Here is a 72,089-nt window from a genome sequence, read left to right as displayed (position 1 = left end):
CAGCCGAGTGCCAGGTCTAATACTTAATGAAATGGGTTTAATAAGGCTATCTTAAATCAGGACAGACCTGCTGGGCTTGTTAGTCCCTGGGGATTCTCAAAAAGCAACAAGTGTCTGTCTGCTGCAATGTTAATCTTGCACGTTAAAGCAAACATGATATTGTGTATCTGCCAGTTTAAGGTATTCATGCAGAACTCTAAGATACAAATTAAAATAAAATTACTGGACTTGAGAGCTTTTTTCTCTTCTGCTCTGTTCTGGTAAAGTGAGCAAAGTTTTAAAAGACTTGCTTGCATCATAGCTAACACCCACAGGGCAGAACTTTTGATGCTTGCTGGCAATAGTATTCTATATTGTTATAGGATTGAGGGTTGAGATGGATTATTTCTCTGGGTCCCCTTCAAGCCTGTAACCTTGAATGAGGAAATGGCAGCTGCAGTGGAAAGTTTGCTTTCTTAAACTAGCTATTGAGCTAATGGGTTTGTCAAGTAGCCATCATTAGCATATGTAAGAATATTGTTGTTATGTGCCTTCAAGTTGACTACGACTTATGGCGACCCTATGAATCAGCAACCTCCAAGAGCATCTGTCATGAACCACCCTGTTCAGATCTTTACGTTCAGATCTGTGGCTTCCTTTATGAAATCAAGCCATCTCTTGTTTGCCCTTCCTCTTTTTCTACTCCCTTCTGTTTTTCCCAGCATTATGGTCTTTTCTAGCAAATCATGTCTTCTCATGATGTGTCCAAAGTATGATAACCTCAGTTTCATCATTTTAGCTTCTAGTGATAGTTCTGGTTTAATTTGTTCTAACACCCAATTATTTGTCATCTTTCCGGTCCATAGTATATGCAAAGCTCTCCTCCAACGCCACATTTCAAATGAGTTGATTTTTCTCTTATCTACTTTTTTCACTGTCCAACTTTTACATCCATACATAGAGTGACTTTAGTGTTCAGTGATACATCTTTGCATTTGAGGACCTTTTCTAGTTCTCTCATAGCTGCCCTCCCCAGTCCTAGCCTTCTTCTGAATTCTTGGCTATTGTCTCCATTTTGGTTAACGACTGTGCCGAGGTATTGATAATCCTTGAAATGTTCGATGTCCTTATTGTCAACTGTAAAGTTACATAAATCTTCTGTTGCCATTACTTTAGTCTTTTTGACGTTCAGCTGTAGTTCTGCTTTTGTGCTTTCCTCTTTAGCTTTCATCAGCATTTGTTTCAGATCATTTCTGGTTTCTGCTAGTAGTATGGTATCATCTGCATATCTTAAATTATTGATATTTCTCCCTCCAGTTTTTACACCTCCTTCATCTTGGTCCAATCCTGCTTTCCATATGATATGTGCTGCGTATAGATTAAATAAATAGGGTGATAAAATACACCCCTGTCTCACTCAGTTTCAGTTAAGAATATAGCACAGAGAGATTATGTTACTATTGGAACTCTTTCTGGAAAGAGGCCTCCTCGCCCAAGCCTGGAGCCTAGGAGAGGCTTGTGTTTGTAGTTGGGGTTGGGAGAAGCTGGGAACCAGGAAGAGACACAGAGAGACCTGCTCTCTGCACTATGGCTTTGGAGTGCCTCCCTACAAGCCTGATAGAAAAGCAAGGTCTATTGGACTGTTAATGCTGAGAACCCCTCCATTGTAAGCTCAGGTTGTGCATATGTGTAAATAAACCATATCGCATAGAGACACCACAGTCTCTGCTGACCTTTTTTCCAAGGAAATCAAACCCTGGGTAAAGCGTAGGAACCCTTGTTACACAGCTTGGAGACTGGGGTGGTGCGCAACAATATATAATCAAACCTGTTTCCGCCTTACTGAAGACATTTTTGAGCTAGAACACTTTGGAGTCATTTCAGAATATAAGACTGAGTAGAATAAACTGAAAATAATGTTAATATCCTCCTGATATTAAAACCCAGCTGCAATCCACTTTGCTGTTCTTGTGGTTTGCCCGTCCTTTGAAACAATTAGACATTTATATTTCTCCTCACCTGAGCTCTCTTAACAGCATCAATTATTTTATTTTGTTCTATGTAGTTGCCAAGGACATTCCATTCTCGCCTCAGAAGAGTGTCCGTCCCTTCATCTGCTCATATTGCTGTCATTCGTATGAATATTTTGGCAATGCTTTTATTGTTGTTTCTGATTCCACCAACATTTATTTCTGCTAGTCAACTATGGAAGTGCCACTCTGTGCGTAGTCATTTTTTGTGGGCGGGTAGGAAACCCAGACCTAAAAAGAGCACTGTGGAAAGACCATGAAGAAAAAATGGATTTGTAGTCCCACACTGGAAGTGCTTTTATGTGGCTGCTCAAATAAGATTACTGCTAGAATTGCAGTGCCAATAGCTACACACTGAATAAGTTGCAATGGGGTTGAATGCTGCTAGATGCTTTATTCAATAGGCTTTCAGCATAATTCTGTGCATTTTTACTCGGAACTAAGGATAGTATTAAGATAAATCCTTCTCAGAGTAAACCAACTGAAGTTACTAACAGCTTCATTAATTTAAGTGGAGCTACTCTGAGTAGGACTTCACTAAATACAACCCTAGGTGCCCACATGTTCCATGGGACTTATTCCCGGGTAATATACATAGGGTTGCAGACACAGAATACTTGGGAACCTTCTGGTCATTTTTTCATTCCACAAAATCTCAGATACCTGGTAGAAGAATTTGGTACATCCAACCCACTGAAAATAAAGTCACCTCTTTTTTCCTGTGATGATGGCATACCCATTTATTCTAAGTTAGTTCATCTGGCGTTACCCTCACCAACTGCCTTTTCAATACTTATGATTCCATCATCTTTTAAACAAACAACCTGTTCAAACCAGTTGATTTGTCCTTTAACACAATTGTAAACATGTTTCAGGTTGTACCCAATTGTGCCCTTACACAAATGGAAGGAGTCCTTCTGTTGGCCCAAGAGTCTTTGATCTAGCACAGGCCTCCGCTAATAGAAGGGAGTGATTTTCATCGATTATCCATCCCCACTACATCATCCTGTGCTACCTTCCTTACTGTTCTGGAGGGTCCCAGTCTGGTTATATTCTGATTCAAATGGAGCCTGTTCCTGTTGTCCAGGATCAGCTTGTCCCAAAACATTCCCCACTGACCAGCAAATCCAAATCTCTCATCCCAACACCACTGTCTCATCTACATATTGCAACTCAGGTCTGCCTAGCAGCCCCTGCACATGGAATGGGTAGTATTTCAGGGAAAACTATACTGAAAGCCCTGGCTTTCAACCTCCTCCCTAGAGCCTAGATTTTGTGCACAACGACATTTCCCCATTCGTTGGTGCCCATGCATCACAACCACTGACTCCTCCCCAGCCCTATCTATCAGGCTATCATGGCATCCACAGCCTTTGCACTGGGCAAGCAATTACCATGTGATCTAGACGCCCATCACAAACACAGCTTATCTCTGCCTTATCAAATTGCATGGTACCAGAAGTCCCCCGCCATCCTCGGAGGAGTATTCTTGGCATGAGAGGATGCCTGTTCATACTTCAAGGAATTAGTCCCTTCTCAGAGATCATTTCCCTCTTCCACAGAGTGACAAGCTCCTTCTATGAAACCCTCCTCCATGACACTGGAGGAGCTGTTACCCTGCAGCTGGGATGCCAATGTCAGTTCCCCAAAGGCCTCATCCACCAACCTCCGACTCTCTCACCTTCTCTGGTCCACAAGGAAACAAACTTGTTCCCTGAGGGCCAGGAGCTCATTGCACTGAGGGCACACCCACAACTGCTGTCAAGCAGGCTGACAGTCATACATCTTACATTCTGTTCAATACACTCCTGCTGATTTTCTTCCTGCATCTCTGCAATTGCTGTTTATTCAATTAAATTACTTTGGAGCTTGGGATATGTTAGGTTGACAAAGTGAGGGGAACAGAAGTCCATCCCAACCTCCTCACCCTGCAAAACTGCCAAACTCACTTGTTACCTTGACACTTTCACTGGAGCTCCCCTCTCTCTGGCAGAGCAGGTTCCTTTACTAGGTTGCCCTAAATTTAGACCCCTTTCCCAGTTGCTGTTGCAGCCAGTTAGATCAGGAGGTTTGAAAAACCATGAGGAGGTGCGGCTCAGCTACTAGGCTGCACCAGATTCTAGTGAATATAAATTTGAAATAGGAATTTAGGTCAATGTAGCCTCCTGGAAATGGTGTTTTTTGTTAAGAGAGTGGATAGTGGGTGGATCTGGTAACATAAGGGTCAAACTCTCTGTGGAAGTTTTAAACCTGTTTTTATCAGTTTTTAACATTAGGAAAGTATTGAAAATAAGAATTGCTGATATCATAATGCTGTCATACAAATCTATGGTGTGGCCGCATATGGAATACTGTGTACAGTTCTGGTTGCCTCACCTCAAAAAGGATATTGTAGAGTTGGAAAAGGTTCAGAAAAGGGCAACCAAAATGATCAAGGGGATGGAGTGACTCCCCTGTGAAAGAAGGTTGCAGCATTTGGGGCTTTTTAGTTTAGAGGAAAGGTGAGTAAGAGGTGACATGATAGAAGTGTATAAAATTATGCATGGCATGGAGAAAGTGGATAGAGAAAAGCTTTTCTCTCTCTGTTATAACACTAGAACTCATGGACATCCAATGAAGCTGAATGTTGGAAGATTCAGGACAGACAAAATACAATTCTTCACACAGCTCATAGTTAAACTATGGAATTCGTCCCACAAGAGGCAGTGATGGCCACCAACTTGGATGGCTTTAAAAGAGGATTAGACAAATTTATGGAGGATAAGGCTATCAGTGGCTACTAGCCATGATGGCTGTGCTTTGCCTCCATTGTCAGAGTATGCAGTATGCTTCCAAATACCAGCTGCTGGAATCCGCAGGAGGGGACTCAGGTCCTGCTTGTGGGCTTCCTATGGGCAACTGGTTGGCCACTGTGAGAACAGGATGCGAGACTAAATGGGCCATTGGCCTGATCCAGCAGGCTCTTCTTATGTTCGTATTTTGAAACTGAACCAAAAACTGAAAAGTTTCACTTGGACTGAGGGTTATCCTTACACTTTGCTTTTATGTTGCCCTTTGTTAAATAAAACTAAATCCTACTCTGAATTTGAGCTGAAAGCTAATCCTACACTTGTTGATTTTAAGCTGACTTTTCCACTAGCTAGGCCTTTACAGCATGGCACTATATTTTAGGGTTTTCTTTACCCCCTCTCCCAAACTGGGATTTAATCTACATTTCCGGTTTCAATGTACTGTAGCCCCTTAAGGCTGCAGTGCTAGAACAGAGCTGGAAACTAACTTTCTTCTAAAGGCTTTTTTCTAAGAGTCATGTCTTGAGCTATAAGTTGCCATAGATAAGGAGGATATTTCCCTCATGCGCCTGGGCTTCGGAAATGAACCTAGAAGAAAAATTAGATAAAGATGACTGGAATATAGATAAATATGAAACACTGGAAGGGAACTAATGCTCTTGACATTTTGCCACAAAGTCTGTTCTAACGCAGATGAAGTTCATATTGCATTAATACCCAATATAATACCTTTGCATTAGTTAAAATTGGAGTTCTGTGGAAGAACCAGAGTGGTATTAATGGTAGCAAGACTTCCAGAGGCTCTTCCCTCTTTATTAGCTTGCTTGTTGATTGAGTTAAGCAAATCATGATGAATCAGCCCAAAGATCTGGAGAACTGCCCCCAGTCTCCATTTGTGCAACTTGATTTAAAGTATTCAGTCAATGGATGGTACCCATTTTCTTATACCCAGTACACAAAGGGTGATATCAGTGGCATCCATCCACCAGTGGGACAGACACCTGCGTACTCCTAAATCTGCTCTAGAGGATTGGCCACCCTGTGAAGCAAATGTGGAAGTGGCACAGGGGGCTGCACAAGACTGGAAGACAAAATAGATATCTTGCATGATACTGGATATTACAAATAGTATAGCTTGCTATGTTGGAAAGGTTGTGATCAGTTGGAATTGTTTTTATAGCCTATGAAGGAGCTGCCCTGTTAATGCTCCCCGAGCAACCAGAAATTTAACATCAATTTGGGTTTATACTGTGCTGCCCAGTTTGAGAAAGATCCAGTAAAGGCAATGGTAAATTTAATTTCGTCAGAGTCCCCTTTATGCATAAGTACTCCCCATAAAGAGCTCTTGGTTAATTTACTGCTAGCAGTTAAGATTTCTTTTTGTAAGTAAATAGAAATTACCTGTTCCAGCTTCCTGGAAGCAGCAGATGGAGAAACGGGGGGATATTACAACTATGTAAAATCTTGCTTGTCAAGCTCAAGCCACTCAAGCCTTAAATAACTCTTAATACCTTCTCTATTACTTGAGGTTTTCATATTTGAAAACACAGGATGGCAATGTCTTCTCTCTACTAAATCTAAACATATTTCTCTATATTAATTTATGCTTTTTCTTACTTTTCACATGTATTTAGCTTTCTATTTTGTCAGCCATGACTAATGCATTATTTCTGCCTATTAACAGATTACTTTATTAAAAAATATACAGTTTGGGATTTGTTTGGTTTATGTTCTTGCTTAATTTTTTGTTTTTATTTTTTATTTTATGTTTTTATTTTTCAGTATTTTGCCCTTATCACATGAGCCTGCCCAAACTTTCTCTGATCATCATCTAAAGCCCTCCTCTGTTTCCCAACTACCACTTCCATATGAAATTAGGTGGGTGGTAAGCAGTGAGAGGGCCTTTTCCATTGTAGCACCTGATTTATGGAAGGCCCTCCCCAGAGATGCTCACCTTGTGCCAAGTTTGATGTCACTTTGGTGCCAGGCAAAAACACTCTTTATTTGCCCAGACTTTTCAACAGATAATATAAATTAATTTTATGTTTATTTTCAGCTCTGCTGAGTTGTATAGGCTTGTTTCAATTGCTTTCTGTAGTGTTTTATGTATTTACTGGTTTTTATTATCTTACTATGTCATCCTGAGAGGTTTTCTTGAAGGAAGGCACAAAAATGTTCTAAACAAATAATGTTGGTTTTTAACTAAAACAAGTTGTGCTAGCACAACAAGATTCCCCCCTCTCCTCCCCCTTCACAGGTCCTGTGTCATCCCCAAATCTGCTCTGGAGTTTGGGGAAAGCCCTAGAACAGATTTAGGGGGGGGGCAGAGAGAGGAGATTGTTCCATTGCACAAGGAGAAATCTTTGTACTAACAGATCAATCTGCTTAGCACTACACTGAATATAGCCCTAAGTTTTCCTCACATTTTTAATTTTCAAATAATCAGTTTCTAAAACTTTATTTTAAACTAATCTAGTCAAATGATGAGTGGGGAAAGCCTCTGGAAGTCTCACTCCTAATAATATTGTGTAGGTTCTTCTGCTGAACATTATTTTAACTAACAAGAGTATTGTTTCAGTATTAATGGAATCCACTGGATTCCTGAATGCCCTGGGGGAGTTCCCAGTAGATAGAGCAGGTGACCCTGGTGAAGCCCTTGTCACACTGTGGAACAGCGAAGTGCGTCAGGCTCTCGACACCCCAAGCACCCTCTCCGGCACTGTGGAGCCCAGCTTGCACCATGGTACACCAGTGAGCTAAGGGCAATGAAACAGGCTAGACAATGGCTAGAGCGCAAGTGGCGAAAGACGTGCTGTGAGGCTGATCGGGCACGAGTAAAACATCATAACCTTGCCTACTGTGTGGCGGTGAGGGCAGCGAAGAAGACCCACTTCTCTGCCTCCATCGCATCCTCAAGAAGCCATCCAGTGGAGCTTTTCCGTATTGTCAGGGGTCTGTTGACATCAACTCCAGGAAATAGAGTCTTAGACCCTTCAGAGGCCCACTGTGAATTGTTTGCAAGGCACTTTGAGGGTAAAGTTGCTCACCTCCATAGCAGTCGTGATGTCCCTTCCACATCTACTGTAGTTCCCAATGAGGTGTCCAGTGCAACATCTGCTGCAACTTCTTGGGAATGGTTTCAGTTGATGCGGCCTGATGATGTGGACAAGGTGCTTGCGATGATGCAGCCAGCAACATGTCCTCTCGACCCTTGCCCTTCTTGGCTTATTAAAGCTTGACGAGGGGGTCTGACCGAGTGGATCCATGGTGCGGTCAATGCATCATTGCAGGAGAGAGTGGTTCCAGCCGCCTTGAAAGAGGTGGTGATCCAACCACTCCTGAAAAAGCCCACCCTGGACCCATTGGTTTGTGACAACTACCGACCGGTTGCAAATACCCCCTTCTTAGGGAAGGTGATTGAGAGGGTTGAGGTGCAGCAACTGCAAGTACTCTTGGATGAAACAGATTATCTTGACCCATTCCAGTCTGGGTTCAGGCCTGGTTATGGGACTGAATCAGCCTTGGTCGCCCTGATATATGACCTTTATCGGGAGAAGGACAGGGGGAGTGCAACCCTGTTATTCTTACTTGATCTCTCAGTGGCTTTTGATACCATTGACCATGGTATCCTTCTGGGCCGACTTGGTGAGCTGGGTACTGGATGCACTGTTTTACAGTGGTTCCAATCCTATCTCCAGGGTCACTCTCAGAGAATAGCATTGTGCGACTGTCTTTCAGCCTCCTGGCAGCTGTGCTGTGGGGTGCCGCAGGGTACCATCTTGTCCCCCATGCTGTTTAACATCTATATGAAGCCCTTGGGAGCAGTCATCAGGAGCTTTGGGGCAAGGTGTCAGCAGTATGCTGATGATACCCAGCTCTATTTCTCCGTAACATCTGAATCGGGAGAGGCCGTGCAAGCCCTGGACCGCTGCCTGGACTCGGTGGTGGGCTGGATGAGGGCCAATAAACTGAGTCTGAATCCTAGCAAGATGGAGGCGCTGTGGGTTGGTGGTTCCCGAGTTCACATAAATGGTCAGTTGCCTGCTTTAGACGGGGTCGTACTCCCTCTGAAAGAGCAGGTTGTAGCCTGGGGGTGCTCCTGGATCCATCTTTGTCGCTAGAAGCCCAGGTGACCTCAGTGGCTAGGAGTGCCTTTTACCAGCTTTTGCTGGTGAGACAGCTGTGGCCGTTTCTGGACCGGGATAGCCTGACCACTGTTGTCCACGCACTGGTAACCTCCAGGCTGGATTACTGTAATGTGCTCTATGTGGGGCTGCCCTTGAGGTTGGTCCGGAAGTTGCAGCTGGTGCAAAATGCGGTGGCGAGACTGCTCACTGGGGCAGGGTATTGCCAGCATGTCACCCCACTGCTGAAAGAATTGCACTGGCTGCCCATTTGCTACCAGGCCAAGTTCAAGGTTCTAGTTTTGGTGTACAAAGCCCTATACAGCTTGGGACCAGGATACCTGAAAAACCTTCTTACCCCTAATATACCCAGTCGATCACTGCACTCTGCAGGTGAGGGCCTCCTGCAGATACCATCTTATCAGGAGGCTTGTGCTGCACAATATAGGAAACAGACCTTTAGTGTGGCGGCACCTACCCGGTGGAATTCCCTCCCCTTAAATATTAGGCAGGCGCCATCTCTGCTATCTTTTCGGCGCCTTTTGAAGACTTTCCTCTTTCAACAAGACTTTTAGGTTGAGACCTATCCCAGTCTACGTCTGTGTTAGAATTGCTTAATATGTTTTTAATAATGTTTTTAAACCTTTTTTAAAGTTGTTTTTTAAAAAATGTTTTAATGTTGTTTTGTTCTAATGTATTTTAAGATCTGTTTTTATGATGTTTTATTGTGTTTTTAGCACTTTGTTTGCCGCCCTGGGCTCCTGCTGGAAGGGCAGGATATAAATAAATAAATAAATAAATAAATAAATAAATAAATAAATAAAATTAATGTAATGTTAATGTCATTCCTTTCAAATCTTGGGAATATTAATTTTTGTCTTCATTTTTGTCTGTATTCCAGTCAAAAGCAGGGTAAGGTCAGAAGTCTCCTCTTTTGGCCCACATTGACATGCTCAGTGTAAAACGGATGACTGCATTAACAATATTGTTAACTAGAAACCCTGGCAAAGAAAATTAGTGACCAGAACAAAAAATGTTGAAGGATTTCTAGTGGAATAAGTGCGATCCCTTAATGAATGGTTTCGAGAGGGAAAAGCCAAATGGCAGGATAGACAAAGAGAAGAGAGAAATGATATTGTGGAAGTGAATGTATGTGGGCATGTAAATAGCCACTTAACTGGTTGTCTGTGACTAAGCTCCTGGACTCCTTTGGAGGAAGGTGCAGGATATAAATCTGATGAATAAACAAACAAACAAAAATAAGCATCTCCAGAAGACCAGATGAGCAGAAGTCTGGCAGATTATTAGTACAGTTTGAGGAAGAGAGCAGGCACACCCTGCTCCCTCCATTGCATTTCCATCACTGTGGTGACCCACCACTCTCCACACAATGGAGAGGTAACTTCTGCAGGGAGAGCCTATTGTACACCATGGAGATTCCCCCAGTGATCCAGGTTCTAAATTGCATAGGGAGCCTGCACAAGCAGAGCTGTTACCTCCCCTGCAGAAGCTGCTGACAATATGCTAATTAATCTCTCTCCCTGTTCCTGGCCACAAAAAGATTATTTTAATAAAAACAAGTGAAACATAAAGGCGCAGACAGTTTCTTAGGTACGCCAGACCCAAGCTAATTTGTTGTAGCAAAAACAAGTCCTGTAGTAGCACATTTAGTTTGACACAGCTTTCAGGAAGGTCTATAAATCAATGGAAGAGCATCTGCTTTGCTTGCAGGAGGTCCCAGGCTCAATCCCACAGGTACAGCTGGAAGAGACCCGTATATAAAACCCTGGAGAGCTGCTGCCAATGTGTAGATAATACTGAACTAGATAGACTAATATATAGTCTAAGACAACTTTCCTTGTTCCTATGACCTACAGCCCTTTTTTTTTTCAGATGCATGAAAAACCTGTTCAGTAACTTTAGACTTTGAAGTAATAAGGTGTTTGCAAGCCCCCTTTCCAGTTAGCTGCCTAATTTTGAGGCTGCCTAATGTTAGGATTGGATTTAAAGCCCAGTTGCCTGTAGAACTATAATTCACCTGCTTTACCTGTACCAGCTTGAGCACTATGGGAAACAGAACCAAAGTGGCCTTTATTTGACTTTTGATATAAAATGTCGGTTTATTTCCTGGTGACCTGACCCTTACCTACATTCCAGTGGCTCGAATAATAAAAGCCGGTTTAAGCTGGAAACTTCCCTACTATGCATTTCTTGTATCACATCTATGCCCATAACCTCGCTTATTGTTACAAATGTACCCTGCATAGAAATGTTAAAAGTTGTTCCGCTGCCCCACAAACCTTGACTTGTAAAATCCTTTGATATGCAAGCGTAGTAATTTCATGCCTGTCTCTCCGTTTATGGGGCGCCCGGTTGCAGCTGGGCCTCCCCTCAATAGTTACCTTTGTCTGCTTGCTGCATAGTGCTTATCTCAAGGACATGCGAAATATGCAGACATAGAGTCTGAGAGATAGTCTCAATGTTTCCATCTTTGTCCTTTACCCGGTACCCCTTTACCTCCTTTTAATATGCCTTGAGGCTATAATATCTAGCAATTGCTTCTTTTGTATTTTATGACGTGAGCCCGATATTGTAAACTTCGGGGTGAGCCTATATAAACCCTTGAACACCAATAAACAAGGTTCCCATGCTGGTCTGCTTCGGCTTGTAAGTATTGGGTCCCCTTTGCAAAGGTTTTTGTCTCGTGTTACTTGATCTCTGATAGTGGGTTCATTTGCACTCAACTCCGCACTTTTCCTGGGTGTTAGTGAGTTGGGGTTGACAGGGCGGCTTGCGTGTTGGGTTTGGACCTAACACTAACTTCTCTAAGCCAAAACCACTAAGCTAATTTCAGCCGTGTGCATGTGTGTGTGCGTGTGTGACCTCTGCCTGTCTAGGCTTACTGTGATTCTGAGCAGTTCAGGCAGTGGCATTGAGAAAAGGGTTGATTCCAAGAAGGATGAGAGTGATCATATTCTAAAGTGTGCAGTTTCAAGATAGAAAACCTTGTGATATAAAAGGAGGCAGAAATACAGGCTTTACACTGTAGTAATAAACCAATTACACATTTTATTGCAAGTTTGTTATCAATAGCATGTAGAAATAACTCTTAGACCCCTTGGAATCTACAGATCCTTCTGAAGCTTCAGAAATATGTGAGGAAGAACACTTGTGTCCCTTAAGTAATGCTGTTTCAAGCCCCCCCCCTTGTGTTCAACATTATGCTGCTCAGTTATTGGTTGTTGTAAACATGGCAAAGGGGAGTTTGTTCTTGTGAGAAACACACCATTAAAGGAAAAGTACTTTAATTAACAAGCAGAATCCCACCCACTGGCTCAGCATGAACAAAATACTCAAAAGCGGAATTCAAGGGCCCAAAAAGTATCAAGGTTGTGCTTTTTGCAGATCCACAGTGGCCACATTTATGGAAATGATAGGGTCTGCTTGTAAACTACAAAGTGGAAGAGACAATGTAGTTTTCTGATTGGCTTAGAAAGTGAAGTAATAAACTACAGTCATGATGTACAAGAGGGGGATGTTCTACAGGAGACTCCCTAGACACTCCTAAGTTGCTTCTTATTATAACTGGCTTTGTTCTTGAAGCGGGTAATGTCATGAAGGTTGACAACTACACTAAATAGTTAGGAATGATTTACATGTCTACTCTAAGATGTATACTTGTTTTATAGACTGAGATGATCTCTTTTCCAAGTGTGTGTGAGAGGAAGACCCATTTACATTTATTATCTTGTGTAATTCAGCAGCAGTTAATGAAGGACTTGATCTTTAAAGCAATCTTAATTTTTCAGGAGTTAAGGGTGACTTCTCTCATATGACATGGAAACACAGAAAAACAGTAAAACCTTTGGTCTACTAAAGCAGGAGTAGCTAAACTATTCCCCTCCAAATGTTATTGAACTATAACTCTCATTATTCTTGCTCACTGGCCAGACTACCTAAGACTGATGGGAGCTGGAGTCCTACAACATCTGGAGGGCCACACAGGTTAGCCATCCTTGTACTAAACAATTCAAAATTCAGATTATCTTTTAGATAGACATAGCTTTGAATCCTTTAGTATATTTACCAAATTAAATCAAAAATTGTATTCCTATGGCTTTTTCAAAGCAGGTTTTATTATATACTTACCCTAGCTAGAATTTTGTTTACCAATTTCGGATATCAAGCCAGTTAGATATTGTTAAATTTACTAATAGGCAAAAACCCTTCCAGTTTAAGAAAGTACCTATAGCCAACAGATATTTCTATCAAACTTTAAAAAGCAGGGAAATTGGGCAGCTATAGTGAATGCACCAGGGGAGCAAGAGACCTGACCTCCTCTCTGAGATATTGTACTGCTCTACAAATTTGTTAAAATGCAAACACAATTTCGGTTGGTTTTTCACAGTCCAATCCACTTCCAGTGGAAGGGGATGGAGGAGGGGAAGGGAGGGACGAAGGAAGGGGGAGGGAAGGGGCAAGAGGGAGGGGATAGGGGAGGAGGGGAGGGCAGGTTTGATCATTTGCATGCTTTTTAAGTTCAGTGGGATTTACTCTTGTGCAATCATGCTTAGGATAGGTGAAACTGACCTGGGGGAGGGGCAGGGAAGGGAGGAGGAGGAAGGGGAGGAGATTGGGTAGGTGGGCACTGGGCAGAGGGGAAGCCCCTTTCCTTTTCAAAAGGAAAATATTATTAACAGTATCATTCTTTTTCAGGGTTACCCCCACCTTTTTATTCTACAGCAGCCACATGTAGCCTCCCACTCAAATTTAAACCAAATCTCTCATTGGCCCCATCCACACCAGACCTTTATTTCACTTTAGACAGTCATCGTTTCTCCCAAAGGATCCTGGGAAGTGTAGTTAGTGAAGGGTGCTGAGAGTTGCTAAGAGATGCCCTGTTCCCCTCACAGAGCTTCAGTCACAGCGGCTGACTGTTAAACCACTCTGGCCACTGGAGCTCTATCAGGGGAATAAGAGTCTCCTCTCAGCACCCTGTAGTGAACTACACTTCCCAGGATTCTTTGGGGAAGCCGTGACCAGGGCCGGTTCTAAAGGGCAGCCAGGTTGGGCACTGGCCTGATGGCCCCTGGAGCTACAGGGGGCCGCTCACCTGCCCTTCGCGATCCGCGCCCCCCCACACCCCACCTACCTTTCTGCTGTCTTTTACCATTGCCCTTAACAAAGTTGGCGGCCGCAGTTTCCCTAATGTACTGAAGCCCCTGCCGCCATCTTAGTTGATGGCAGAGATGCACGTGTGTAGCACGCACACATGCCATCAACAAAGATGGCGGCACAGGCGTCATCCTGTTAGGGAAACCGCAGCCGCCATCTTCGTTAAGGGCAATGGTAAAAGACAGCAGAAAGGTAGGGGGCATGGGGGACGTGCATTGCATGCGCACATGCGCACACACACACCGGTGGCCAGGGCAAGCTGATGCCCAAGGGCCCCGGCATTCCTGGAGCCGGCCCTGGCTGTGACTGTCTCAAGTGAAATAAAGGTCTGGTGTGTGTGTGTGGCCCCGATTAGGCAAGCCAAGCAGCTGTGAGTCTGGCTTTTAGAATACTGGCACTTGGTTCTTACTGAGCATGCCTGAGCTTATCATTAAGTTCAATGCTAAATTTCTTAAATTAATTAAAAATCAGCCAGGCATTTTTTTAACTTTTAAACTGCAGAAGATGAAGGTCAGAGTATGGGACAAGGTCAGTAATAGGATTACAGGTACACTGTGAACATGGCTGATTTTTAATTAATTTCAACAAATTATGAGAACTCGGACAGAAAAAAGTCCAAAAGGGCTCTGGTTTTTTCTCTCTCTCATTTTACACTTTGAACTCTTGTTTCTCTCTGACTGAAAATTTAGAGGGTTGTTAAGCAAGTGTTTCTGAGTTCAGGACCATAAGTTTTGTAAGTTTTTGTTTTGAAATGAGCTTATGGGAAGCATCAGAATGGCATGGAGGGTATTTTCAATTTAACATTGTGGAATGCGAAAAATCCATGCTGGCTATAATACTGTATACAGCCACTCTCGTATGTATATTTAAACATGATGTTAAGGACTCAGGAGAACCAGTGATACAGGTAATGAAGGGTAAGTTAGGAATTGAGACTTTAGGATTGATTATATGATGCCATAGAGTATGTATGTGTGTATTTATTTATTTATTGAGTGAATGATAGAAATGTGATTCTATGCATTTATGTGTAATTTAATAATATATATTGTATATTTTGCATTTTCATAAATAAAATAAAAATAGGCCTTAATGTTTGAACTTTTTAAAAAAGAGGCAGATAAAAAGAAAGTCCCAGTCTAGCTCTAGTCACATACAGTATTAACTCATACAGTGGAGTCTGTTATTAATGCACTATATTCCAGACAAGATAGCAGCCACAACCTAAGTGCCCATTCGCCAAGGAAGTGACCATGTTACATTGAGGAGGCACATAAAAAACTCTATACAAATAATCACAGGAATCTTTCTGACACAGTGATAATTAAATTTAAATTGAGGGTCATTTATTTATACTTCATGTAAAAACTATGAACATTTGCTATGCCATTTTTCATGTGTTTTCTGATGTCCAGTATATTTTATCCCTGTTATTGTTGCTTCTCCCCAAGCTTTTTTTCCCCTTAAAATCTGCGGTGCTCAGCCCATTAAATGTCAGCCCCTGAATGGCAATATTTAATAGGTCAAGATTGCATGCATGTATTTATCCCACACATGAAGCAGGTTAAAATACCTTAAGAAAAAAGTACAAAAATGGAGAAAGAAAAATCTCATTAAATTATAAAATATAATTGAAATGGCACTAAATCCTGGCCAATAAAAGAATCTGAAATTTTGAGGCCAGGGAGTACTCCTAAAAATGCTCAGTGCTTTTGTGAAAGAGCAGGAAGAGAGATGTAACTCTAGGGAACGGAGCTTCATATTTATTGAACTCCCTTCTCCTAAGTTCCATAATTATAGAGTAGTTACCACAATGTCTCTCTGTCTATATATTGTATAGACTTGCTGCATTTGGCCAGTCTTAAAAAATCACAATAAGATATAAAGGAGTGAGCCATCTTTGGGGCAGGAAGGGTCCAAAAATACCTCTTTGGAAGTTAATCAATTCTATATAATGAATGTAGAGAAACAGATAAGATTAGATATTTGTATCAAAACCCATTCCTAAGGAACACTTGTTTTCATTTTTATTTTACATAAATTGGCACAAAAAATAAGCCTTTAATACATTTCAACCTAATAAAGATCCATAGGATCACATACATGCAAGAAGGAAGTCCTGCCTGGTCACACAGAGTTCCTGTTTTTTCTAGGACTCCACCTTAGGGAAGATGCTGACTTTATTGTTCCTGCTAATTTTTCTTTCTGCTTTACTCTTGGGCTGTTTGGTCTGTATTAGCTCCTCGGGAGTATTCCCCAAAGGAGGCAGCAGTCGTTTCTTACTGTTCCGATGTTCTGACAGCCACTGTGGAGGCAGCTCAAAGGGCCCAAAGCCTAGCTGCATCGAATGCTTCTCATTGGCCAATTCTGCTTCTGTTGGCATAGCTGGAGCCACTTGGGTGGCAGAGTCTGCAATGGCATGAGGCACAGGCCTCTGAACTAAAGTCTGTTCTACATCAAAGCTGGTTGTAGGGATTTCCTTCTGCTGGTAGTCACTGGAGCCAATTGATTTACTTTCATTCTCTTCTTCATCCTCTGTGGGCTTGAAAATCTGCTGCTGCCCAATGTGAAACATTTCCAGAAGCTGACTACCGGAACGAACATGGGGCTCCAGGCTGACATCCCCAGCACCTCCAGAGCTGACGATATTCCTCCGACTATACCTTCGGTGTAAATGCATAATTGTTCCTATTAAACATTTCCGTACTGATTTGTTAACAGTCAGGAAGAGCAGAGGGTTGGCTAGCAGTGATATCTTGGGGAGCCAGATGGCAGTGAGAAACAAGTACACAGAAGTGTCAGAAGCACTGAGTATAGTGCGGTAAATCACCAAAGTGATATAGGGAATACTGCAGAAAATGAAAATCATAACCATGGACAGCAGCATGGCATGAAGTTCAGATTCTCTCTGAGAGGCATAAGGAATAGATATGGTATTTTGAGGGGTTCTTAAGGCAGCTATGATGACTTTTTTCTTCTGACTGGCGCTCAGTGCCCTGCGGATTAGGATCATAAAGAGAAACACCACAGCCACTGGCAAAATCACAGTGGTAATGTTGTAAATAACAACGTAAGCTAAATGACCAATGGAATAACTCCATGGCTCACTACAAATGGACATAGCATAAATATCTGGCACATTTGTCACAGCAAATACAGGAATGCTGGCTATCACTGCATGAGCCCAGATGTAGATCACCAGGTCTCGAGATTTGGCATCTGATATTTTCCTTTCCAGTGGGTATAAAACTGAGTAGTACCTACCAAAAAAAAGGGGGGGGGAAAGGGATCTGTAAGAGATATATCAATGCATATACAGAGAATAATTGCAACTCTTCCTGCCCCCCACTCCTCCCCGGGTAGATTGATTTAAATTTGGGTGGTTTAAATCACCAATTTAGTAATAACTAGCCCTCTTGTTTTAAATTCTATTTCTTCTCTTGATATAAAAACATCATTTATTACCCTTTCTTTAACACAATCCTATGCATGCCTACCCAGAAGTAAGTCTTATAAAACTTTGTCTCTTTTTTTACCTAAAAAAACAAATTCCCTAAGCTATTATTTGGATAAAAATTAAAAAATGGAAAAGGCCAAAGATGTCAAGGGATATTCCAAAACTTAGATGTGGTACAAGGTTTGTATTCCAGGAAATAATATCTAATGCAAGAAGTATCAAATCTTGTTCTAAAGCATACTGTAATTTTAAAGTTTCTCTGTTAAACCACTATTTCATTTGTAAAAACATAAAGCCTATATTTTATTAAATCACACAGAACTCCAGTGTCAAGTATGTATCCCTTTCATATCAATTGCAAAATTTAAACAATTTTTTATCTCCACAGCAATAACATCCCAGATCTTCCTTTGAATTGCAGCTAGATTTCATCCTTTACTACCAACATTATACTCAGTAGGAATGGCCAATTAACCTATCCAATATTAATCTTATCTAATTTATTTCCATTGGTATGTAAGGCATGGATCCTCAGTGAATTTCCTTTTTAACATAAAATTATAATTTACCAGTCAGTGGGACACTATTGATGTAAATCGTGAGCCAGTCAGTGACCAGCAAAGTTTGTACATTCCAAAAACTTGCTATTAAACTTATGGACAGAAGAAAAAAGAGAGCAAATCAACTTTGTAGATTAACTTTTTTTTAGAACTATTTGTAGAGAAATGAAATTATTCTAGACAAAATTGCATAACTGCAATATCAATCAAATGTCTGCATTGTGCAACAGAAAAAGTCTTGAGCTTAAAAGTGAGACTCCCAGGCTTTAGTTTTTACTATTAGACAAAGTAACGGGCAGCAGTAGGATGTTGGAGGGCAGAGTTATGTGTGCTATACAGCCTGCTGCCCTCAGATGTGCTATCCTGTTAATAGTGCTGAACTAAGATTCAACTCAGGATGTCAGAGAATTCTGACACAAGTGGAAAAGGAAGGAGAAATTGCTTCAGTGTGCATGTTTGTCTGTGGTCAGGAACAGAAATAAGTCAAGTGAATATGACTGGTATTCGTTCACATCGTTGTTGGTGGTGGCTGTTATGCCACAGGGGCAATGGTTCTTGTAAAGGAATTAGACAGGCAATCAAAGAAAATACCAGATAACCAGTTGTTGGATAATTCCCCCCCCCATTTTAGCAGTGGCCAAACTCCTGACAGTCATAAACACATCCTCCTCCTCCTCATTTCAAGATATGCAGTGGGATCTCCCGGAGCAATGGGGTACTATTAATCTTATATAATATTCAGTATACTATTCAGTTATTCAGCTAATATTCAGTGTATAATATTCAGCTACACTGATGAAGCTGAGTCATCATTACTTACATTGTATTTATTTATTTATTTGTTTGTTTGTTTCATTTTTAAACCGCCCATAGCGAGTAGCTCTCTGGGTGGTGTACAAAAGATTAAAAATACAAAAATACAAAATATCACAATAAATAAAGAGTAAACAAAGAGATTTAAAATTGTAACATTAGTTTGCTGGATTCAATGCCTTCTTTCACGTATTCTCCTGGTCTTGACAGTATCCTTCCAGGCAGTGGACCAACTTCACTTCCAAGGGGCATCTGCTAGCCAATAAAGATAACCGAATGCTCCTGTGCTACTCTTGTGCACATAAGATGACTGCCAACTGATCTTCAGTCCCCCTCCCCTGGATATACCCCCACTCTGTAGCTTTGACCTGCAGCCCACAGCCTCTCCTGCTGTCTCCTGACATCCTGCATTCCTACACAGCTTTATCTTCTTAAAGGATGCAGCCTGAAAAGGAGGCTAATATTGCAATGGCACAGCTACGTATAAAATCATATTTTTAACCTGATTTAGGCCCCTACATAGGCCTCAGATGGGGCATTAAAGGGGCAATTGCTGGACTCCACTTATTTTCCAATATGGGGGGGTAATTACTTTTTTGACATTGAAATAAATGTAGGCTACTTAAATAGTTGCATAAGTTACATAACATGCTAAAAAGTGGATAGAGATGAATAATGTAGTATTTAGCAGAAACTAAACAACAGCAGAATGGAACCATTACTGACTGTGATGAATACACGTCAGAATAGAAAGCGCTGCCTTCTTGCCTCCTTCAAAAATTTAACTACGTGCTATGTACATAGTTACGTAAGTACAACTCTTTTGTATGGCCTGAATGTTCCAATATTTGGCATCATTGGATGAACCTGAGCCATCACAATGGCTGTCAAAAGGAGAGAGCAAGTATTGTTTTTACCTAGACTCCTGATTTTGGCCCCCAGTCAGTTTCCCTAAACAGGTACAAAGTGGTAGCAATAGCCACTGCCACTCTGACTGTTTGTAAGACCATCCAAAACTCTTTTAACTCCTTTATAAAATGAACTTCTTAGTTTATCTTGGTATTGGTATGATAAGCTAAATGAAGCAAAAATGTGAGTAGGCAGTTGGTTGAAAAACCCCAGTAAAAAAGACAACTGGTGTATTTTAAAGAAAATCAGAGTTCACAGGGCAGTTGAATATAAAAGGGATAAAATATTTCCAAAACTACTAAAAAATATTTTAAAAAGTAGAATAATGCAAGATTTCTTAGGCATAAAGTATTTCCACACTACTTGGTGATATTGGGAAATATCAGGCAGGAGCTCCCAAATTTATATGATTGCAAAAGTTCATTTATTTCAATCAGCTTTGAGGAGTTTCAGAATGGGATCAACCACGTTACTTGGGTTCTGGCAAATCCAAGCTTCAGAAATATAACTCACTAGGACAGACAGAGATTTGAACTTGCTAGGATAGACAAGTCCTGCCTTTTTACAGAGAAAAGTCCACTATAAGCAAACAGTGCCACCTTCCTTGGTGATAAGGGCCAATGAATAGCTGACAAGCCCTCAAACAGGCAATAAAAGGATAGACTTATGGAAAACCAGCCAGGAAAGGGTAAAACATGACCAATGTCCTGTCTACTGAGGGAACTTCTACTCAGTAGTAACTAGATTGACATTTAAAATTGACATTTAAAATTGTGAGATGGATTTCAAGCAATAGTCAGTATCTAGCATGCCTCTTGATAAGACCTGAAAAAGTGTTATCAGCCCCCTTGGTAGCCAGGAGCACATAAAGAAATCAATACATCTGCAATAAGGATGCTTGGGATTTTTTTGGCCATAAAAACAGCTGCTCAGGTTTAGTTGTCCAGACGTTAAAAATCCACCCAGTGTATGCCATTTCCATTTTAGGCAAGTCACTCTCTTTCAGCATCTCTCATCTCACAGGATGGTTGCAAAGTGAAAACACTGTTCTGAGTTACTTCAACAAAGAGAAAATATTTAAAACTGGAGGCAGAACACAGCTAAACCGCTATCAAATAAGGAACAATCTTAAAACCTGTATGAGCTGCAAAATATAAGAGGTAAATAACAATATATGAGTAACCTCATTGCCTTACCTATCCAGAGCAATGGCAGGAAAGCTAAGGATGGTCACTGAGCAGAAGACTTTGTGCAAGAACTTTATGATTTTACAGAAAACCACAGTGTAGATCCACCAGCAGCAGTGTGGACTGGCACCAAGGACAATGTCAAAAGGCACACAGACTAGGCTGGCACAGATCCCAGAGCAGGCCAAGTTCTTAATAAACCGGTTGGTTACCGACTTAAAAACTGACATCCTGCATGTTGACCACAAGACCACGAAGTTTCCTGAATGAAGGGAAACAAAATCAAACCATAAAAGGTTGTATTTGTGGACTAACACACAGAGAGAAGTGTATTAGTTACATTTAAGTCTTCCAATAAGACTTGAGTATAGCATTTATTCAACAGACTATTTCTGAAATTATCATGATCAATTCTAGCTTCCTTACATAACTTTCTAAATTTTAAATTTTAGGTTTTTGGATTATAATTAATGGTTTCAGTTATTGTTAGGCAGCCTGAGTGGTGCATATGTACTAGAACTGCAGGATGTACATTTTATATAAGTAGATAGGTAGATTGGGATGCTCTGTAATAATCTTCCCATGATTCTATTTTTTACAACAGCACAATTCTACAAGCCATCTACCTCTAGCAGCAATGCAGTCACTGAGGGTATATTGGCATAAACTGTGGAAGAGACATGTGGCAACTGGCAACCTTGCCTCCGATGCCCCATTCCAGCTGGCTCCATCCCCAACCTTCCTCAAACCAGCAGAAAGGTCTGAACGGGGATTTTTCATGTGCTTGGCTGAACACGCTTAGAATCTTCCCTGTGATCAGAGATCCTGAATGTGCCAAAAAAGCCTAAATGCAGGAAGGTTGGAGGTGAAGTCAGGAGGAACAGGGACATTGCAGGCATGCCCCTCTACATTTGATCCCCATATGTGTTCTTTGAATTTGTTCTAACAAATTCTGATTTGTTCTAACACCCAATTATTTGTCTTTTTCGCAGTCCATGGTATGCACAAAGCTCTCCTCCAACACCACATTTCAAATGAGTTGATTTTTCTCTTATCTGCTTTTTTCACTGTCCATCCTTCGCATCCATACATAGAGATCAGGAATACCATGGTCTGAATGATAGAAAACATGTAACAAACGCCAAAATATTCCTAAGTACAGTATTAATCTGGCTAATGAAGTAGTTAACACTACACATCATTTAGTTTGATATCAATTGTGCAATGCATCTTATCCCACAAATTCATATTTGACATATGACAAAATATATAGTGAAGCTACTTGGTATCTGATGTGTTGTTGCTTTTACAGAATCCTTGTAAAGTTTTGGCAATTCACTTACAGAAGGTAACATTTTTAAAATTCAGGATTTACTCAGCTCTGTTCAAAGCAAGGAAACAAAATTGCCCTTACCCTGCCGTTATTAAGGAGGCATACAACAGCAGCACACAACACAAAAACCAAGGGGTTAATTTTTACATGGAATATTTAATCGTGTATTAGGAGTAGAATAGAGTATTCATTCAAACATGTTAGAATGAATTCAAAAGAAGGGTTACAGCAAGGATGGTGAACAGGTGGCCCTCCAACCCCCCTCACCCCTCACCATTGACCATGCCAGCTGAGTCTAACATCTGGAGGGCCACAGGTTCACCACCCCTGGGTTAATGGTTTTAAAAAATAAAAACCCATGATGTAAGATACTGTTCCTGAAATTCCAGTGACGAAGATTATTCACATGTGCAGTAACAAGCCACTGTGAATTTTTAAAACACTGGATAACATGAAGGCAAAGCTCTGGGTGTGAGCTGGGCTCTCATTTGCATAACTTCCTTCTCTGGATCCCAGTTTTAGATTATATGTTAAGGGTAAGTCAGCTGACTAGATAATCTTCAAACTCTATCATTTTATGTGGATGTATTGGTTGCCAGTTGGATATTTGCAATGTGGAAGGTAGCTTCAGTTGCATATATTTCATGTGTCTGTTCAGTAAAATTTGGCACCAGATCCACCATGCTGCTGCTGACAGCCATCTAGCTCCAACGTATTAGTGAAGCTGAAGCTAATTACACGAAAGGCTACTGTACCTTATCAATATTGCCTAAATAATACATCTGTAAAGGGCATGGCTCTTAACAGCTGTAATTTTCCAGCATTTTGGAGCTTGAAAGTATTTAGTATGTTAAACCAAAAGTTTTTGTTGTTTATTGAATTCTAATGTACATCACTAAGACAAATATCAGTATAAAGTATGGGGGGCAGCAAGTCAGGAAGGGTGTCCAGTGCTCAGGGTGCCTCAAGTCTAGAATTACTTTGGATGTTCAGTCACTACCAGCATTTTCATCTGTGTGGATGGTTATAGATACAGAGAGAATGGTGGCAACAACTGTCAGCTCTGTGAAACTAACATCATCAGATTTCACAGTATCTTAAAAACAAATGCTACTTATTTTTTCATATCCCAGAAGACTTAGTATCAATTAGTCAAAACACATCTCAGCACAAATAAACTGTGAACAAAGCAATGCTTGAAAAGCAGTTTTTAGTAAATGAACAATGCTAGTTTTTCCTAGAGCCAATTCACATAGTCATAAACTGTTTTTTCCCCAGTCCATGTGGCAATATTATTTTACCCTGAACGTGTAAATGTGATGAACCAATTGTGCTGATCAGCTTTGGCCCACACCATGAGTATGCAGGTACGCTATATGCACAATCGGAATTGTGGATTGTAGCAGTAAATTCACACACATTCATTACACAGAGAAGGCATGCTTTGCAAGCATATATGGGGAGGTTTTGGGGTCTTGGTAGATAGCCCTGCCTCCAATACACACCAGCCCCACTGGCTATACATACCATATTTTGGCTCATACTGAAATAAACCCAGTTTATGGTCATCTGAAACACTGAGTTTTCTGCAAAGGACAGCCACTTTGTGAGTTGTAGGCCCTCCGCAAATTATGTATTATCTGCCTTTGGCTTCCATGGGATCCTAAGGGATGAAGCATGGTCTAAAGGCACAATCAATCAATCAGTGATGATGGTTTTGAAAGCTTAACATTTCACTGTAAGGTTTCCTCAGGTAACATGCCCTTATGGCTGTCTTTCCAGCCCTGTACACCCCAGATAGTACTTTATCTATGTATAAATCAATGTTAAAGTTTCCATCATTTAAAATTTCCAGTTACCCAGCAAAAATAAAATAAGAGCCAATGCAAAGGCAAGAACAGAACCCCAGACATTTTTTTCCCAGGAAGCCTATCTGCATCACTTTAAACACATTTTTTTATGAGGACACGCACAGATTATTAACCAAAATGGCACAATTTCTGCCCTCTTTAAAATAATGTCAGTAATTTTTCTGTGTCTTCCTTAGAAGCAGATAATGAGCAAAACCACTTTCAGTACACAACCCCTACATTTCCCCCACCTTTAGCTTTTTCGACTTAATGTTCAGCTCTAATATAAACATCATGTTTATTGCTAAACAAAAATGCCGTTTCAAGTTTCTGCTTCTGCTGTAAGCATTATTATAAATGTTCAATTTATGTAGCTTTAAACGTTCAGAAATATGTTAAGTTGTGATATGTAGTTCAATCAGTCTCTGTCCACTATAAAAGATTATAATAATTTTACTATTAATTGTAGTAGGCATACTATTACCCAAAATGCATACAATGCCAAGTGTACTCACTTCTAAGTAAATTGTGTTAATATGCAGGGAACATGTCAGCACACTTGGAGGAAACGGATTATTTGGATCCATACCAATCGGGTTTCAGGACTGGACATGGTACTGAAACAGCCTTGGTCGCTCTGGTGGATGATATGAGGAGGGCATTAGATAGGGGAGAATTCACCTTTCTTGTCCTCCTGGATCTCTCAGCGGCTTTTGATACCGTTGACCACGGTATCCTGATGGATCGCCTGGGAGGTTTGGGAATAGGAGGCACTGTTTTACAGTTGTTCCGTTCCTTTCTCTCTGACAGGCATCAACAGGTAGCATTGGGGGATGAGGTTTCAGACCCTTGGCGCCTCACTTGCGGAGTGCCACAGGGTTCTATCCTCTCCCCCATGCTATTTAACATCTATCTAAAACCGCTGGGAGCCATCATCAGGAGATTTGGGCTGCGGTGTCACCAATATGCTGATGACATGCAGCTCTATCTCTCGTTTAAATCTTCACCAGAGTTGGCTGTGGAGACCTTGTCCAAGTGCCTGGAATCCGTGAGTGGATGGATGGGAAGGAACAGGCTGAAGCTCAATCCTGACAAAACCGAGGTGCTACTCGTGGGTGACAGGGGAAGGTTGGGTATTGTTGACCTGGAACTCAGTGGGATAAGATTACCCCTGAAGGATCAGGTCCGCAGCCTTGGGGTTGTTCTTGATTCCAAGCTGTCCATGGAGGCTCAGATTTCGGCAGTGAGCCGGGCAGCTTGGTATCAACTACATCTTATCCGGAGGCTGCAACCCTACCTCCCTATTCATCAGCTCCCACTGGTAGTACATGCCCTGGTCACCTCTCGATTGGACTACTGCAATGCGCTCTACATGGGGTTACCCTTGAAAACGGTCCGGAAACTACAGCTGGTACAAAATGCGGCGGCTTGTCTGCTCACAAATAGCCGCCGCCGTGACCACATTACGCCGGTGTTAGTTCATCTACACTGGCTTCCAGTTGTTTTCCGGGCCCAATTCAAGGTGTTGGTATTAACCTTTAAATCCCTATACGGTCTCGGCCCAGTTTACCTGAAGGAACACCTCCAGTACCACCAATTAAGCCACCTGACCAGATCAGCCACGCAGGGCCTTCTCTCAGTACCACCAACAAAAACAGCTAGGTTGGTGGGAACTAGGGAGAGGGCATTCTCAGTGGCAGCCCCCACTCTTTGGAACTCCCTCCCGTTCGATCTTCGACATGCCCCCTCCCTGGATGCATTTCGCTGAGCATTAAAAACTTGGCTTTTTGAACAGGCCTTTGGGACCTCCGGGGTGGGCTAATCTTTATCAATATTACTGAATGCCCGTTGTTTATACACTGTTTTATGATGCTGTATTGTATTTGCTCTGTATTTTAAATTGTAATTTTACTGGAATTTAATTGTGTACGTCGCCTAGAGTGACTTCGGCCAGATAGGCGACACAAAAATTAAATTATTATTAAATTATTATTAATTATTATTATTACATAGTTCAAAATAACATCCATGCGCACACGCAGTAACCTCTCCCAAATAAGTCCCCAGTGCCTGGGAAGAGGTTTAACCCTTCCCTCACCAACTCAATCCCAACAAAAATCTATTGCCCCGTGGCAATTAGCTATGGGGGAAAAGTTACAATAGGCACCAAAGGGATTTTCAACATGATTCTGGCTAAGGAAGAAAGGGTTAAACCTTATAGTCCAGCATGCTGTGGTGCTGATGAAATCTCCCTCCCCTCAAGTGCCTGATATTAAATTCAAAAAGTTTCAACATGGTTGTTAACCACACAATAAAAGTAACACCTAGTGTGATCTAGAAGCAAATTAGGTATTTCTCCTCCTCCTCCTCAATAACATCTCCATACTGGCCAAATTTCTGTTGTCAGTCAACTTAGAATAATGTCAACAATTAAAAACTGGCACAAATCTTTTTAAAAAATCTCTATTACTCTGACTCAAAATACATTCATTAGGCTCCTCTTTGTGAGCCTGAAAAGCTAATTTGTTTTGTACCAACAGTCTTTACAAGAACACCCCAAAGAATGTTCCATGTTCCAACAATCATATTAATGGAGGCTTATTAAGCACCCACTCATCCTACCTTCTGCCAGGTTCCCCTTTTATACTGGTACACAGCATTGTGCTGTGACTCAACAGGGTTCTCATTTAAATTAAGTGGGCTGAGTTCCACCACCTTTTGTCCTACAGATCATATTATCCCAATATTCTTCCTCTATTTCTGTCCCATAGTGGTGCAATTTACTTGAATATGTTTTCATCTCTTGTGTACTGCAGCTATATTAACTGTGATTTGTATTATTGAACAAATGTCTCCTGAAATAACTGGAAATGTTTACCTTGTTCCACAGAGTTAAGATACAATGCTGTGTTAAGTTTATTCTATAACAGATAATATTCACTTAAGGCTGATTCATGTGTTTATGTTGGAGTGGTAATATCCTTCCACTGTGGTTTTACCAGTTCCTTTTCACGTGAGCAAGTGGGTCAATATAAGAGAGTATTTCCCTGAAAACGTTATCTGAAAATTGTCCTTTACCACTTCAGATAGGTTCCTCTGATGTGATTAATAATTTTCATGCTGGAATGTTGTTTCAACAGTATAGCTCTAGTGAGAAAATAAGATTCTACAAACACCACATGAGGACTTTAACATTTCAAATAAGCATGTGAAGTGTGATTAGTTTGCATGTCACACTAAATCAAACCATGGCTTAGTGAATGCATGGGCTCTGGGCCTGCAGATTGCTGCCACTTTCCTCTACCTCTGTCATTTTGCTGCTATATTGTGCTGAGCTAAGCCATGGTGTGGCTTAGCATGTTATTGTGCTTTAGCTCTCCTGAGCAAACCATTGGTTACAGTTTAAAGTTAATCTGGAGAAAGCTAAACCATGAGCCTGGGTTCCAATGACATGCTAAACCAAACTGTGGCTTAGCAGAGCATGGCACAATAGCAAAATAACTGAGGAGAAACGTGGCCACAGTCTAACCTCCAGGAATTGCACATTTGGTTTCGCCTAGTATGACATGTGAACCAGGCCTACGTGTGAATAGAATTTGGAATACACTTTTGATTGGCCCTTAGTTTAAATAGAGAGTTTTCACAGACTTTTTTAAAAATTTCATCGGGCACATTTTATTTAGTACTTGCTGGTGCTGTTCTGTTCCCAAGTTATTCTCTGAAACATACATATGAAGATTTGAAATTACTTGGTACCAATTTATGGTCAGTTGCAGGAAATGTTAGCTCTGTTTAGGGATAAACAATCCTGATCACAACCATAGGATATTTGGAGAGCAGGAAGGGTAGCATTTTGACAAGTACAAGAGAATGTCAGATGGAACAGGATGTGAAAAGACCCAAAACAGAGTTATCTAAAAGTAACATTCTCTTAAACCAAAGCATCTGTGTACAAAAATTCTGTTTCATCACATAGGTGATGATCCATAAAGCAAAGGGTTTCTCTTGTCAGATGACCTCTGATGATATATACTTTTTAAAAATGAGTTTGGGCAAGATCCATCCAAAGTTAAGCTCATGGATTTCAAAGGAAGATACATGCAGTCGAATCCTATGTATGTTTATTCAGAAATGAATTGTTCCATAGAAACAATAGGAAGCTGTCTGATACCAAGTCAGGGCTTCAGACAGAGGTCTCTTCTAGTCGTACCTGGAGATGCCAGGGACTGAACCTGGGACCTATTTAATACAAAGCATGTGCTCTAGCTCTGAGCCACAGTTCTTACCCCTAGAGAAAGCATGAGGAAACATAAGAAGCTGCCTTATCCTCAGCAGCAGTTGGCAAGGTGGTGTTGCACACCTGCCTTCCCAACAAGAAGCGTTGCTGCTGTTTACCAAGAGGAAGAAGGGAAGCTCAGTGTGGTACAGGCACAGTGGCAGAGTCAACCCAACACTCCTGCCACCATGCCTGCACCACACTGAACTCCCTGTGCCTCCTTTCTCCCCTTCTTGGTAAGCAGCAGAGACGGTCAGTGCTGGGAAGCCAGACACACAACACTGCCCTGCCTGTGCTGTCCCACCAAATGCTGCTACTTATACTGAGCCATATCCTTGTTCTATCTAGTTCAGCATTGTCTATGCTGACTGGCAGTACCTTCTTCAAGGTTTCAGATATGATCTGTTCCCAGTCCCATCTGGAAGTGTTGGGGATTGAAGTGGGACCTTCTGCACACAACACAGAAGCTCTACCAGTCAGCTACAGTTCTTCCATGTTCCATGGTTCCCAGATAAGTGAAACTGCAATGTTAAGCATGCACTTACGTCTCCAGCTGAAGCCAATGGAAATTAAAGTGATTACGTTTGGCTGGATCAAGTCCATTATGAATGGTCAAATCAAGCTCCTCTAATATGATTCCTCTTTTTTCCAAAAGCGTACAATTCTCACCCATTACCATTGAGTTTTATTCTCTTAAGGAGCACAGACAACACAGGCTGCTACTCACAGCTGCCATAGCAACAACTGTGTGAAGCTAAAATCATTTTCTTGGTTAGATGACAGACTCTGTGAGTAATTTATTTCTGTTTTATACCTAACTCAGCAAATGAAAAACTGGTGCCAATTTTGAAGCAATTTGACTTGTTTCCCTCCCCCTAGCAAATGTCATACCCAATTGAACATCAAAACAAATGCTGTAAACCTCTAAAGAATATGTGTTTTAAAACCTGCTAGTGTCCTTGCTTTTATTTCTTATATGGGGGATTATTTAAACTTGGAACATCTAGGCATATGTTTTTTTACCAGAAAGATATCAGACTTGTATAGATTTTCTGATTTCATGCTGCTTTTGTAACAGCATTATTTTTGCAGATCCTGGGACCAAAATGGTTTCCAAAGGATGTTATTAAAATCAAAGAACACACACTGTGAGGTGAAAGACATGCTGAGGTACCACAAGCTCAGGACGTGTCAGACATCAAAACACTTGAAAAAACTGTAACTAAAGGCTGTATACTTAATATTACAACAATCACAAAATAGAGAGTAACCCATAGAAGTAACAAGATAAAATAAATGAAGCAAACATACTGTATATACATCTTCCTAAGAATAATAATATAAAACAGTTCAATCTAAAACAATGCTCAACATAAAATATTATAAAAATATATTCCAAGCTAATCACAGGAAATTTCAAGAACACAGGATGCCAGTCACTCACAAATTTCAACATATTTTATTTATGGAGTCTCACACAATCTTAATTAATTCAAAATTTACAAATTAGGAAAAATTATATTTGCAACTACCTCCATGTAATATGATATCATTAAACAGGAGAGGGAAAACCTGTTCTAAAGAGCAGTTTAAGACTCGAAAAAATATTGGCAAAGCTACTGCAGTGTGACATCGGCATTCATGTTCGCCGCCCAGAGAGCTGTTGCTAGTCGGGCGGGATAGAAGCTGAATAAATAAATAAATAAATAAAATTCTCCATAATGGTTAAAGAGGAACTTACATGTCTTCCCCTGCTATGAGATGCATAAGCTTCCCAGAGCAGCGAGGGAGATATACAAGTTCTATTACAAACATTAGAGAGAAATGAGGCAAATGTAGTTTTGATAGAGCTGTTGCATCTTCCTTTCATGTCCAAAGCTACTTGCAGTTATTAATAAAGATATGGGCGACAGCAAAAATGCCCTGACTACTGAGGGGTGGTAGGGGGACTTGTATTTGTGACTCAAGTGATATTTCTGAAATACTGGAAAACATAAGAAAATATAGTTTTGAAAGTTTGTTAGAAAAAGTATATTATTATCTGCAACTGGAAATGACATTCTTATAATTGCACCATATATTACTGCTATTATTTATCATTTTGATTGAAAGACATTTAAAAAAGAATCAGCTTCCATGTGGCAGCTGCTCCATACAGCAAGCCATTTTGTCTCCAAAGCTTTGTTATACAGGTCAATCCCCAGTGTATGCTTTGTTTCCATGCTGCTGCAAGCCTCCAAATGTGGCACTATGAAGATTATTTGTCTAGTGGGGATCAATTTGTATAGTGAGCTGATGACTTGAAATGGCTTGCTGTATGATACCGATGTCATGCAGAAACTACTTGAAACAGCCTTCATGTGGCAGCACCATTAAGGTTATCAGAAGCAATAATATGCAGGGTATCTGACTGAACATAAGAATAGCCTGTTGGATCAGGCCAATGGCCAATCTAGTCCAACATCCTGTTCTCACAGTGGCCAACCAGTTGCCTATGGAAAGCCTGCAAGCAGGACCTGAGTGCAAGAGCACTCTCCCCCTCCTGCGGATTCCAGCAACCAGTATTCAGAAGCATACTGCCTCTGACTATGGAGGCATAGCATAGCCATCATAACTAGTAGCGACTGATAGTCTTCTCTTCCATGAACTTTTCTAATTCTCTTTTAAAGCCATCCAAGTTGGTGGCCAGCACCGCCTCTTGTGGGAGTGAATTCCATAGGTTAACTATGTACTGTGTGAAGAAGTACTTTCTTTTTGTCTGTCCTGAATCTTCCAACATTCAGCTTTGTAGTGGGCCAGCTCAGATATTGGCTTGAAATATGCAAAAAATATGAAATATGCATAAATGAAAGCATTTACATTTGCTTACAATGGCTTAGTTTATAGCTTAGTATGGCATAAGTGGCACAGAGGAACAATGTTCTCTTTCGAAAATCAACTTGCCCTCCCTTCTGAATAAAGCAATCTTTTCTTATAAAGCAGAGTACAATATAAGATAGGATGTCTAGGCAGTCAGCCAACAGTCCAGATGTTTAAGAGGAAGTTCCTTATATGGTGAACTTAAGCTAACTAGTTGAGAATAGAAGACCCACCAGGAATGTCTGGTTAATGACCTGATGAAGAGCCTGAAGAGGTTGCAAACAGAGATGCAGCAATAGGCAGTGGCAAGATAAGGCCATAGGAACATGCCTTCCCTTTGATAAGTGTATAAAAGGCCAGGTCTTATAGCACTCATTACCCCTCAGCTCTGCTGGAGGGGGGAGAGGGTCGAAGAAAGCAGGAGAACCATCTATGTATTCCATCCATGACATCTGATGGGTGATGTATCAAGACATGTATTTCCATGTATTTTGTAACGTTGGCTCTGTAATATGACTTAGAGTTTAACTCAGTCCTTCAACTATTGTAACTTATTTTAACTAAGATGTACCTTCAAAGTCTTATACTTTGATGTTAAATGGCTATCCAGCAATTTCTTTCATGTATTGCTATTTTTCTGTTTCTGCAATGATGGCTAAGGCTACCTAGAATACATTTTATTAGTTGCAGTGTGTAAGCTATGAATAAATAGCATATACAGTATTATAAAGACAGTTCTGCTGTCTGAAGTCTGACTCCCAAACAGAAAATTTCTGGTACCTCCCTAGACTAAAAAAAAGCTTGAGTGGAACCTCCTCTATTCTCCGCCTGCTTTGGAGGACTGCTGTTGATAACCTGTGAACTTAGGTGAACTAATGTTTGACATACAAGGAGGAAGGGAGAAAGAAATAACGCTCAACTCTGTGCATTCACTGGCAAAGAGGCTGGTCTTGCTGGTATCAGCTTCATTGGATGTCCTTGAGTTATAATGTTATGAGAGGGGGAGAAAACCTTTTCTCTATTTACTTTCTCCATGCCATGCATAATTTTATATACTTCTATCATGTCACCTCTTCCTCTCCTTTTCTCTAAATTAAAAAGCCGCAAATGCTGCAACCCTTCCTCATAGGGGAATCACTCCATCTCCTTGATAATTTTGGTTGCCTTTTTCTGAAACATTTTGAGCTCTACAATATCCTTTTTTAGGTGAGGCAACCAGAACTCTACACTGTATTTCAAATATGGCTGCACCATCAATACAAAAATAATGAATAAAAGAAGAGCCCTGCTGAATCAGACCAAAGGTCCACCTAGCCTAGGTATGGTGCCATATGTGCTACTTTATAGAATATTGTCCTCTAGGTTGAAGGATAAAGATAAAGGATCAGAAGAAGGGAGAACAACTGAGAACTTGAGGTTGCCTACCATAACAGTACATGGACAGCCGACTGAGCAGGTAAACTAGTATTTCCTATTATGATGTGATAATATTGTGTTTTTATTTAAATCACAGTAATTCTTTCTAAATTTGCATCTATATCTATATCTATCTATATATACACATTAGCATTAAGCAAACTATATGCAAATCTATGCACTCTTTTCTCCTCTCTCTCTTTTTTTTTGCAGTGTGTAAGTGGCCAATCTGCAAGTGATGCAATTTATGTCACATACAGGTAGACCCCTAGGAATAGAGATATTGTCCAGATCCTGCAGTCCAGATCCTGCAGAACAGCAAAAGCAAACAATCCACAGTATTTAGAATTTGCCACAACTTGAAAGATGCGTCAGAGTCATTAGCTGCTATATTCAATCTCTCCCCAAAATTCAACAGACGTTTTTTGTAGGTATTGCCACTTGTTCATTTTTACAGCATAATACAATCTTCTGAGAAACGAGTCGTTGCAGTGGATTGCTCCAAAACTATGTAATCGCTACTTTACTGATGTTAGAACAAGACAGATTCAACAAGTAAATTGTTTCTGTTTTTCCATTGCACTAGTGCTTGGGAGCAGTGGGTGTATAATAAAACAAAACAAAACAAAACATAGCATTGCCCAAAGGTACTATTTTTTTTGGGGGGGAAGCTATTTTTCACTATCAGTGCAGCATATACTTTGGAAGTACTCAGCTGTATGTTATGTTACTGCTATAAAACACCACAGAAATAGTTATTACAAGCCAAATAGTATGGCTACCCAAACCTGAAATGTTCCCAGTTATACATATTTCCTTCTTACTGCTTAAATTATGTTATAAGAGTAGGTGTAGCATGGGGGCTAGGAGTGTGAGTTGTGAGCTAGAAAGTCACTGGCTCAAATATTCACAGATAAGAACTTACAGCAATAGGCAAGCCACAGTTCTCACCTTCCCATCTGAAATATGGGACAATCATACTGACTTAGCTTAATTGTTATGAGGATGACTAGTGATGGCTGGTTTATACAACCAGCAGAATCAAGAAGTAAAGTGTTCCTGGACTATACTACTGCATGCTGTGGTGGGACTGCATTCTTAAATACTCTCCCATGACAAGGAAAACTGTCCACAGGAAAATATATCAGGCAACAGGCATACCTTCTGATACCTTCTAAACTTTCAGGTGCAGGAAGTTTTATTAGTGGAGGCACATTCAAACATGTAGTCCCATTAAATCTGCAGAATACAGTATAGATACAGTTTTATCACTTGATTCTCTCAGTATCAGATAGGCCTTCAGATAATGTATGTGAATTATCTAATAACTATATACAGTAATTACATATCAGGAGAATTGACATGGGCACCATAAGCAAAAATTTCACTGCTGCAAATAATCCAAGATAACTAGTTGAAACTTAACTGAAGTAGTAAATTTTTAATTAGGAACTAAGAATGTAAGAGCTTCACAAATTAATCCAATTAGACAAATCATATAACAACTCCACTTTCACATGTGAGACCTAAACAACACATCAACATCTCTTGTGTGCTGGAGAAACAAAACAGCTACCATGCAATCGCTTTGTTCAGGAAGGAGAGTGTTTACACTGCATGGTATTAGTTTTTAATAAAACTCATTCATGTTTCAAATGCTTTCTGATCTTGTTGTACGATTTGCTGGAGGTGAGAGGGCTGATTCTCTTGAATTGCTCTTCAGCAAAACACACACACAGAGCATGTTCACTGTAATAGTCATGTAGCATTTCAGATAATGCAGTAGTTAATGAAAAGCCCAAGAAAACTATTACAGAAAGTATAGTCTTAATTATTATTGCATACCTTTGATTGACAGCTGACTAATTGACTGTAGTAGTCATATATTTTTGTTAATGAGCCACCAGCAGATAATTTGTTGCCTGCAGATACTAGAAGATCTACTGTCTCATTCATATGTAGTACAGTCATGACATAATACATGTTTTTTCCTCAGCCCCTATCCTATCTGTTTACTTTTGATTGGTTTATCTGCATTACCCAGTGCCACTTCTCACTGTTGTTGTTGTTGTTATAGTCAAATCGATTACAACTTATGGCGGCCCTATGAATCAGCAACCTCCAATAGCATAAACCACCCTGTTCAGATCTTGTAGGTTCAGGTCTGTGGCTTCTTTTATGGAATCAAGCCATCTCTTGTTCGGCCTTCCTCTTTTTCTACTCCCTTCTGTTTTTCCCAGCATTATTGTCTTTTCTAGTGAATCAGGTGTTCTCATGATGTGTCCGAAGTATGATAACCTCAGTTTCATAATTTTAGCTTCTAGTGATAGTTCTGGTTTAATTTATTCTAACACCCAATTATTTGTCTTTTTCGCAGTCCATGGTATGTGCAAAGCTCTCCTCCAACACCACATTTCAAAGGAGTTTATTTTTTTCTCTTATCCTCTATTTTCACTGTCCAACTTTCACATTCATACATAGAGATCGGGAATACCATGGTCTAAATGATCCTGACTTTAGTCTTCAGTGGTACATCTTTGCATTTGAGGACCTTTTCTAGTTGTCTCACAGCTGCCCTTCCCAGTCCTAGCCTTCTTCTGATTTCTTGACTATTGCCTGCATTTTGGTTATTGACTGTGCAGAGTTATTGATAATCTTTGACAAGTTCAATGTCCTTGTGATGTTCCTATATTAATGTATATATGGTAAGTGTTGGTTATTTAGAAGATACATGGTAAGTGGAGTGAAAGAGGAGGGGGAGTGAATGGGCAGTAGAATGCTAGATGATTGGCTGAGTGTTTAAAATGGCTGAACGTATAAAAGGAAGAGAGACAGTGGAATCTGGGAGGTGGTGGTGGTGGATGAGGTGAACTGAGTGGGTTGCTTGGTGGGGTTTAGAGAGTTGTTTGCCAGGAGAGAGTGGAGAAGGAGGGGGGTGGAGTTCGGATTAGTGTTGAGTAAAACCATATGCTTATGTGCCTTAAGAAGAAATCTTGTTAATCTTGTTAGCTTTGTTATCTTTAATAAATACTTAATTTGGTTTACCAAAGGCATGATCCTTGGCTGGGGTTTCACAGACCAGAAGGGAGGGTAAGGTAATGACCAAGGCTGAAGGGAAACTGTAACAAATGGTGGCAGCGGTGAAGACAATAACAATACCAGTATTCAGAGTCTCTGGGAATACTAGTATTAGGACGTGACTGGTGGTTGCCTAGCAGGGGGATCTGTTGAGATCTGTGCTAGAGCGGGGAGAGAAACAATAAAAAAGGACAGTCCGGACTGGTGGAGTCCCTGGTGGTGCCTAGTGACAGGCAGTAGCCACGCGCAGGTAGGAACCTGACAGGGAGAGCCAGGGAAGGGCGTCACAGTCCTCATTGTCAATTTTAAAGTTACATAAATCTTCTGTTGTCATTACTTTAGTCTTCTTGATGTTCAGCTGTAGTCCTGCTTTTGCGCTTTCTTCTTTAACTTTTATCAGCATTCATTTCAAATCATTACTGGCATTCCATAGTTTTTTATGACTGACACAATCAAAGGCTTTGTTGTAATCTATAACGCACAGGGTGATTTCCTTCTGAAATTCCTTGGTCCATTCCATTATCCAATGTATGTTTGCGATATGATCTCTGGTGCCTTTTCCCTTTCTAAATCCAGCTTGGACGTCTGGCATTTCTTGCTCCATATATAGTAACTCCCTTTGTTGTAGAATCTTGAATATTACTTTACTTGCATGGGATATTAAGGCAATAATTCAATAATTACTGCATTCCCTGGGATCCCCTTTCTTTTCAATTGGGATATATATTGAACGCTTCCAGTCTGTGGGCCATTGTTTAGTTTTCCATATTTGTTAATAATAATAATAATAATAAAATTTAATTTATGTGTCGCCTATCTGGCCGATGGCCACTCTAGGCGACGTACATGTAAACAGTTAAAACACAATGTGATAAAATACATTAATACAATATATAAACAATACAGCAGCAACAACAATATTAGTGCAGGGTAAGAGGCATTTCAGTCATAAAAGTTAACCCTCCCCGGAAATCCCAAAGGCCTGTTGAAACAGCCAGGTCTTTAAGGCTTTACAAAATACATTTAGGGAAGAGGCGTGCCGTAGATCTTGTGGGAGGGAGTTCCAAAGGGTGGGGGCCGCCACTGAGAATGCCCTCTCTCTAGTTCCCGCCAATCTAGCTGTTTTTGTCGGCGGGATTGAGAGAAGGCCCTGTGTTGCTTAACTTGTCGGGCGGCATAATTGGTGGCGTTGAAGGCGCTCCTTTAGATAAACTGGGCTGAGACCGTATAGGGATTTAAAGGTTAATACCAACACCTTGAATTGTCAAAATTTGGACAGATTCAGTCTCAGTAGCTGGTAGCAACTCTATTGGTATGCCATCTATTCCTGGTGATTTGTTTCTTCCAAGTATTTTAAGAGCAGCTTTCACCTCACATTCTAAAATTTATAGTTCTTCATCATATTGTTCCTCCGTGATTGAATCTGTCATCCTTGCATCTCTTTTATATAGTTCTTCAGTGTATTGCTTCCATCTTCCTTTTATTTCATCTCTATCAGTCAGTGTGTTCCCTGACTACTAATGACTCAACATCCCTACCCTTGGTTTAAATTTTCCCTTAATTTCTCTAATCTTTTGGAACAGGGCTCTTGTTCTACCCTTTTTGTTGTCCTCTTCTATTTCTATACAATAACCATTGTAATAGTTCTCTTTGTCCCTATGTACTAGTCTCTGTATTGTAGTATTTAGAGTTCTAACTGTGTTTCTATCTCCTTTTGCTCTTGCTTTCCTTCTCTCTTTAACCATTTTAGAGAGCCAGTGTGGTGTAGGGGTTAAGATGCTGGACTACGACCTGGGAGACCAGGGTTCGAATCCCCACACAGCCATGAAGCTCACTGGGTGACCTCAGGCCAGTCACTGCCTCTCAGCCTCAGAGGAAGGTAGTGGTAAACCCCCTCTGAATACCGCTTACCATGAAAACCCTATTCATAGGGTCACCATAAGTCGGGATCGACTTAAAGGCAGTCCATTTCCATTTTTAACCATTTTAAGAGTTTCTTCAGTCATCCATTGAGGTCTTTCTCTCTTTTTAACTAGAGGTATTGTCTTTCACCATGCATTGACTCTACAAGATTTCTCTAAATCTTGCATAGCACATATATCTTCAGAAATCCTGCTGAACTGCATTCTGAAATGAAGTGAAATGGACCATTAGTCTGTTTCAGTTTGAACAGTTCCCCTGATCTCTATGTAACCCCCCCTTTTTTTAAGAAAAAAGAAGGATTTCATGTCAGATTATTTCTTCTCATTCTATGTGGTCAAATCCCCAAGCTTTCTCTACCTCTTTTTTACTGTTTCCTCTCTATGAGAAAGTATAGAAGACTTTCCCACACTTTCCTCCTCTACTGAGAAAAGTTTTAACTGATTGCTGCCAGTTAAAATTTCAATTTCTTCTGGGAGACGTATGACATTTCAATGCCTGCTTCATACTTCACATAAAAACATGCAGATAACAGGATCAGTTAGCTCAGAAAATAAACCAAGCGAAATCTATTTCAGGGTAACTTTTATTTATTTTTCTGTTTTTCACTTTTAGTTTTGTTATTTTATTCAAGATGAAGGAATACCTTTCATCTAGTTCATGTTGCTAGGATACAGAACATCATGTTGGAGAACAAATGCCAACAACAGAACCAAATAATTCTCCTCCCTACACACCTGTCCAGAGTTGGTATTATTTCCTAATAGTTTTTCAAATGACAAATAAAAGCACAGTGATTAAGGCAGGCAAAGACAATGGCCCTGATTTAGTGAAGGAGTGATGTGAGCATGATTTCTGTGTATGACTCACTTGAGCTTTACTGTACTGAACATAAAAGGACTGCTGCTGTGTCAGTTCTGGCCCTGATCCAGAGATCCATAAACACAGTAGCATGAGCACACCTGTTATAGTACTTGGGGTGCCATTCACAGCAGGAACAACTACCCTCACAGAGATCTGAAATGGGGCCCAGCAGGCTTGGTGTGTTTCCTTGCCAATTAGGTTTTCTTACAGCAGTGTAGCTTTGAGCAGCCACCGAGTGATGAATGGAATACTAACATTCAAATAGAGTTTAAGGTATTTGTTTGGACTATAAAATTCTAGCAGGGTGAGGTATACAGAAACCACAGAATTCTGCACCTACTATAGCAAAAATAAAGATAGAAGACTGGGTTTTTTTCAGTACAATCCTGAGCACATTTACTCAGAAGGAAGTTCCTCTACATTCGGTAGAACTTAGTATTGAGTGTACAATAAGTATGTTCAGGACCACAGCCTTAAGAGGCAAAAGTAAAACCAGGCACCTGTCCTAATATCCAAGTATAGAAATTTGTACACATTATCATGAAGAATGGATGCTAATTCTCTACTTCATTCTGTATGTTATTTCTTGGAAATATGAGCTCTCTCATTCTCCCTTATGTATCCAATCCACAGAAAACATTGATATGATCTGCAGTTTAAATGTGTTAATTATATGAACTAGGAAACTGAATTTCCATGGCTAAGATACATTATTTCCTAGCAATGTTTCATCTTTCATCATAGGTACCATGACGCAATGGCTACACAGCACAAGCCAACAACAGTCCCAATCACAATGTTAGAACTGTTATGCAAGGTCAGCTGTGTGGCACTGGTAGGAAGAGGGATACAATTGGACACCCACCATGTTTTAGAACTGGAAACCACAGGAGAAAATTGATTTCAGAACTCAGTGCAAAGACAAATCAGCTTGAACAGTTTATTTCATTGCTCATTAGTAGAGATGATGGAGACAAAGCAGTGAAGCACAAAATAGATAACAGAGATGAACTCATTGTCTCTCAGACTACTATGGGCCAAGTGCAACAGACTGTATGATTGAGGACAGAAGTATACATCAGGATGGGTCTCTATGGGGATGTGGCAAAAAAAGATCTTCCTATTACAAGTGGTTGATAACCCTACTGTAATGTCTGCACATATGTGACTACCCAACTTATTATTTATTAAATTTATATCCCACCCTTCCTTCCAGTAGGAGCCCAGCTGTATAGAGTCATGAGTCTCTATATACCTCCGCCTCTCAGCAATCCCAATCAGCAATCCCTGGGAGAGCCTGGGACACAGAAATTATCAAAGTGAAGAAACAAGCTACGGTTGCAAGTATTTGCAAACTTTATGGTTCAGACAGAGAATGACTTGCTACAGGGAGACCATTTTAGCAGCACTTCTGTAGCAAATTAAATATGCTCCCCTGCTGAGATACATGTCACTTCTAAACAAAGTATATACTGAGCAATTGTCCTGATTTGCTCTCACAAAATTTACACAGACGTTATACAACACTGTCAAATGATTGCTTTCCTGCATGTTTCACTGTAGTTTTAAATTACTTTTTTATTGCAAGAAGTCAGATAGAATAATAGAATCATAGAGTTGGAAGGGGCCTATAAGGCCATCGAGTCCAACCTCCTGCTCAATGCAGGAATCCAACTTAAAGCATACCTGACAGGTGGCTGACCAGCTGCCTCTTGAAAGCCTCCAGTGTTGGAGAGCCCACCAAGTCCTTAGGTAATTGGTTCCGTTGTCGTATAGCTCTAACAGTTAGGAGTTTTTCCTGATGTTCAGTTGAAATCTGGCTTCCTGTAACTTGAGCCCATTATTCCGTGACCTGTACTCTGGGACGATCAAGAAAAGATCCTGGCCCTCCTGTGTGGCAACCTTTCACGTACTTGAAGAGTGCTATCATATCTCCCCTCAGTCCTCTCTTCTCAAGGCTAAACATGCCCAGTTCTTTCAATCTCTCCTCATAGGGCTTTGTTTCTAGGCCTTGGATCATCTTCTTTGCCCTCCTCTGAACATGTTTCAGTTTGTCTGCATCCTTCTTAAATTGCGCTGTCCAGAACTGGACACAGTACTCAAGATGAGGCCTAACCAGTGCCAAATAGAGGGAAACCAATATTTCAAGTGATTTGGAAACTAAACTTCTGTTAATGCAGCCAAAAATAGCATTTGGCTTTTTTGCACTAACAAGACAGAAAATGTGTGTTAGCTAACCACATACTCATCTGCAAATTTGACACTCAAGAAAAACCTTCCGCCAACCTGGTGCCCTCCAGTTGTTTTGGACTACAATCCCATCAGCCCCAGCCAGCAATCCACCAGATTGGGGAAGGCTCCTCTAGAACAGTCAGATATTTTCAGGTAACATAAAATATTCTGCAGCTAATTTCTACACTGTCTCTCTTATATTAGAGACAGTAATACAATACAGTAATACAAGCAGTAAATATTCTGCTTTAAGATGAAACCCTGTTCATAGAATAACAGAAGAGTTCAGTTGGAAGGGGACTATAAGGCCATCAAGTCCAACTCCTTGCTCAATGCAGGAATCCAACTTAAAGCATACCTGACAGGGGGCTGTCCACCTGCCTCTTGAATGCCTCCAGTGTTGGAGAACCCACCACCTCCCTAGGTAATTGGTACCATTGTCATTCCACTCTAACAGTTAGGAAAGTTTTCCTGATGTTCAGCAGAAATCTGGCTTCCTGTAACTTGAGGCCATTATTCCGTGTCCTACACTCTGAGATGGTGGAGAAGAGATCCTAACCCTCCTCTATGTCACAACCTTTCAAGTACTTGAAGAGTGCTATCATATCTCCCCTCAGTCTCCTCTTCTCAAGGCTAAACATGTCCAGTTCTTTCAGTCTCTCTTCATAAGGCTTTGTTTCCAGTCCCCTGATCATCCTCGTTGCCCTCCTCTGAACCTGCACCTTCTTAAAGTGTAGTGTCCAGAAGTGGATGCAGTACTAAAGATAAGGCCTAACCAGTGCCGAATAGAGGAGAGCTTGTACTTCACACAATTTGGAAACAATAGTTCTGTTAATGCAGCCTAAAATAGCATTTGCCTTTTTTGCAACCACATTGCACTGTTGGCTCATATTCAGGTTGTGATCAACAACAATTCCAAGATCCTTGTTGCATGTAGTATTGCTGAGCCAAGTATCTCCCATTTTATAACTGTGCATTTGGTTTCTTTTTCCTAGGTGTAGAGATTTGCACTTATCCCTGTTAAATTTAATTCTGTTGTTTTCAGCCCAGTGCTCTAGCCCAGCCTTTCCCAACCAGTGTGCCTCCAGATGTTGTTGAACCACAACTCCCATCAGCCTCAGCCAGCATTGCCAATGGCTGAGGCTGATGGGAGTTGTGGTCCAACAACATCTGGAGGCACACCGGTTGGGAAAGGCTGCTCTAGCCTATCAAGATCACTTTAGTTATCCCTCCCAATTTTATATCATCTTCAAATTTGATAAGCATTCCCTGTATCTCCTCATCCAAGTCATTAATAAAAATGTTGAAGAGCACTGGGCCCGAATCGGGCCCTGCGGTACCCCGCATCTTACCTCCCCCCAGTTTGAGAAGGAACCATTGATAAGCACTCTTTGAGTATGATTCTGTGGCCAACTGTGGATCCACCTGATAAGTTGTTCCATCCAGCCCACATTTAGCTAGCTTGCTCATCAGAATACCATGGGGTACTTTGTCAGAAGCTTTGCTGAGGTCAAGATATATTATCTCCACAGCATTCCCACAGTCTACAAGGGAGGTTACCCAATCAAAAAATGAGATAAGATTAGTCTGGCAGAATTTGTTCTTGATAAATCAATATTGGCTTCTAGTAATCCCTGCATTGTTTTCAAAGTCTTACAGATCGACCGCTTTATAATCTGCTCCAGAATTTTCCCAGGGAGCGATGTCAGGCTGACTGGTCTGTAATTCCCAGGTTCCTCCTTTTTGCCCTTTTCGTAGGAACAACATTAGCCCTCCTCCAGTCATCCAGCATTTCACCAGTCCTCCACGATTTCACAAAGATAATAGACAGTGGTTCTGAGAGTTCTTCAGCCAGTTTCTTCAATATTCTAGGATGCAGTTCATCAGGCCCTGTAGATTTGAACTCATTCAAAGTGATTAGGTATTCCTTGACCATTTGTCTATCAGTCTCAAGCTGCAACGCAGCCCCTTCAATTTCGTGTTTCCTTGGAGGGTCATAAACACTCTTTTGGGAGAAGACTGAGCCAAAATAGGAATTGAGCCCTTCTGCCTTTTCTTTGTCATCTGTGATCATGCTGCCATCCTCACGGAGTAGCTGTACCACCATTTCTTTTCCTCTGTCTTTTACTATGGATGTACCTGAAGAAAGCTTTTTTGTTGCTTTGGCATCTCTTGCTAACCTCAGCTCATTCTCAGCTTTAGCCTTCCTGACACCATCCCTGCAATTCCATGCTATGTGTTTGTTCTCTTCTTTTGTGGACTGACCTTCCTTCCACTTCCTTGTGTGTCCTTTTTTGTTTTCAGGTCATCTCTAAGCTTTCTGTGAAGCCACACTAGCTTCTTTTGCTCTCTTTTCTCCTTGACAGAATTGTTTGCCATTTTGCCTTTAGAATTTCCTTTCATAAACTCCCACCCATCTTGGACTCCTTTTCTCATTAGGGCCGCTTGCCACGGAACCTTACTTACCATTACTCTGAGTTATTAAAATCAACTTTCCTGAAGTTCAGAGTACATGTATGGCTACTCTCGGCTTTTGCTTCCTTTAAAATCAAGAACTCAAGTATAGCGTGGTCACTTTCCCGCAGAGTTCCCATAACTGCCACTTCATCCCCCAAGTCATCTCTATGCCAGAGAGTTGAACAGAGCACTATTTAGCTGTTACTGTTTACTGCAGTGTACCTACTTTCTTTGTGGTAGGTTTGAAGGTGCATTCTAATTGCTCAATGGGCATATACCAGGATCTGTGTGAATGTGTGACAGATCCACACAAAAGTGCAACATTCTAGAAGCTATTATGGATTCTCAACTCACTGTATTTATTATCAGAATTGCAGACTACCACTACAACCTTTGTCTATGAAAGTCACATGACATGAAGAATGTCTCCAGCATAGTCAGGACTGTGTGTGTATGCTGTAATTCCTTAGGTACATAGAAAATGTGCCAGATGTGGTACACATGGGTGGAGTATGCAGCTTCTTGAATCTCCAGATTCTGAGAACGCTACCTTTTGTTTTAATAATTTAAGTTGCAAGCCCTAAGGACTGCAAATATCTTCTTGAAAATGTATGTCTTTAGCGTATTTACCAGTTAAAGCAACCTTTACTCAACAAATAAAGCTGTATGAAAACCAGTTCAGGAAATGTACACCAATAAATGAGACTGTGTGCAAATATTCCATAGCAAATTTCCACTGAGAAACCAGTTTTGGCAAACTTCAGAGCACAGATTATTCACCAGTATTTGGTATCCTTCTACATGATGCAGTTCATTATGATAGAATGATACAATTTGCCTTATATACTTCTGTTCCCAAACAGGAATAATAATACCCTGTATGGTAAATTTCTTTTGAGGATAAATAAGGAAGTTGAATATTGTTATTATTATTTATTAAATTTATCCCGCCCTTCCTCCCAATAGAAGCCCAGCTGATGTATGCCATCAGCTTCTAGCAAAGTTTGATTTCTGTGAAGCTAAGAAAAATTATATTGCATGTATTTGAAAGATCATAAGGGGCAATGCTTTCAGACACAGTGAAATCAATCCATAAATTTTACAATTCTAAATGCTGCTTTTTTGACACTCTGTTCTGAGAAATCACTCTTACAATACAGCACTATCATTTAAAGCTCCCTATTGACTACTAAATGTGGTGTTCGTGACTGCTGCCTGCCATACGCTGCCTCTGCGAGGATCCTGTATTACACTGTGTTTAGGGCTCACTAAATATAATTTGCTGCACACAGGAGACACAGAATAAGAACAAAATGTCCTAAAGTTTAAAGGAAAAGAAAGTTAGAAGGTCAGTATGCCATGCCATGTGAAGAAATAGATTAGTCATTTGCAATCTCTTCCACACCTTTGCATAGCCTGACAAGGTCAGACAGTTGCCCAGAGCAGCCCTTGGAAGTTTGAAGGGTTCACTGATCTGCATCACAGACCTGGCACAATCTGTAATCTCCAGTGCTCACTCAGCATATTAAAGATGAATACAAGATTGTAGATCTCAGCAGCAAATTCCCACTAGGCGGAGTGTTGTGTTGCCTGAGTGCAATGCTCCATTTCATCTAGGCAAAAGGTTCTACACTACACCACACTACACCTTCCTACACAGAGAAGCACACTGCTCAAGCCAAACTAGATACGATGCAGGACAGCCATAATTAGGATCTCCCCTTTAAAAAAACACAACAGTTAAAAACCACTAGTGGTATAAATGACTCAAGGCAAATGGTACTGAGGGAAAGAATGTTAATTCCATTTTCCCAAACCATTTCCTGATCTAAGTCCCACCCCCAGTTTCTGTTTGTGCGGCATACAGGAATCATACAAATACATAAGAATAGAAGAACAGCCTGCTGGAACAAGCCAGTGGTCCATCTAATCCCGCATCCTGTTCTCACAGCGGCCAACCAGGCACATTTGGGAAGCCCACAAGTAGGACTTGGGTGCATCAGCACTCTCCCCTCCTGTGGTTCCTGCAGCAAGTTCTGTCCCCCAATAACTGATATTTAGAAGCATACTGCCCCTAACTATGGCAGCAGAGTGTACCCACTGTAGCTAGTAGCCATTGATAGCCTTATCCTCCGCAAATTTATCTAATCCTGTTTTACAGCCATCCAAGTTGGTAGCCAGCACTGCCTCTTCTGGGAGCCAATTCCACAGCTTATGTGCTACATGAAGAACTACTTTCTTTTGCGTCTTGAATCTTCCAACATTTAGTTTCACTGGATGTCCTTGAGTTCTAGCGTTATAAGAGAGGGAGAAGAACTTTTCTCCATCCACTTTCTCCATGCCATGCATAATTTTATATACTTCTATAACATCACCTCTTCCTTGTCTTTTCTCTAAACTAAAAATCCTGAAATACTGCAACCTTTCCTCACAGGGGAGTCACTCCATCCCCTTGAACACTTTGGTTGTCCTTTTCTAAGCCTTTTCCAGCTCCACAATAGCCTTTTTTAAGTGAGGGAACCAGAACTCTACACAGTATTCCAGGTGCGGTCGCACCACAGATTTGTAGAATGGGATTATGATATCGATTTCAGTTCCTTTCCTAATTTTATTTTCAGTTCCTTTCCTAATGATCCCTAGCATGGACCTTGCCTTTTTCACAGCTGGGTCAACATCTTCATCAAGCCATCTGCTACAACCCCAAGGTCTCATTCCTGGTCAGTCACTGCAAGTTTATTTATTTATTTATTTATTATACTTGTATACCGCCCCATAGCCGAAGCTCTCTGGGCGGTTTACAGTAACTAAAAACAAATACAATTTAAGATACATCTTTTAAAAAACAATTTAAAACACAATTTAAAAATTTAAAACAATATAAAACACATGCTAAAATGCCTGGGAGAAGAGGAAAGTTTTGACCTGGCGCCGAAAAGATAACAGTGTTGGCGCCAGGTGCACCTCATCAGGAAGATCATTCCATAATTTGGGGGCCACCACTGAGAAGGCCCTCTCCCTTGTTGCCATTCTCCGAGCTTCCCTCGGAGTAGGCACCCAGAGGAGGGCCTTTGATCTTGAACGTAGTGTACGGGTGGGTTCATATCGGGAGAGGCGTTCCATCAGGTATTGTGGTCCCAAGCCGTGTAAGGCTTTATAGGTTAAAACCAGCACCTTGAATCGAGCTCGGAAACATACCGACAGCCAGTGCAAGCAGGCCAGAATCAGTTTTATATATTCGGACCATCTGGTCCCTGTTACCATCTGGCCGCTGCATTTTGCACAAGCTGCAGTTTCTGAACCGTCTTCAAAGGCAGCCCCACGTAGAGTGCATTGCAGTAATCTAATTTAGAGGTTACCAGAGCATGGACAACTGAAGCCAGGTTATCCCTGTCCAGATAGGGACGTAGTTGGGCCACCAACCAAAGTTGGTAGAAGGCACTCCGTGCCACTGAGGCTACCTGAGCCTCAAGTGACAGAGATGGTTCTAGGAGAACCCCCAAGCTACAAACCTGCTCCTTCAGGGGGAGTGCAACCCCATCCAGAACAGGTTGGACATCCACCATCCAGTCAGAAGAACCACCCACTAGCAGCATCTCAGTCTTGTCTGGATTGAGCCTCAGTTTATTAGCCCTCATCCAGTCCATTGTCGCAGCCAGGCACTGGTTCAGCACATTGACAGCCTCACCTGAAGAAGATGAAAAGGAGAAATAGAGCTGCGTGTCATCAGCATACTGATGGCAACGCACTCCAAAGCTCCGGATGACCGCACCCAATGGTTTCATGTAGATGTTGAACAGCATGGGGGACAGAACTGACCCCTGCGGAACCCCATACTGGAGAGTCCAGGGTACCAAGCAATGTTCCCCAAGCACCACCTTCTGGAGCTGACCCGCCAAGTAGGAGCGGAACCACTGCAATGCAGTCCCTCCCACTCCAAACTCAGCCAGTCTCCCCAGAAGGATACCATGGTCGATGGTATCGAAAGCTGCTGAGAGATCAAGGAGAATCAACAGTCACACTCTCCCTGTCTCTCTCCCGACAAAGGTCATCATACAGGGCAACCAAGGCTGTTTCTGTGCCAGAACCAGGCCTGAAACCCGACTGAAATGGATCCAGATAATTGGTCTCACCCAAAAGTGTCTGGAGCTGGCTCGCAACCACTTGTTCAAGGACCTTGCCCAGGAATGGAACATTTGCTACCAGCCTATAGTTATTAAGTTTTTCTGGGTCCAGGGAGGGTTTCTTCAGGAGTGGTCTCACTATCGCCTCTTTCAGGCAGCCAGGGACCAGAGAGGCATTAATCACCTCCCTGGCCCAGCTGGCTGTTCCATCCCTGCTAGCTTTTATTAGCCAAGAAGGGCAAGGATCCAGCACAGAACTGGTTGCACGAACCTGTCCAAGCACCTTGTCAACATCCTCAAGCTGCACCAACTGAAACTCATCCAAGAAATTGGGACAAGGCTGTGCTCTGGATACCTCGCTTGATTCACCTACTATAACACTGGAGTCTAAGTCCTGGCGGATGCTAAAAATTTTATCCTGGAAGTGCCTAGCAAATTCATTACAGTGTGCCTCAGATGGTTTTACCTTGTCCCTGGAGCCAGAGTGTAATAGCCCCCGGACAATTCTGAAGAGCTCTGCTGGGCGGCAGATTGATGATTTGATAGTGGCAGCAAAATATTGTTTTTTTGCTGCCCTTACTGCCCCTAAATATAGCTTACCATAGGCACTTACCAGTGTATAATTGCATCCACTAAGAGTTTGTCTCCATCTGCACTCAAGCCATCTCCGATACTGTTTCATCACTCTGAACTCTGGGGTATACCATGGAGCGGTATGAGCTCTACACAGGAGAGGATGCTCAGGACCAATCATGTCAACCGCCTGGGTCATTTCTGTATTCCACAGCTCGACCAGGGTTTCGACAGGAGCGCCAGCCCTATCAGCCGGAAAACTCCCCAGAGCCCTTTGGAAACCTTCAGGATCTATTAGTCTCTGGGGGTGGACCAACTTAATGGGTCCCCCACCCTTGCAGAGGGGAAAAGCCACTGTAAGTCTAAACTTCAGCAAGCAGTGATCTGTCCATGACAGAGGGACTGATGTAAGGCCCCCCACATTCAGATCACCAACTCCATGTCTAGTTGCAAAAACCAAAACTAGAGTATGCCCTGCTACATGCGTTGGGCCAATGGCATATTGGGACAGTCCCATGGTTGTCATGGAGACCATGAAATCCTGAGCCGCCCCGGATAGGGTGGTCTCGGCATGGATGTTGACATTCCCCAGAACCAACAGTGTGGAGGATCTCAACAGTACACCCGAGACCACCTCCATCAGCTCAGCTAGACAGTCTGTTGGGCAGTGGGGTGGGTGGTACACCAACAGAATCCCCAGTCTGTCCCGCTGACCCAACATAAGGTGCAAACACTCCAAACCAGTAGTCACATGGACAGGTGTTCAGGGAAAAATTGCCCTGGTGTGCATCACTTCACACTTTTTTGATCTGAATTAAATTTCCCATTTTACTGCCCGTTCACCCAGTTTGGAAAAGTCCTTTCAGAGCTCTTTGAAAATCTTATTTAACAGAGTTTATATACCCTTTGATTGGGAAAAAACAACAACCCTGTAAGCGGTTTACAAGAAACATTAAAATTATCAATAAAGGCGAGTTAAAAACGTGCAATTAAAACATTTTAAAAACAATTAAAACAGCAGTAAACTAAAACGAGATCAGAACACATCAATATCTATGAGGGTTTTTTTAACAGCCCTGAACAATTTCATATCATCAGCATGCTTGGCCACGTCACTGCTCACCCCTAACTCTAGAGCACAATTTCCCGTACTGATCCTTGGGAGAGTCCACTTCCCAAATCTCTTCATTGGAAGAACTGTCCATTTATTCCTACTCTCTGCTTCTAATTACTTAACCAGTCCCAGATGCACAAGAGGACCTCTCCACTCCACTCCTGACAGGGCTCCAGTGGTCAGAGTGGATTAATAGTCAGCCCCTCTTCCCAGAGAATTCTGGGGACTGTAGCTCTGTGAGGACACTAAGGCTTCTCCTAGCAACTCGTCAGCACCCTTTACAAACTACACTTCCCAGGACTCTTTGTGGGAAGCCATGACTATTTAGAGTAGAATAAATGTCTGGTGTGGATGTGGCCAGGGACAGCTCTGGTTTAAATTTGGGTGGGAGACTACATGTGTCTGCTGTAGAATAAAAAGTGGGGAAGCCCCCCCAAATAATGATAGTTAACAATGTTTTCCTTTTGGAAAGGAAAGGGGCTTCCCCTCTGCCCTGTGCCCACACACCCATTCTCCTCCTTCCTCCTCCACCTTCTCCCCTGACCCTACTCTCCCTCCTCCTTGCCTCTCCCCCAGGTCAGTTTCACCTATCCTAAGGAAGACTACACAGGCATAAATCCCACTGAACTCAATAAGCATGCAATGATCAAACCTGCCCTCCCATCTTCCTCCCTCTTATGCCCTCCCCTTCCCCTCTTCCCGTCCTTCCCCTTCCCCCTCCACTCACCATACGCTCAGAGTCACATCTTGTTAAATTCTTACAAGCTACGCAGGAAGTGGACTGGACTGTGAAAGACCAACCGAAATTGTGTTTGCATTTTGACAAGTTTGTAGGGCAGTTCAATGTCTCAGAGAGAAGGTCAGGTCTCCTGCTCCCCTGGTGCATTCACTACAGCTGCCCAATTTCCCTGCTTTTAAAGTTTGATAGAAATGTCTGTGGGCTACAGGTATATTCCTAAACTGCAAGGGTTTTTTGCCTGTTAGTTGTAAAGCAATAAAGGGGAAAGTTTCTGGATTTGCAAGAAAACATTGTTAATTCTATAACCCTGGAGCTACTTAGGGCCTATCTAGATAAGGCAAATGCTTAATTATTTTATCTTAACAATACTTTCCACCAATTTTCCCAGGACAGACTTTATGCCTACCAGGCTGTAGCTTCCAGAATCCTCCCCCAGATCCCTTTTTAAAAGTTTGGTGTTACACTGGTCACTTTCCAGTTCTCAGATATGGAGGCTGATCTTAGGGACAAGTTACATATTTTTGCTAGAAGATCAGCAATTCCACATTTGAGTTACTTGAGAACGCTTTATATGTTATTCCCCAGATAGTAAATAAAAATGAGTGGTGGGGGAAGCATAGTTTATATCAGGAAAATGTAGGTGAATGATTAACTCCCACTGCAGCATAATGGCATGCAGCATCACCTAGGCTTGACTGGGGGTGGGGGGGGGAACCATTTATTTGTTATAAGTATTTTTTTTACTGCCCTTGAATTATATTATCAGGGCAGTTTACAAAACGAAAAGTTAAAAAGTGTGTGTGGGGGGGGGAGCCAAAAACCAAAAAGCAGACTAAGTGTCAGCAAGATTAAAACTGTACCTAAAAAGCTCTAGTGCTGAAAGGACAAAAAAGTACACTTTAGGTGAATCTCTCTGAGGTGGTGTTCCACAGCTGGGGTACCACTCCAAGATGGCCCTTCCTCTGGTAGCCACCTGCCTCACCTCAGATGACAGGGCAGCCACAGAAGGCCCTCCACTGAAGGTCTTAATGTACAGATGGAAACAGACAGTCCTTCAAGTACATTGTGAAAGACAAAACTAGCACTTTAACCAAAAATAAGGTCAAAACAGCACTTTGATACAACCCAGATACTGGGTACTAGAGTGGCTGGCATAGCAGCTAATGCCTATGACAGTTTTTAACATAAACAACAACGGGAGATCCCGAACCTCACATCTAGTTTGACTCTAATACTTCCCAGATGAGAGGGTGAATTTAGTATAACAGAAATAAGCAAACACTTTCCTGCCTAGGGCCACAAAAAACTACAACCTTGTACCTTTATCCAATCATATAGGCTTTTGCCTATTACTCACTTCCACACCGTGCCAGGGAATAAAAGTAACCAAAAGTAGTTCAATTTTCCTTGCACGCTCTGACATGCCTTAGTAGGTAATCAGTTTTTCAGGAATAATTGAAATAGCACAAAGACTGCACTCCTAAGAGGAAAATCTATTCTGTGAGAAAGCAAGAATTGCTTGATCAAGATAGCATAAAAATGACACACATTTGTGGTCATGGAGCTTTTAATTATGACTCCTACCGCACAATCCTGAAAGTGAGAATTCAGTAGTATTTACTCCCATATAAGTGGGAACTGCAGCCTCACTGTACTTAATAATGGCACAAAAGGAAATTACTCTCATGAAGCCTGGCTAAAAATACAGCAACGATTATCACTAAAGTTAGTTTTTATAAAAGAAAGCCAACTTCTTGTAGACTCAGGCTGCTATATTGAGTAAGCTTACCTTGCTGAGAATAAGCTCCCTTGAACACAATGGGATTTTTTCTGAGTAAAATGCATAGGATTGCTCTAAAATAGATAAAACCCATTCAAAACAGTGTTGATTTTAACTTTAGAGGGTGCTTCTAGATATGAATATATTGTGAAATTGGTTCCACTCATATGTCCACAACTTTTTGGCAACATCCACATGATGTTGTTATCAAAATGCCTGTCCATACTCCCTCCCCCCATTTAATCCATAGCTCCCCTTACTGCAGAAAATCTGGTAAGTAAAAATATATTGTTATACATCTGCATTCACTGCTAGTGTGAAAGCTTATTAGCACATTTTCCTTGATGGAGTTTGTTGTGTGTGCGTGGTGGTGATCTCTTGATTTCTGCACCACTACTTCTATTTGATGCTCACATGAGTGCAAACTACTCATTTTGTTCCCAGTGGCCCCCAGGACCAAATGAAAGAAATGTATTTCCATGGGTTGTCACATGATTATTTGGGTGGAGATATTCTTGCAAGTTCTTCACACAATAAATGTGGGGGATTAGCTAGGAGTCTGTAACTTCAGTACATACATCAGGCTTTTAAAAAAAAATAACATGGAACTCTTGTGCAAGAAATATCTGCATGTATTCCCAAGGGTTTCTTTGATAATAACAATTTCCAAAACCCTTTTACCACCTACAGCTGTAGTTAGAGTGTGGTCTAGAGGCCAACATATATAACTCTACCTGGCTAATTTCCACCTGGCCAGGAAGGGTGGGGCCCTGTCTCTCTCCAGCTACAAAAACAGCAACTGCTGAAGGGGCCAGAGACCATCTACCTGTGTGAGTTTCTGCAAGACCTGCTCCCTGCATTACTGGCTAATTTCCACCTGGCCAGGAGGGGTGGGGCCCTGTTCCTCTCCAGCTACAAAAGCAGCAACTGCTGAAGGGGCCAAAGACCATCTACCTGTGTGAGTTTCTGCAAGACCTGCTCTCTGCATTTCTGGCTAATTTCCACCTGGCCTGGAAGGGTGGGGCCCTGTCTCTCTCCAGCTACAAAAACAGCAACTGCTGAAGGGGCCAGAGACCATCTACCTGTGTGAGTTTCTGCAAGACCTGCTCCCTGCATTTCTGGCTAATTTCCACCTGGCCTGGAGGGGTGGGGCCCTGTTCCTCTCCTGCTACAAAAGCAGCAATTGCTGAAGGGGCCAAAGACCATCTACCTGTGTGAGTTTCTGCAAGACCTGCTCCCTGCATTTCTGGCTAATTTCCACCTGGCCTGGAAGGGTAGGGCCCTGTCTCTCTCCAGCTACAAAAGCAGCAACTGCTGAAGGGGCCAAAGACCATCTACCTGTGTGAGTTTCTGCAAGACCTGCTCCCTGCATTTCTGGCTAATTTCCACCTGGTCTGGAGGGGTGGGGCCCTGTCTCTCTCCAGCTACAAAAACAGCAACTGCTGAAGGGGCCAGAGACCATCTACCTGTGTGAGTTTCTGCAAGACCTGCTCCCTGCATTTCTGGCTAATTTCCACCTGGCCTGGAGGGGTGGGGCCCTGTTCCTCTCCAGCTACAAAAACAGCAACTGCTGAAGGGGCCAGAGACCGTGTGTGTATGTGCGCGTGAACCTGCTGCTCGGGATGTCTATAGACTACTGGGGTTAGTTGTTTTTTAGTTGTTTTTGGGGTCAAGATTTAATTTTGGAGATTCATTTTTGCTGTTATTTGGACTACAGCATATTTTTGTTAGACACTGTTGTGAAGTGTGTGGGGATTGCTTAATTGTATATTTATTGAGATGTTTTCATTAGTTTGTTGTTTATTATTATTGTTTGGCTACTTATATACTGTGTATATTTTTATTTCTTTGTTGTATTATTTCTCTGTTGTACACCGCCCAGAGAGCTATGCTAGTCGGGCGGTATAGAAATTTAACAAATAATAATAATAATAATAATAATAAGGTCTCCCTCTTCTCTTGAGCCTTCCACTAACTGCAAGCATCACAAGTTTCTGTCTCCTAGTTGCCCCCCCCCCATACATACTTCTGAATTCCCTGGACCTTGCACTGTTGCCTACCCTTGCTTCTGGATCACATTTTGGACCCAGACAGAATCTCTATGCTTGACCTTGGATTGTTTGGAAGACTATGTTGCACCTTCCGCCCTCCCCTTACTAGTGAGTTTTTTGCCAAGAGGTTTATACCTCTTAGGACTGGGATGCTAATCCCTGAGGGCATACACTGGAGCATGATGCACATGCACAGAAAGAAACCTGACAAGAAAGCCTGACAGATGCCTGGTTCATAGCCTTTTTTGGCCTTTAGGAGCTGCCATAGGGAACTGAAGGTTTTCTCTGAGAAGAAAGTTTCTAATTCCTTCATGGATTAATTGTCCTCCATGTGATTACTGGGGAGGTAATCCAGCATTGGATGCACTTGTGAACCTGCCCCCTAGTAGATGTCCTTGTGTCATTAAAGATATCTGCACTGTGAGCCTATGTATGAGCTCCCCTGTGATCATCATAATAATAAATTTTATTTGTTAGTCGCCCATCTGTCCAACTTAACGGACACTCTGGGCGACTTACACAATATAAAATACAATATAAAACATATGCATACAACAATCATAATATTAACATCAGTTCATCTAAATCATCCTTCAATAATACAGCATAATAGCCTAACCCACCCCAGAGATCCCATAGGCCTGCCTGAATAGCCAGGTCTTTAAGGTTCGGCGAAAAGCCATCAGGGAGGAGGCATGTCGAAGGTCAAAAGGAAGCAAGTTCCAGAGGGTGGGGGCCACGATCGAAAAAGCCCTCTCTCTGGTCCGCACCAGCCTAACTGTTTTTACCGGTGGGACCGAGAGAAGGTCTTGTGAGGCTGATCTTGTTTGGCGGCATATTTGGTGATACTGGAGGCGTTCCTTCAGATAAGCTGGGCCAAAACCGTATAGGGTTTTAAAGGTTAATACCAACACCTTGAATTGGGCACGGTATACAACTGGCAATCAGGACTCCCAAAACAGGGTCCCAATTATATGGAAGTCTCTGCATAAGCAGCTGCTCCCATATAGGCTTTGATAAGGTGTCTGCACCACTGCATGAATTTGGGGGGGGGCATGGGCAGTAGTGTGTCTAATACTGGTACTAGAAGCGCAGCCTCGCTCTCCCCAGTAATCATGCAGAGCACTCTTGATGCAATTAACGTGTAAAGGAGATTCTGTTTGAGAAGATTTCTTCAAATATATCCAGAGAGGAAGAACTGAAGATGTGAGAGAGGAGAGAGCAGAAAGAGATAATGAGGTGACTACAGAGAGGGCTGGAGCCAGGCATGCCAGGGCTTTGGGCACCAGCCTGCCCCAGGACTGGCACCCAGCACCCATACACACACCCTACCTACCTTTCCCCTGAAGGGCTCTTCTTAGGGTGGGTGGGTACTGCTCCTTTCCATAATCTGAGGCAGTGTCGGCTCCTGACCCTACTGGGAATCACAGAGAGGGAACTTCCAGGCACCCCCCTACTACCACACAGGTCTGTGACACCCGCCTGCATGCCTCACTTACCTCTTCCTTTAAGTAAATGCTGGTTGTGCTGTGGGCACAAGCCTGCCATCAACCAAGATGGTGGCTGAGGTTCCTCTAAGGGGCTGATGCCTCCGCCGCCATCTTTGTTGATGGCACACATGCGTGCTACGCGCACACATATCTGCCATCAACCAAGATGGCAGTTTGTTTTTTCCAACAGCTAGATTCATTGCTTAAGTAGCAACATATTGTGATCAGTCTCATTTTACATTTTACATTTACAGGGTCAGGAGCTTACACTACCGCAGATTGCAGAAGGGTGCTCTACCCACCCACCCTAAGGAGGAATCCTTCAGGGGCGCTTGGCCAGGGCCCAACCTGGCCATCCTCCAGCGCCGGCCGCAACTGCAGAGGGTGAAGAACCACCATCCACAGAAAGCAGAAGAGGGGGACAGAGCACATGCAAAAGTCAAGGAGTTACAAAGCAGTAACAGCAGGAAACTTTTTTCAGATATCTCCTGTCAGTGTGTATTTGTCAGGTTATCACCCAGTTCCTTTCAGATAAACCTATCTCACAGGCAGAGCTTGGAAGTAATCTGTGACTTTTTTGAGGAACGAGTGGGTAATTCCTTTACATTTTGATTGTAATAGAACGAGGAGTAATTTTATTACTTTCGTGGAGTAATCGTAATGTTTCCAACATTACTTTTGGGCATTACTTGGGGGGGGAAGCAGGGGAAGTCTTCTGCCCCTCTGATTTGTGGATGAAAATCACGTGTCTCAAACTGGGCTTCTGTGCAGCATGGCTCTTCCCTTGTGCTCTGTGGGTAGGTAGGAGGATACGAGGGAGAAGGTGGAGAGTGAGACAGGGTGGAGTGGAGAAAACAATTGTTTAAAAAAAATGGAAGGCGGTGGTGAAGAATGGAGTGGAGGGAAAAAGGAGCCGGAGGGCAAAAACATCAATAAAGGAGAAGGAGGCAGCAGCAGAATGGAGATAAAGAATTGTGGAGTTGAAAGATGACAATGTGTGTGAATACTGTGTTTGCACTTGGCACACAAAGTGGCTTCTATCACCCTCTCTGGCCACTGTGCTGTATTTGCAGTATTTTAACTTCTTTGCATCTCAGGGGAAAATGTTTGCTTGGGTGAGTGTCCCTTAGTTGGTGGCAGGGCAGGGTCTGCGAGGTGGTTAAGTGAGAGAGATTATGTTGGCTGGATGAGTGGGGGCATTGCACTTGGTTTGACGTGCAAAGATCTGAGTAGTGGCCTCAGCCTCCCTCCCCACCACCCTTACCAGCGGAGAGACCACCATTGCTATCTTATGGATAGAAAGAATTATTCTACTACCTCCATATGTGTGTGTTTATTTTTAATGTTTTTTAGGCTACTTAGATGTGCAGCAGCCAAGGCCAGCACCTTGTAGGCATTTTTTAAAGTAACTGAAATGTAATTGCAGTGATTACTTTTGAGAAAAAGTAATCAGTTACTTTCAGAGTAATTGTGATGGTAATTACTACTTTTTTTTGTCATGTAATTGTAACTGTAATTTATTACTTTTAAAAAGTAATCTTCCAAATTCTGCTCACAGGGTTGTTGTGAAAATAAAATGGCCTGGAACGCTGCCCCAGTGCAATAACATTCTTTCCTTTTCTCCCAGGTGTTTGAGGGATCAGGCTTACGTCCATTTCTGTGTTATATTTTGGGGCATACTGTTTAACTGTTAAAGTTGATGGTGGGTTTTTTAAAGTGTGCATGAAAGTCTCTTAAATGTTTTGTATTGGGTGACAAATCAAATAATAATATAATACCTCTGAGTTTTGTGGAGGAAGGATGAGATTTTTAAAAGTATGAAATAAAATCTATGAACCAAAAAGAAGGTAACTCTTCGATTTATTCCTAATCAGCATTCTAAATCCCCAGTATGTATAAAAGTTAACATTATAGCAAATGTCTTGAATGTAATTGGCTGACGCCACAATTTTACTATTTTTTTCCCCTTGGGAGCAAGCCCCACTGTTCCCAAAACAGATTGAAATTATCTCATACAATAGCCAAGCTCCATTTCTATATTAGAGAAACTACTTTTAACACAAAAATAGTCCTTGGCAAGAAAAACTATACGGCACTGCAGGTATTACAGTGCTATCACTTAAAGTGAAAAACAAAACATGACAGCTACAGGTTAAGCAAGTTATCTGTCACCAGTTCTGCTTAGCTGAGACAAGATTATGTCGGTTGACCTGTAGACATTATTTTATTCTAGGTCTGTCTGTTGGTCCAAGCCTGTAGCCATATGTAGATGATTAATTTGATTTGATGGATTATTTTTATCCTTTTTTCTGTCTGTGGTTTGTTATGTGTCTTCAAGTCGATTATGACTTACGGCGACCGTATGAATCAGTGATCTCCAATAGCATCTGTTACAAACCATCCTGTTCAGATCTTGTAAGTTCAGGTCTGTGGCTTCCTTTATGAAATCAATCCATCTCTTGTTTGGCCTTCCTCTTTCTACTCCCATCTGTGTTTGCGTTATTATCTTTTCTATTGAATCCTGTCTTCTCATTATGTGTCCAAAGTATGTTAACCTCAGTTATTTCTTCTAACACCCAATTATTTGTCTTTTTGGCGGTCCATGGTATCTGCAAAGCTCTCCTCCAACACGACGTTTCAAATGAGTTTATTTTTCTCTTATCCGCTTTTTTCACTGTCCAATTTTCACAACCATACATAGAGATTGGGAATACCATGGTCTGAATGATCCTGACTTTAGTGTTCAGTGATACATCTTTGCATTTGAAGACCTTTTCTAGTTCTCTCATAGCTGCCCTTCCCAGTCCTAGCCTTCTTCTGATTTCTTGACTATTGTCTCCATTTTGGTTAATGACTGTGCCAAGGTATTGATAATCCTTGGCAAGTTCAATGTCCTCGTTGTCAAGTTTAAAGTTACATAAATCTTCTGCTGTCATTACTTTAGTCTTCTTGAGGTTCAGATGTAGTCCTGCTTTTGTGCTTTCCTCTTTAACTTTCAACAGTATTCGTTTCAAATCATTACTGTTTTCTGCTAGTAGTATGGTATTGTCTGCATATCTTAAATGGACAGAAAGTCAAATCAGTATGTGAAATTCTGGGGAAAGGGGGAAACAATTGCTTCTTGGCCTTCATTGCCGCCTCAGGGTTCACAGTGCTAAAGCCACAGCTGTCAGAATTAGGGTCTACACTCTACAGCCTGCCAGGGCTGATGGGAGTTGGAGTCCAAAACAGCTAGAGAGCACCAAGTTGGGAAAAGCTACTATATCCCTAGCAACCCTAAACCCTTCCCTGGCTTCCTCACTTGCCCACTTCCTTCCTACCAATAATATAAAGGTCTTCCTGCCTGTAGACCCTATATATATTGTCCCAGTCCTGCTTCTCTTTCCTTCAACTTCATGTCTCCACCAAGAGGTTCCTGCTTTTCAGACCATTGCCAATATTATTCCTCACCCAGTAGCCTACCGCCCTAGCACTCCCATCTCGCTCACTCCATAGCGTACAGCCCCATCCTCAGTTGTATTTTGAAGCTGTAGCTCATGTTGATATTAGACTGGTTTCAGATCATTCTCCTCTATATGCTAAATGATCTAACTAGAAACTGAATCTGGGTGACAGAATCCTATTAAAAGGGTTAGATCTTATTATTTTACAAGAGAGGAAAGTTAAGAATCAGATCTGCATAGAAATTCACGATTCTTTCAGGCTTAATCAAGGATCTGTTGAGGATGTAGCTATATTATGGGATGCATGTAAATCAGAGACACATGGTGTCCATAAATATAGTAGCAGGTAAGAATAAAAGATACAGAGCTAGGAGGAAGGAGCTGATTAGAGAGGTAACACATTTGGAAATGCAGCTTAAAAGGAATCAAATGAGTGCTTGGTAGCTGCAAGAAATCAAATAAATCAACATGACACTATGCAAGCAGAAAAAGCTTTAGCAATAATAAAACAAAGATATTTTGAGAAAGGTGAAAGGCAAGATAAATTGTTGGCATGGCAATTGGCAAAAAAAAATTAATACCAGTGTTGGAATATAGTTTCAGCCAGAAAACTAAACATTTGGAGGAAGGAATATTTTTTTAAGTATTATAGCAAATTGTATGTGACCTAACAACTTCAAATAGAAGATAGTACTAACATTTTGGTAGAACTTCAGTTACCAGCCTTTTCATAATTAGACAATCATGAATTGGAGAAACCTGTAACAACTGAAGAAATCATAAACTATAAACAAAAAGAATAAGGCCTCTGGTCTAGCTGGGCTGAGTATAGAATTTTTATCATGTACATAAAAGTGAAATGACCCCTATATTGAGAGATTTGTATGATTGTCTGAAGAGAGGGGTAATACCAAAAGCTGTAATCAAGCAACAGTAGTGCTAATTCTAAAAGAAAGGAAAAATCCAGCACAAGTTGAATCGTACAGACCTCTTTCCCTATTAAATGTGGATTATAAGATACTGGCAAGAATACTAACAAAATATTAAACGTGGTTATTGCTAATTACATCAAGCCAATCAGACAGGGCTTACACAGCACAGACAATTAAATACAAATATCAGGAAGGTAATAAATATAAGTAATAAACCAACTGTACTGTTATTTTTAGGTGCTACCAAAGCCTTTGATCGAGTAGTTGTATTTATTTGAAGCTATAGCTGCATTCAATATATCTTTAAAGTTTACTCAGTATGTAAAAACAATTTATTCAAAACCTGTTGCAAAATTGTTAATAGACAGTTAATCAAAGAACAGAGGTTAAAAAGAGGAACAAGACAAGCTATGTCACTCTTATTATTTGCTCTAGCTATTGAGCCTTTAGCCACTGCAATCAGGAGGGACCCCTCAGTTTAAGGGATAAGAATAAGGAATGGGCAAATGAAGATCAGATTGTATGCAGATGATATCATGTTCTCAGTGGAGAATCCGAGTATTACAGATATTTTTGGAAGCATTTTGGGGGATAAGATGAATAAGCAAAAGAGACGAGTAATTCTTATCAAGTTGGACTTAAATGAAAAAAATCTCAGCACATATCAAATAAGGCTGTAAGATATCTGGGGACAAAATTGGTTGATGATGTAAAAAAAATCACTAAACTTAACTATGGCACATCAGGTTTGAATGTAAAAGCTGAATTACAAAGATGGAGAAAGTTAGATATATCATAGTTGGCAAGAGTGAGTGTGGTATGAATGGTCATTCTCCCAAGATTCTCATTTCTATTAAAAGCATTATCCCTGATAATTTATTTTACAGCATTGATGTATTATAAAACTGCTCAGTTAACCAGGCTGAGATATGGGTTTATTGGGAGGAGAACAAGGATCTGTATAATCTTGAGCAGCTCTTTATTCAACTCCCATTAGCCTCTTTGATGTGGGCCCTAAGGAAGGACAGAGATCAGATATTGAATCATAGCCTAATCCCATCTCAACTATTAAAAATCTAAGATAGACATGTTTCCGCATAGCCCCCTCTGATTGGCCCAGCTTGTGTCTTGTCTTCTCTGCCCTTTTCTGAAAACCTCCTCCATCTACTCTTCCTTCACCAGCATCTATACAAAGTTTGTTCACTCAATTATTATGGAGAATCCAGATGTAAGTGTTGTGTTCTGGTGCTTTCCCTGTTCTTCTTTTGTCTTTTAAAATATTTTTTTAAGCAGGATATTTTACTTTAAACCTGGTTATAGTACCACTATTTGTATGGACTGGCAAAATGATATTGAGGTACCTGAGTATCTCTGTGCGCTGCTTCCCTGCATTTTAAAGCAGCTCCTGCTTCTCTTGTACATTTCAGAAAATTAGCTGTTTCCTGGTGAGAGCCTTCAATCAGCAAATGGTGCTAACTCCAGAGGAAATTGTTTGTGTGGAGACAACCTAGTCATTATTATTATTATTTTATATCCCACCTCTCCTTCAAGGAGCTCAAGGTGGCATACACAGTTCTCCTGTGAGGTAGGTTAACCTGAGAGACCATGACTAGCTTAAGATCACCCAGTGGCATTTGTGGATGAGAGAGGATTTGGTCTCCCAGGTCCCAGTCCAACACTCTAACCACTACACCACACTGGCTCCCTCATACACTGGCTCTTCCAGTCCTTATAAAGCTGATATTTAAACAGGAGATTTCCACATCCAGGACCAATCAGAATGTGACCTGGGTGGGGATTTGGCCTGGGACTCAAGCTCAAAGCAGGCCTTAAATTTATACACTTGTTAATTTTATGGTACTGTATAATGTTTTTATACACGTCAGACTCCCCTATAAGGAAAGGTTGCAGCATTTGGGGCTTTTTAGAGAAAAGGCAAGTAAGAGGTGACACAATAAACGTGTATAAAATTATGCATGGCATGGATAATGCTGATAGAGAAAAGGTTTTCTCCCTCTCTCATAACACTAGAATATGCAATGAAGCTGTATGTTAAAAGATTCAGACCAGGCAAAAGTTCTTCGCACAGCTCATTGTTAAACTATAGATTAGGCTACCAGCAGCTACCAGCCATGATAGCTATGCTATCCTTCCACAGTCAGAACCAGTATTCTGAATACCAGTTACTGGAAATTGCAGGAATGGAGAGTGCTCTTGCACTTGGATTCTGCCTATGGGCTTCCCACGGGAATCTGGCTGGCCATTGTGAAAACAGGACGCTGGACTAGTGGCCTAATCCAGCAGGTTGTTCTTATGAAGTGTGACACACAGTATCAACTAGAAAAGCATTTGTTAAATAAAAAATGTCTGTCTCTTCTTTTTTTGGTGCCTTCCTTTGTTTTTATTATGGCTAGGGGGTATCACAAGCTGGGTATGGGCCAGACCTGCTCAGGATTTCAACAACTACAATACTAGCATTGAACAAATGATATGTCTGCATGACTGCTTCCAGGTATAGCAGGCAGAATAATTACATTCCTACCCATCTTGTCTCTTTTATGTGCACTGGTAATTATGTATTTCTGTCAGCTCCATTCATGTACTTCCAGCAACGTACACAGTGCAAAAACAAACCAAATACCTGCTATTTCCTTCGGTTTCCTATATAAGACAGCAGATATAGTTATATTAATGTATCTTCATATCCCATGACTGCCTCACAGTGGTATTAATTATTACTGAGCATAATCCAGAAGCATATAGTTATTAGAGCATTAGACACTGTCACATAGTTCGCATATATATATCATTATATTCTGCACATCCATTTATTGTCAAAATAAGATTTTTTTTTGCTTAATCCTTTTATTAATGTGTGAATACAATTCAGGAGCCTTTCAACAGAACACTGGAGTAGACATATCTTGTGACGTATATGATGAAAAGTGTTCCCATAGTAACAGAAAGCCATGAAAGCTCACTGAATTCCTTTATTTAACACCCCCCCCCAAGATTGTCTCTTACAATAGATGCTTCTAATCTAGAGAATCAAATGACATTTCCTATTATTCAGGATTTTATTCCGCAGGATGCTTGTCAGTACTGGAAAACAATCTTTAGACGATACAGTTCATGATTTTATCTATGTAATTCTTATGTTCTTAACTATTACATTTGTGATGAAGTTCAACAAATGTTTTTCCATGTTATAGTTTGAAATATGCATGTGTGAATATGGTATTCAGTGCAGAAGATTATGCCTCAATTCCAGAGGTCAGAGTGGAACTTTGTATCCATGAGACTCTCCTAAACAAAACAAAAGGTGGTGAAACTATTCAACTCTCTAGATATAAATTCATTGATAAAAAAAACCTAGAGGTTTAAGAATGTAGCTATAGCCAACATATATTTCTATCTAACTTTAAAGAGCAGGGAAATTGGCAGCTATAGTGAATGCACCAGGGGACAGGAGACCTGACTTCCTCTGAGATATTGTACTGCCCTACACATTTGTTAAAATGCAACCAAATTTGGGTTGGTCTTTCAAAGTCCAATCACTTCCTGTGTAGCTTGAAAGAATTTGGTAACATGTGCTTCTGAGCATATGATGAGTATTGGCAACACCTGCAATTAGCCCAAATAACATAGACATGTGCCGTACTGATCCTGTTTTAGCAGGGAAGAAGCAACAATATTAACACAGTTGAAATAGTTCAGATACTCTCTAAATATGTTTGATTTACTTTGCAGTTTTAGTGAAGTTTCCTATGTTAAATTATTTTGTTTGCTTTTGTTCCTGTGAATATGTTAAGTACAGCAACATTTCATATAATTTACAGTAAAAAAAACTCCAAACCAATTGTGGAATAGTGGCACTGACTATTCTGCAGAACAGTCTCCAGTGGACATGAGGAGTATCTCAGTTTGCCCAAGATAAAACAGTGGGAGGTAAAATACATTCTAGCAAATTTCTAGGTGTACTCTGTTTTTAATGGACCATGCCCATCCTTCCTTAAGTGGAGTGGTTTAAGCATAGCAAGCTGAACACATACATCTTGGGCAGGCCAAGTTAATTTTTTTCAACAGCTAGATTCATTGCTTAAGTAGCAATATATTGTAATCAGTGTAATTTTACATCAAACTGCAGTTTCAGATTCAACTGTTAATGCACAAAAATAGAAATAGAATATAAACTCCTATTTAAAATGCAAAAGGCTGTCTTCACCATGACATTGACAAAAAAGGCTTTGAAATTAATAAAAATAAATTTGACACAGATTTCTAAGATGAATAATGAGAGAAATATAATTTTCTATGTTAGATTTTTTGTAGAAACAGTAATAACACAGAAAAGAAGCAAACTAAGAACACCAACAAACATGCAAAAAAATTAATTCTCCATCTTTGGAGATACAGTGATGATTGAATGTTGCTACCACTTACCATATGCTCAGAGGCACATATTACCAAATTCTTCCAAGCTATACAAGAAGTGGATTGGACTATGAAAGACCAACCCAAATTGTGTTTGCCTTTTTAGATTTGTAGGGCGGTGCAGTATCTCCAAGAGGAAATCGGGTCTCCTGCTCCTGATGCATTCATTATAGCTGCCCAATTTCCCTGCTTTTTAAAGTTTGATAGAAATATCTGTTGGTTATAGATACATTTTTAAACCACAGGGTGTTGTTTTTTTGCCTATTACTGAATTTCTCTGTTTTTTAATTTGGGAGGTAAGAAATGGGATCCTGTGTAAGTTTGCTGAAAATGGATTGATCATTTGCATGCTTATTACTCTCCTGCAATCATGTAGTTTAGGTGAAACTGACCATGGGGGGGAGGAGGGGGGAGGGGAGGGGAGGAGGGGGGAGGAGAGGGGAAGGGGAAGGAGGGGAGAGAGGGGGACAGGATGAGAAAGGCACGTCTGATCATTTGCATTCTTATTGAGTTCAATGGGATTTACTCCTGTGCAATCATGCTTAGAATAGGTGAAACTGACCACGGGGGGGAAGGGGGAGGGGGAGCGGAAGGAAGAGGGGAGGAGAAGGAGGGAGAGGGGGCAGGGGGGAAGGTATAGAAGGGAGGGAGGAGGGTAGGGTAGGTTTGAACATTTGCCTGCTTATTGAGTTGGGATTTACTCCTGTGCAATTATGTTTAGGATATGTGAAACTGACCTGGGGAAGGGCAGGGAGGGAGGAGGAGCTACAAGCACCAGAAGAGGGGCTGACTGTTAAACCACTCTGGCCACTGGAGTTCTGTTAGAGGAATAGGAGTCTCCTAACAACTTTCAGCACCCTTCCCAAGTACACTTCCCAGGATTCCTTGGGGGAAGCCATGTCTGTTTAAAGTGGAAAAAATGTCTGATTAGCCAAGCCAAACTGCTGTTAGTCTGGTTTTTAGAACACTGACAGTTGTTTCGTACTGAGCATGTCTATGCTATCACAGACTCCAATGTTAATTTTTTTAAATTAATTAAAAATCAGCCAGGTATTTTTTAACCTGTAAACTGCAGAATATGAAGGTCAGAGTACAGGGCAAGGTCAGTAATAGGATTTCAGGCACCCTTTGAACATGGCTGATTTTTAATTAATTTCAATAAATTATGAGACCACTGACAGAAAAAAGTCCAACAGGGTCCTGTTTTCTCTCTCTCTCTTTTTACACTTTGAACTCTCGATTCTATTTTGAGGGTTGTTAAGCAAGTGTTTCTGAGTTCAGGACGATAAGTTTTGTGAGATTTTATATTGAAATGAGCTTATCGGAACAGCAGAATGGCATGGGTGTATTTTCAATTTAACATTGCAGAATGTGAAAAATCCACTCTCATGGCTCTACAATAACAATTAGAGTAAAGTGTATGTATGACTGATCTTAGAATGTTCACTTTTGCTCTAGGTATAGGAACCAGAAATCTAAAAGAAAGGCAAAGAACCAAACCGTTCATTCTTATGTGGCATTTGGGGCAAGATTTTTTAGCTAATCATCTGCATAAAGCAAAGCTAGCAAAATGGATGAAAAGTATATAAAAGAGCAACAGAAGAAAACAACTAAAAATGAGAAATGAGAAATAGAAGAATGATCATGATAGTCTCTTAGAAAAAGCAACAGTGCCATTTAGCACATTAATGACTTACAAATTTACTGTGGCATGATCCTTCATTGGCAAGAGCTTACCTCATCAGATGAAGAATGGTTATTATGACAAATTTGTCAACCTTTAAGACTCTTTCTTGCAAAAGTATGGTGCTACTCTCAAAAATTAATATGACCAGAGCAATGTGAGAACTGCCATCATCTCAAAGCATCCAGAATCCTTTGTGTAGCCTGCAGTCATTCAATGTGGGATGTTACAGTACAGTGGTCTACAGAGGCAAGCTGACATACAAACCCAACCAACAATGCTGTCTGCCTTCTTTGGTACAGCAGGATTTTTTTATTATTACATTTACATGCCATTTTCCTTCAAGGAAGAAAGTGCATGCAGAACAGTTAATAAAGCTGAATGATGTGTGGACAGTCCAGTATAAATCCAATCACTAATGTACTATTGTGTCAATGACATGTTGCAGAATACGCACACACACACACACACACACACACAGTCTGGAGGGATCCTGAGAGGTGGTGACTGGTCCAACATCACCCAATGAACATCATGGCTGAGTAGAATTTGAAAACCTGCTCTCCAATGTTGCAGTCCAATAGCATTAAACCACACTGGTTCTCTGGAACTGCCAAATTTACAGTCCAATCTCCCTCCCCCTTTCACATGTTTGTGTGTTTCATGGTGTGCACCAAGATGTAGAGCAATCACTCACACCCATCTGTAGGAGTTGCATCCATCTCTCTTTTGAAAGAAGCAGGTAATTCTTATATACTGTTGTTTTCAAGGGCCAAAGTAGACATGACAGGAGAAGACCCATGGATCAGAACAGGACCGCACTGCCATTAAACCCCTACAAAACCAAGGTGAGAGTGGAAAAGGGAAGACCAGTGATGTGGGGGAAAGCCAAAACACTGATTTTTTTTGAAGGAAGGCTTGGCTTTCTATTTCTAAAAATGTATAGTTCCATCATATTAACTAGCAATGAATGGACACTATGAGCGTGCATGGAAAGTATTTCCTATCAAAGGATCTCCTTTTTGTAATGTGTCCCCCCCCAAAAAATTACAACAGACTGCCACCACAGGCTGCACCTATTTTTGGGGAAAACACCTCTCTAGGCTGTTCAGCAGTGGGGTGTATACTTGTGTGTTCTAAGCCCTATTGACAAGAACCCCTCTCTCTAGCCCAGCTTGAGGAATAACACAAAGAAAGGAGCTGTGGAATTAATTTCCAAAAGCCCGAAAGACACAAGAATTAAAAGATCTATTTTAACTATCCTTAGATCACAAGTGATAGCTTAACAACTATGCAGTTTAGCACACAGGGAAGGTTTTAGCAAGACTTTCCAAAGAAATGTCTTTTTTAAGCCAATGAAGTCAACAATCAATGAATGTAAAGAAAATTTATTTGAGAGAAGGGAAAGGAGGACAACAGGATCATGTACAGATTTTTAGTAAAAATAAAAAGTAATCCAACATAGCTAGATATGTTACATACTTGAGCAGAGTATTTAGTTTCACAGCATATGCAGAGTTCCTTGAAGAATAGATGGTCTGATAGAACATTAGTCTCTGGCAGAGCATCTCAGGCCACCTGATTTGCATGGTTCCAAAGGAGAAAAATCCCACATATTTATGGGAATTTGAAACCAATTAAAGCTGATTTCCTTCCTAAAACATTAATTTAAATCAATGGCAAAATAAGCTCCATTCCTGATGTAAGTGGTCAAGGTAGCCAGTCAGAAATTTACTGAGAAATTGGTTCCACTTTCCTAATGAGTTTGAACTTCCATGACAAAACAGTTAGCTGCACAGACTAGTTGGCTATTGGATTAAACTGAGAAAGGATAACTGGAACAAAGGTATTGCTCTGTACAGAGGGTTCTCAGCAGGCATCCAGAGTCCTTGTCACTTGGATGGTGATATTTGCCTGTATCAGAATATGGTAGTTTGGCACATATACCATTCGAAATGGGCAGTTCCAAAATTCAATTGTTTTTTTCACACAACTCACAGCCTTTTTTAAATATAGAGCCAAAATTAGTTTGGTAACAGATTGCAGTACCTTTATCCCCTACCCCCACCATTGAAAGCCATGTAAGAGAAGTGCATACTACTGAATGTTCATGTTTCAAAATATGTTCAAGTATTCCAATAAAAATAATTTCCAAGTAAAGATTTGAAATATTTTTCAAACATAACTTTAAACTCCACTAGCAGAGAAATCTAGCCCAGCCCAGCACTCCCCACCCCTAGATCTGCGGGATGGATGGAGTTGGGAAGTGCCCCCTCTGCTGGCAAAGAAGAGCTCCACAGTTAGGGCATCTCTGCTACAGAGGCCCCCTTTATGTCCACAGAACCTGAGGATGCACAAATGCACTTGGCAGGTCACCAGTGGTGTCCATATCGTTTGATATGGCAAGTACAGCACAGGAGAAGGGCAGAGCCTTGACTCTGCACTTCAGAGGCACTCAGACAGCAGCAATACTTTTGTTTTCAGCAGCCTTTGAACCTCATTGCAACACTAAAGACAAGATTTAGGGGAGAGGCAGGGTCTTGTTTCTGATGTTCTGCTCTGCTGGCTACCAAGGCTAATGAACCCATACAACATTAAAAGGATTTCCTCTGGGAATTAACACAAAATAACTTTCTGCATTCATAAAATCAGATTATATGACCAATTCATTCATTCCCTAATTATCAAGAACATTTCTATCTGTTTTAGAAGGACATCAATGAGCAACAACTCATGTTAAACTCAATGCAAAGTCCTCCTTTATTCAAATCACCATCTTTTACTAGCTGATATACTGTATTAAGGCATGGGTAGGGAATCTCAGGTCCAGCTGTGGCCCTTCACATTCTCTCCAGGACACATCTCACCAGCCACACCCCTCAAGAGCCCTGCTTCTCACCTTCCGTGAATGCTTTTGCCTGGCAGGAATGTGTCTTGAGATGCCTCTTGCTTGCCTGGATGGAAGACAGAGGGTTCTGCAAGTGGGTGTGGAAAGTAGCCTACTCTACAAAAGTAAGATTTACAATCACTGCTCCACCCACTTTTGCCTCTAGCCTGTTCACTACCGGGATGCACCCCCAGAAGATTGTCCATAAGGGGATATGACCCTCACGCTGAGAAAGGATCCCTATCTCATGTTAAGGAATTCAACTTATCTAGTACCTATAAGTACAACTTTTAAAAATAAATAAATATGAACTACAATAGCAATCTGTGAAAACTCTCAATAACTGCCTTTGACACACACAAAATGTGTTTGCATGGATTTCCCACTTGTAATTAGAAAAGGAAACACAATAGTTAACTCCAAATATTACCTAAAAATGAAGAAACTATGGACTTCTTCAGCAGTCAGTTGCATGAATCTGTTAACATCTACACAGGATTCTAAAATGTTATCCTCCCTTTCATGGGGAGGGGATGCTATTCAGTAAGAGATCTCCATGTACCAAAATAGGCATTTCCAAGTGACTGGCAGATCTTGATGCAATTTAAATATGCAGAAAGAGAGTGGCGTGTGGAGAAAAATGGCACCCAATACATAGGGGTAAGTGTAGGATGCTCATTGTCAGTACAGTCAGCTGTGACCATCAATTTTGAGAGAGGTCTCAGATTCCAGCCACCCACTTCCCCCTGACCCCATAACAGATTATCAGAACCACATATCTATTCGTTGGGGAAGATCTCTGTATTGCTACAGTATTCATACAGCTGGTCTGCCACTCTCCACAAAGTTCTCTCTAGTGGAACTATAGTACATGTGCATGGTGCAGAAGTGGTGTGTTGCCTTTGAAGTGGGACTCTCCCACTGAAACCACAGTTCAACCATGAAGCTCACTGGGTTGCCTTGGGCAAGCCATTATTTCTCAGCCTACATACCTCAGAAAGTATGCAGGCTATTTGGCTGAATGATTTAGGCTATAATTCTACACAAAGTAAGGGTTTGCCTTTGATGGAATTTAAACAGCCCAACTGGGCAGAGGACTGCCACCTTGTTTTAACAATTATGTTTCTTCTTTCAGGAAAAACCTTAGTGGAACCAATCAAAACCATTTTGTAAAACGTTACAGGGCACGGAAGCAGGATTGATGTTAATGAATCATAAGGTATTTTATACAATGAAAAGGAGAAATTATTTTTAGTGTAAATATACATTTATATAATTGCCCCAAACCTTCTCCTAATAAAGTATTTCTTTGTACTGAAAAACAAGAGCATACAAACTTATTTCTTCTTTAATTTAAGTTCTTAAGGAAGTTACTGAGAACAGCGAATGCGCTAACAAAGCTGTCAAGCAACACTGAAACATATACCAATCTGTCTCAGCTTTTTACACCCAAAGTTAAATGTAGCCTGAAAGCGTAGCACACAATGTTTTGATCTTTGTGAGATCCCATAAAGCTGAATTGTCAGGGTTGTGGGTTTGCTAAAGGAAAACTACAAGTAATTATCCTTCGGCTAGCTTTGGTTCTGGTGTCATCCCCTGTAGACCTCAGAATACAATCCCACAGCAAGAAGGGAAGACAACCTGCAGCTCTATTTACTTACCTAGCAGAGAGCCAATAAAGATGACAACTTGCACAACAGTAGTAAAATGTCGGTAGGTTTGTTCTTCCCTGTATTCTTCATCTTCTGAAGTCCCGTTTCCGTGGGTGCTTCTATTGATCCCCACAATTTGTGCACTGGACGTGTTCAAGGCGGCCGTGGCGACAACATGATAGGACCCACGCTCACTTTCGTTGACTAAAACCCAGCTTGCATTGTACCCCATGACGAGATGTCTTTCTTCTATCCGCTTCCTTAACAGTTCCCCCGCACAGATCCAATGCTCTTCACTGAACAAAGCACGCAGCCAGGAACTGCTTCTGTAAATACAGCCAGCTCCATTATGTCTCCCTGAATTTCTGGATCCCGGGAAGCCTGTCGCGCTTTTCGTGTCTCATTCCATTCACGACAGAATGGGGAAGAGGAGCAGCAGGGGAAGCTGACTGTGGCTGGTACTCCGTTGTCCCATCTTCCTTGCTTCAACCCCGTGCCACTGTGCGTGTGCCCCTCCACAGTGTGCTTGTTCTGTCACAAACATAAAACGAGGACAAAATGCGCTCTCTGCCTACCCCTTCTGCTCCAGTGATCGTATCCTGCTTGCATCCAAAGGGGACCCTAACTAACCCAGCTGGGGCTCTTTCTTCCAGTGTCAAGGTTTTGCTTAGCTTTCATATCCTTGCAAATTGCATCTCTCTCTCACACACACACAGATAAATCTTTAGGCAGGTGCCCTGTCAATCTTCAGCGAGCCACAAAATCTCATGTGGATTTTTTTAAATCAGCGCAGCTTCAAATTAAGCACAATTTTCTTTTAAACATGGCAATTGCAAAGTTCTTGAGCAATCCTGGTTGCCTTTTGCATTTTAATAACTCTGTATTTGTGGTGCTGCTGGACAAGCTGCAGAATGAGCACCTCTTGGTTTGTCTGCATGGGCAGCTGCCTCGTTTGTTCTCAGTAGTGTCGCCTGGGCTCCTTGTTGTTGTTTTGATAGAGACAGCCAGACTGGGAGTGTTCTCGTGTTACTCTGTACCCGGATACAAGTTGCCTGTACCTGTGTACAGCTGCTCCTGAGAAAGATTCTACACCTGGTGCTTTTTCTAGTCACCACGTGTACCTGTTCCCTGAATAAACTGGAGCTCTGCTCACCTGTTCATGTCTTCCTGCATTATCTCCACGTGATTTTGAGCGTGTATAGCTTTCTCCCGCAAGACAGTCTCTCTCAGATAGTCAGCTATCGGCACCTGCTGTCAACCGGAAGTGAGATAAAGGAGAAGCGTCAATTGGTGGAGCGGGAACCTTGAGCAGAGCTAGGGATAAAGCCCGGTTGACAGAGCTGTGGAACTGACGAAAACTGACTTGTTAGTTTCAGGGGAGGTCAGAGGAGGAGAGAAGGGGAAAGGAAAGGAATGGAATGGAATCCAGTCCCTAGAATAATAAAAAAAAAGTCTGAGGGAAAGCTCAGCAGAGGGAGGAGGGGGAGAGGGGGAGGGGGAGGGGAGAGGGGGAGGGGGAGGGGGGAGGGGGGAGGGGGGGAGGGGGGAGGGGGAGGGGGGAGGGGGGGAGGGGGGAGGGGGAGAGGGAGGGGGAGGGGAGAGGGAGGGGGGAGGGGAGAGGGGAGAGGGAGGGGAGAGGGAGGGGGAGAGGGAGGGGAGAGGGAGGGAGGGGGGAGGGGAGGGGAGAGGGAGGGAGGGGGGAGGGGAGGGGGAGGGGGAGGGGGGGAGGGGGAGGGAAAATGTAATCCTAAAAAGGCTTACTCTGAAGTAAGTCCCCAGAGTTCAATGGGGCTTATTCCCAGGTAAGTGAGGGAAAGCACAGCAAATGAGGGAAGGAAAGAAAGGAGTTCAGCAGCTGAAGGATCACAGTGCAAACCCAAA

At 41.5% G+C, this 72,089-nt stretch overlaps 1 protein-coding gene across 2 annotated transcripts; it reads right to left on the bottom strand.

Moving 5' to 3' along the window:
• Positions 1-15,421: 15,421 nt before the first annotated feature.
• On the bottom strand, positions 15,422-71,491 carry GPR176 (G protein-coupled receptor 176). 2 transcript variants are annotated; one of them, XM_061611466.1, is made up of 3 exons: positions 71,362-71,491; positions 21,033-21,285; positions 15,422-17,357 (listed from the first exon to the last, which is right to left on the bottom strand). In XM_061611466.1, exons 2-3 carry the CDS (start codon positions 21,251-21,253, stop codon positions 16,247-16,249), a joined length of 1,332 nt encoding a protein of 443 aa, XP_061467450.1. In that variant the 5' UTR covers positions 21,254-21,285; positions 71,362-71,491; the 3' UTR covers positions 15,422-16,246. The 2 variants fall into 2 exon arrangements, with proteins under 2 accessions (XP_061467450.1, XP_061467449.1); XM_061611465.1 differs by having other exon boundaries at positions 70,218-71,490.
• Between the last annotated feature and the right edge of the window lie 598 nt (positions 71,492-72,089).

This window comes from Rhineura floridana, chromosome 2, assembly GCF_030035675.1.
Source record: "Rhineura floridana isolate rRhiFlo1 chromosome 2, rRhiFlo1.hap2, whole genome shotgun sequence".
Classification (NCBI taxonomy): domain Eukaryota; kingdom Metazoa; phylum Chordata; class Lepidosauria; order Squamata; family Rhineuridae; genus Rhineura; species Rhineura floridana.
The sequence above is the reverse complement of the archived record's forward strand: the minus strand, read 5'-3'. Positions and strand labels throughout refer to the sequence as shown.

What these genes read in the sequence shown, in the direction of transcription:
- GPR176 (XM_061611465.1), bottom strand. Translation starts at nt 70,440, where the DNA reads ATGGGGTACAATGCAAGCTGGGTTTTAGTCAACGAAAGTGAGCGTGGG. An exon ending in CTTTATTGGCTCTCTGCTAG is followed by an intron (nt 21,286 to 70,217) that starts GTAAGTAAATAG and finishes CCCTTCATTCAG; the next exon opens with GAAACTTCGTGGTCTTGTGG. An exon ending in CCTGCCATTGCTCTGGATAG is followed by an intron (nt 17,358 to 21,032) that starts GTAAGGCAATGA and finishes TTTTTTTGGTAG; the next exon opens with GTACTACTCAGTTTTATACC.